General features: G+C 41.8%; 1 protein-coding gene across 1 annotated transcript; it reads left to right on the top strand.

Moving 5' to 3' along the window:
* Positions 1–6,678: 6,678 nt before the first annotated feature.
* LOC149208840 (uncharacterized) lies at positions 6,679–48,421 on the top strand. The gene is made up of 8 exons (XM_089398437.1): positions 6,679–6,814; positions 6,950–7,425; positions 7,824–7,950; positions 8,062–8,761; positions 16,145–16,215; positions 16,368–16,434; positions 16,515–16,557; positions 48,170–48,421. Exons 1-8 carry the CDS (start codon positions 6,679–6,681, stop codon positions 48,419–48,421), a joined length of 1,872 nt encoding a protein of 623 aa, XP_089254563.1.
* Positions 48,422–72,089: the final 23,668 nt, after the last annotated feature.

Raw genomic sequence — 72,089 nt, forward strand, 5'->3', positions numbered from 1 at the left:
TGTTGCTGCAACACCATTCCCTGTTGCTGCAACACCATCTCCCGTTGCTGCAACACCATTCTCTGTTGCTGCAACACCATTCCTATTGCTCCAGCACATTTCCCATTTTTACAAACGTCTCACATCATTCCCTGTTGCCACATCAGCAATTTTCCGTTGCTGCAACACCAATCCCAGTGCTACAACATCGCTTCCCGATCACGGAATATCTTTCCCAGCAAATTCCTTCATGTACAAAAACACCAGTCTTACCACTTCAGCCCCAAGGAACAAATTTTGATAAAATATACCACTTCTTGTGATGATTACAGCACCTTACTATCACTTCCTGTCATTATCATTACAAATCACCGGTATTCCCATGCTTGTAGATCCACGGTAATCATTATGATCCAGCACAAGACAAGACAAGACTTTTTGACACAACAATCAAAAAAGGTAAAATACGAAGGTACGCATGATTATGTATGGACATTAAATAATAGATAATGCGGAGAAGTTGATAGGACTATCAAATAATTGTACTTCCAATCATATCATTTACACGTAGGAGGGGGGGATTACCAAAGGAACTCTCATAATGACATACTACGCCAACTACCGCCACCCTTAACTGTCCCGGTAATATGTAAAAGCCACCCTATCACAGCATGTTACCATTTACGACGTCTTACTCTGAACTGAAATCGGAAGCTCGCTCTGAACTCTGAAATTTACTGAAACAACAGCTATGGGAGGAACCCTCATTACACATGAGCCTGGCACGACAGCAGTCCTTGAACTCTTTCCGGAGATTTATCAAATTTTCTTGCAAGCGGGATGGATAGAGTACTTCAGGAGACTTCCAGACTTTGACGAGCAGCAAGTCGTTGAATTCGCATGCAATTTAACAGAAGGATTCTCTGTCGTCCATGGAATTCAAGTTCCACTCACGGAGGAAATCATAGCCGAAGTTACCGGGCTACCAGCTAATGGCACACGGTGGTTCAGCAGAAAGCACCTGATTCTTAATGCGCAGCAGGATTTTCTCCGACCAGGCGAGCAGGTAGAGCCCAAAGGCAGAGGCGTAGCACTTCGGTCGTTACCTCAACTGTGGCCGAAAGTCGCTGAATTTGTCAAGCAATATCTGACGTGCGAAGGCCGCTACCAGGTAATTTACCAGCACGATTTCGTCCTGTTAAATCATTTGAGAAATGGTCAGTTAATAAACATGCCATATTATCTATTGGGTTGTCTCCAAAATATGTCACGTTATGTTGTGAAAGCGAAGCATCCACTTCTTTCCTTAAAACACCACCACTTAGCCCAATTGCTGATTAATAGAGCCCTCGCTCTAAATAACCCTCCACCCCCCATTAATCCCCATCAGGAGGCAGAAATTCGACAGCCAGAACATGAAATTCCTCATCAAGAAGAGGAAATTCTTCACCAAGCTGAGGACACACCTCAGCAAGATGAAGAACCTCCTCAGCAAACAGAGGACATGCCTGAACAAATCCCTCCAGAAAACCCTCAGCAAGCAGAGCACATTCCTGAACAACTCCAGCAAACACCCCCGCAAGTTGCTGAGAATGAACAAGCAGCAACCACGAGAACAACCCCATCTCCCAAAGGAACCAATCCTTCCATTCCCATACTTGGTATTTCTACTGATGACTCCGATGACAATATCCCTATTACCCTGCTTAAACGAAAAAGGCAGTAGGAAAAGAAAACCCCATCGAAAAGAAGGAGAACTAGGGTTTCAGCTAAGGCACCTGCTACTCCGGCTACTGTCCCCATCCTAAAGAAAGCTAGCCTAAAGAGAAAAACGCCTAAATTCCCTGCTTCTCTACCAAAGAGAAGAACTCGATCATCGGTAGTAGCTAAATCTCCTAATTCCCCCAGTTCACTGCCCATCACTATAAGGATTTGCACTCCCACCAGTACTCAAAACTCCTCTCCCTCACCCTCGGAAGCTGAGATGCAAAGTGTTCATAGCTTCGTGACATCATACTTTAAGGCAGCTGACACACAAGAACCAGCTGCCGACACCCAAGGTAATAGTGACCAAGTGGCTGCAACACAAGAAACAACCACTACCCCAGGTGACACACAAGAACCGCCTGTGGGGAATACTGATCAGAATGATGAAACACAACCTCTGCCTCCATTGGAATCTACTGCTCCGCAGGACCAGCCTACCATACCTGCCCTACAGGAAGAAATTGAATTCCTGAAATCTCAGATTCAGGACTATCAGGAGGAAATAATAAGGGTTAAGGAAGCATATCAGAATGAATTTAGCCTGCATGTTTTAGCACGAGTAGCGTCTGCAGCAGAGAAAAGTAAGGATAATGAATATGTGTGTACCAATTGTGGTGAAATATACACTCAGGCAGGATATAAGGTAGTGGCAGAACCAATGAAGGAAGCCTCCGATGTTGTAGATGAAACAAAAGAGCCTGCTGTTACACAGACGGAAATGCCACAATCCTCTGCTGAAATAAAAGAACCTGTTGTCACACAAGAACCAACAGGTACTCCAGAAGAAGTGCAGACAGAAGAACCTGTTGTCACACAAGAACCAACAGGCTCTCCAGAGAAGATGCAGGACCAAACTGAAGAACTTACTGACACACAAGAACCAGTAAGTTCCCCAGAAATTGCACAAGACCAAATTGAAGAACTTACTGACACACAAGAACCAGTAAGTTCTCCAGAAACTGCACAGGTCCGAACAAAAGAGCTTACTGACACACAAGAACCAGTAAGTTCTCCAGAGATTGCGCAATAACAAGCAGAAGGGCTTGCTGACGCACAAGAACCAGCAAGTTCCCCAGAAATTATGCAGGAAGAAACAAGGAATGAGAAAGAGGAGAATACAGATTCACCCCGGCCTACCCAAATTGCTATGGAAGAAGTAGTTACACAAGAATCAGGAAATGCAGAAGAAAACACAGACTCATCTCGGCCCACTCAAAGTGTCATGGAACGAGAAGAAGAAGAAGAAGAAAATCAGGAAAAAGGTATAGACTCACCCCGGCCTACCCAAACTGTTATGGAGGAAAAAGAAATAGTTTCAGGAGGAAATGAAGAAAAATTGGACTCACCCAGCTCTATCCAAATTGCCAAGGAAGCAGAAGATGAAGAAGAAAATCAGGAAAAAGGTATAGACTCACCCCGGCCTACCCAAACTGTTATGGAGGAAAAAGAAGTAGTTTCAGGAGGAAATGAAGAAAAACTGGACTCACCCAGCTCTATTCAAATTGCCAACAAAGCAGAAGAAGAAGAAGGAAATGAGGAAAAAGGCACAGACTCACCCCGGCCCACCCAAATCACCATGGAACAAAATGAATCAGAACAACAGGAAGAAGAGACACTAGCCAGAAATGAAGAAAAAGATGTTGGATCATCCCAGCCTACTCCTACAGAGCAGGTTATCCTTGTGGATGCCTTTACACAAACAGAGCTCCCCTCCGTTAGTGATGTATGCACAGAAACGGATAGTTTTCAAACATTAAAGGGACAGTGGTGGAGAGAATATGAGCAGTCACAAGGCAAGGCATTCCAACAACAAAAAGGGATCTGGTTTAGTCATGCATACAAGAACTGGGAAGCACTTGAGCAGTGCAGAGCCCAGTACAAGGAGATCAAGGAGCTAAAAGCCAGATTGACCCAGATGTTTGAGTTGTTCCAAAGACTACTTGCTACAAGGAAACCCTCTTTTAATTATGCAACATTTTTGAGGGAAAGACTCACATTTTTGCAGATAAAGGCTGTCAAAGAAGGTAGACCTCATCAGGTAGTTACATCAGAGTGTTTATGCAAACCTTTGCAGAGGCACCTAAAAATGATCAAAATTTGTTATGCGAGCTTTATCTCCATAATGAAGCCATGTCCGAAGAAAGAAATATGAATATGATACCTGTAGTTGGTGACATACAGCTGAGAGCCTTTATCTCCTTTTTAGCTAATCAACTTACATGGCAGAACGCCTTTGCTTCAGCTCAACATAATGAACAGAATTGTCTTCTGTGGATTAGAGCTGAACCGCAGAACGTAGCCACCTTTATTGCACAACACCTAAGAATGGTAAGTGATCCTGAAATGAAGGACCATGTTAAGCAACTGCAAGCAATGGTCGTGAAAGACTGCCAGCATTATGTAAAGACTAAGGCATCCTTGGCTGTCAAGGCAAACAAACTGTTTTGGGAGAACTGCCCCAAGGAGAGGGAGGAATATCACCCTTATAATCCACCTAATTTGCAGGTGGCACTCTCAAGGGTACCTCATTATGTTAATTGCATGCAGCACTGTGCTGAAAATTGGATGGGTTATAGATTTAGATTTCCACTTTTATGGCTATCTGGTGAATAATACAAAGGACAGTTTGGATTATCCAACAGGGAAGAAGCAGTAGCATGGAGGCAAATACAGACTGCCTGTGGATTCAGGAAGAAGTTTGATGCCACTTCCTATAACTATTGTCTCAGTAATCTACATTGTTCATCCGAGTACTCCGACTCAGACTCAGAGTAGGCATTGCATAGGGACATGCAATCTCTTCAGTTGGGGGGGATGTTAGGACTCAGAATTGACCTATTTTGACCTTATATTTTTGCCATAATATTATCCTTTTCAGTCATAAGTTGTAAGCTTTGATTACATAATGACTTAATCACCCCAAGGTACGAAGTAACTTTCCGCATATCTATATGTTTAATTGTTCATTGCATATTCGTGATTATCTTTATATTTATCTTTGAAAAGCTGACTAAGTTGCCAAGTAATTGTCTTAAGCCTGCAGGAATTATAATTTATAGTTGCTGTAACACCAGAAACAGCAACTACGCAGTTGCTGCAACACCAGAAACAGCAACTATGCAGTTGCTGCAACACCAGAAGCAGCAACTACGTAGTTGCTACAGTTAGCAACAACAACCATCTAAAGCAGGCTATTTTGCAACAGCTGGGAATAACAATCGGCAACTATCTGAAGAACGTTGAAGCGGCACGATCTGCAGCTATCTAAAGCGGGTAGAACACAGTTACCATTGCTTAAATCAGGAACAGCATGGGGAAACGGCAAAGGAATGCGAAGATCCCAAGAAGACGGTCGAAGACAATTACCAGTTGTGTAACAGCCAGAACCTAAGAAAGAATATGTTGTTATACTGTTGTAACAACGATCTGTAACTCTTATTTTTGATAGAATGGGTTAACTGAATGAACTGTAATAATCTATTGTAATAGATGTCTCCTCTATAAAGAGGAGACATCTACATTAGAAGGGGGGTTAATGTGTAATCTGTAAGGGAGATTTTGAAGGACATCAGCAAGACTGAACTTTATTGTATTTGAATCTTTTGGCAGATGAATAGAAGATTGTTCTGAGCACTTAATCTAGCCTTTGTGTTCTGGGGAATCTTGTGAGAGGGACTGGGCCCACCTTCCTCACAAGATTCACCCATTTACTTTTCTGTCAAAGTGTGTAAGCGTGTGATAGTTTCTTTCCGCTGGTACTCTGTTTGGATTCTGTAGCATTACCTCTGGTATTTCCGCTTTGCTAGTACTCTGTTTCATTCATTACTTGAAGTTGTGCAAGGATATTTCACCGGTGAATTAGAGTGCAGTGTGTGTTAGCAATCTGGTTACAGAGGCAGGTGCTGAACGTCCTCACCTGGAGGATAGGGTCCTGATCCTCTGCCAACAGAGCATCCATCATTTCGCTTTTCAGATTTGTAATCTTAATTAATTACTTTCATTTTATCAGTACAGTGATAACTTAGCGTAAGGATTACGTATACTACAGCTTTTTAATGATTTTAGGATTAAGTACATACAGTATGCGGTAGCCTTTGGAATAAAAAGACTTTCCCAGGTTGACAATTAATGTGGTACTTGATTGTTTAATCAATAAACAATTCAACTAGCCAACACTAGACATGGTGATAGAAGAATAATTGATGATGTATATTATGTACCTAGCTTGAAATGCAATTTGTTGAGCATTGGACAATTGATAAAGAAAAGGTATGAGCATTCTTCAATAATAATGTATGTACTATCATTGACATATATCCAAGTAAGCAATCGATAGCAAGAGTAGAAATGACAAAGAATTGTCTCCCTCCTTGAATGCTTACAAAACTAAGAATTTCGATGAACCATGTTTATGGAATTTAAGATATGGTCATTGGTATTTTGGTGGTCTAGATTTGTTACAGAAGAAACATATGGTGAAAGGGTTACCCAGTATTCAAAAACTGATGAGCTCGTGTGAAAGTCGTATACTTCCAAAACATCAGAGACAGAAATTTGTATCTGGAGTTTCATACAGGGTGAGAGCTCCATTGGAGATTGTTCACACAGATTTATGTGGACCAATGCAAACACCTTATTTGGCTGGTAATGTTTACTTTTTTTACTTTTATTGATGACTATAGTCGAAAAACATGGGTTTATCTTCTGAAACAGAAATATGAAGCATTTTCTATATTTAAAAGATTTAAAGCTATGGTTGAAAAGGAAAGTGGAAATCATATTAAAATTTTGAGATCAGATAGAGGTGGTGAATATATGCTAACAAATTTCATTGAGTTTTGTCAATCACATTGAATCAAGAGGAAGTTTACTGCACATTATACTCCACAACAAAATTGAATAACTAAAAGGAAGAATCGAACTATTATGAATATGGCTCGAATTATGTTGAAAGAAAATCATCTACCAAATGAATATTGGGGAGAAGCAGTAGCTTGTGTTGTTTATATTCTTAACAGAAGTCTGACTAAGAGCATGAAGGATCAAGTTCCTAAAGAAGCATGGAATGGTAAGAGTTGTCATATATCTCATTTAAGAATTTTTGGTTGCGTTGCTTATGCACATGTTCCTAAATAATTGAGAAAGAAGTTAGATGATATAAGTGAGAAATGTATATTTATTAGATATAGTGACAAATCTAAAGCATATAAACTTTATAATCCCATCACCAAGAAATATATTATCAGTAGAGATGTTGAGTTCAAGGAAGAAGAAGTTTGGGATGGAAGCATAGATAAATCTGTTGTAGAGACAATTGTATTATCTCATGGAGATGATAATGAAGATGAGAAAGAAACACAAGGTGGAAAACCAATTCCATATACACTTGCTGCAAGCACCTCAACAAGACAAGCACCAAGAGCCAATCCATTACAATTCAGAACACCAAGAAATCATGGACATGGCGAACCATTAGGTTATGGTGGACAACAAACAACAGGATCAGAGGTAAGTAATGATTCTAATCCTACAATAGCTACATTGAAGAATAGAATTAAAGGTCGGAAGACTAGAAGCTTAAAGGAATTGTATGAGCGTAATGATGAAATAGATCAAGTTTCAAATTTTACATTACTTGCATATGATCCAATAAATTTTGATGAAGCTGTGAAAGAAAAAGTTTGGATAAAAGCCATGGATGAAGAAATTGATTCTATAGAAAGAAATAATACTTGGGAACTTGTAAATTTTCCTGAAGGTAAAAATAATATAGGTGTTAAATGGATTTACAAAACTAAAGTGAATGTTGAAGGTGAAATTGAAAAGCATAAAGAAAGACTTGTAGCTCAGGGGTTCAGTCAACAACCTGGTATTGATTATAATGAAACTTTTGCACCTGTAGCTAGACTTGACACAGTAAGAATGGTATTAGCTATTGCTGCACAAAATAAATGGAAAATATATCAAATGGATGTTAAGTCTTCATTTTTAAATGGTTTTTTGGAAGAAGAGGTTTATGTGAAACAACCTCGTGGATATGAAATTGATGTCAATAAGATGAAGTTTACAAAATAAAGAAAGGATTATATGGATTGAAACAAGCACCTCAAGTATGGTATAATAGAATTGATGAATATCTGAATAACAATGGATTCATCAGGAGTCCAAGTGATCCAACTTTGTATACAAAAGTAAACGAGGATGGTAAAATTTTGATTGTGTGCCTGTATGTTGATGATTTGATTTTCACTAGAGATCTCTCAATAGATGATTTTAAGACAAGCATGAAAACATAATTTGATATGACTGATTTAGGCTTAATGAAATATTTTCTTGGTATTGAAGTAACTCAATCTGAATATGGTATTTCCATTTGTCAATCTAAGTATGCAAAGGATATATTGAAAATGTTCGGGATGGAAAACTGTAAGCCAGTTGTAACCCGAATTGCAATTGGTACAAAGCTTAGTAAGGATGCTCATGGTTCAGATATTGATCCAACCTTGTTTAAACAATTGGTTGGAAGTCTTATGTATTTGACTGCAACAAGGCCCGATATAATGTTTGGTGTAAGTTTAATTTCCAGATTCATGGAGTCTCCGAAGAGTACCCATTGGCTAGTTGGAAAAAGGATTTTAAGATATGTTGCTGGAACAAGAAATTATGGTATCATGTATGCATCTAATTTATATTTTAAACTAACTCGATATACAGATAATGATTTTGTAGGCAATATTGATGACAGGAAGAACACATCTTGGTATGTGTTCAGTTTTGGTTCAGGTGCAGTTTCATGGGCATCAGTGAAGCAATCCATTGTGACTCTATCATCAGCTGAAGTAGAGTATGTTGCAATGACAAAAACAACATGCCAAACTGTGTGGATGAGAAGAATTTTGAAAGAGTTATTACATGAACAGAAAGAACCAACTCAAATTTTCTGTGACAACAAATCTTCTATTGCATTATCAAGAAATCATGTTTTCCATAAGAAGAGTAAACATATTGATATGAGGTATCATTTCATTCGAGAATTAGTAAGCAATAATGAAATATGTATGGTGTTCTGCAGATTAGAAGACCAGTTTGCAGACATATTTACAAAACCCTTTGGAAAAGACTTGCTTTAAACCCACAAGGCAAACATAGGGGTGTGCATGATGTAACGTCATTTTGATGTAATAACAAAGTTTTGTTCTTTTTTGTGAAATAATTAAGGGGGAGAATGTAAGAACAACTAATTATTTCACGTTCTCTATCATCACCACTGCAATGACATTTCAAACTCCAAAGAATTGTCACCGACTAATCACACCGCCTCACCTCCTTAAATCTGAAAGGCCAACACCGATCGAATGCGAAGGGGTAGCACCGCCTAAATATATATTTGGTTAATTGATGTAACCAACTTAAAAACCTGCTATAAATAGAAGGATCACGGAGAGGTAGAAATCATCCACTCCCGGTTTTTTTATTGTTGTGTAATTAAGTATCTTTCGCTGTTATTCACTGTGTTTTTTCTCTGTATTTGTTTTTATCATAATTGTGTTGTGGATTTTAGGGACATTGTCATGGGACGCAGCAGAATAGTTTGTGACGTCAAGAAGATGGACACTTCTCATACAGAACGGGGGAGTGTCCTCCATGCACATGACTGTGACTTATTTTAATACCGTCGTCATGTTCGACAAGACCAACTTTGGTCCTTCGTTGTTGTTTATGGGCAATGGTTGATGCCGAGAAAATCCGCAAGATCAAGCTCTCGCTCACTACTCTTGGACACATTCCATCGAATACAACGAGCTCACCAACACGATCAAGACCCTCATGCTCTTCACTGATACTTGGTGTTCATCTGGTGCCTTCGTCGCCAATGGAACGCTCATTCAAACGGGTGGTTGGAGAGATGGGGGGAGGGTAATCTGCTACTTCATCCCTTGCTCGAATGACGCATGCGACTGGAATGAATTGAATTCTTCTAGTCTCGCTGACAACCGACAATACGCATCCAACCAGATCCTTCCTGACAACCGCATCATTGTCGTGTGGGGTACCAAAGGTTTCACCTACGAATTTGTTCTGAAAAGCCCAAGTGAGGGAACCTTCAACCTGTCTTTCCTGTCTCAGACATGAACCAGTGTGCAGTTCGAGGCCAATCTGTACCGATGCATTTGTGTAGGTCGTGTCACCCATCACCTGTGTTGTTCCTTCCACACTTCTTCTTGCTTTCGCCCAGTCCACCCATCCTATCGCCCAGCTTCATGTCACCCACCTGTCGTCAAGTCATGCAAGTCACATTTGGGAGCCAAGGCGCCCTGCTTCCATGTGGGCGCACCCAGGGCATGTGCCCTTGTTCCAAGGACACGACACCCTTGGCTCCACTTCACTTTTGTTTTGTTTGGTTATCCAAGTCATGTCACCCTGTTGTGCATGCCACCTGTCACGCCCCTACACCTGCGGTGATCTTCCAACCACTTGTAGCGAGGTGCGGCACCACCGAACGCCTTCTTTTTAACAATACTAACGTTTATGGGCTATTCCTATTCCAACATGAACATACTTAACTTGTGTTCTTATAACCGAATAAAGTATTATCCTTTATACTTTAACAAATAACATTCTCAATCATTAACCATATATCATAAACCGAGAACGTCAACAACAATTGAGTGCAAAGGGAGGGGCAACTCCCAGAAAGTCTGCCCAATCAATATATTATACCAACTTCTTCAAATTTACAATACAAGTGTGCTTGACAGACTTCAAGCAAACACTTAGAATAATTTTACAACATTTCCTGCACCTTTGCATAAGAAGGAGTGCTCACCCAAGCCACTCAACCTTCCTACCAAATCATGCAGAAAACCGCACACAAAATCCACCCAACCTACAACGCATAGGCCAACCTTTCACCATGACTACCTGCGCAAACCTTCAAGCCTAATGCACATGAGGTGTGCGCATTTACTTACTAAATCTGCGCACTTTCTTGTTCTTTATGCGAAGGTCTTGAGCGAAGATTCGTTGTCCCAAATGAACCGCAGTCCACCCTTCTTTATACGCATGGAGGCTGCTCGTCCAACCTTGGCCGACCTCCAAAATACTAACATGAACGCCCACCTTGTGCTCCTCCTCACCGTCGGCTTGCCCGATGTGTGGGCGCACTCATGGTCGGCTTCACGTCCAACTGCGCTGTTCGTTCATCGCATATATATGTGCGATCATTCCTCCATACCTGCACGTGCATGGATGGCTCACTTACACTTAGTTGTATGCTTGTGCACGTCGTTCGCCCATCGTTCATTGCGTGCCCGTCATTTACCTTACGCCCGCCTTGCGTCCGCCGACGACCTGCAACCGGAGGTCCTTACATTCTCCTCCACCTGAAATCGTTGTCGTCCTCGACAACATATCATCTCGGTAACTCTCCACCAAGATCATCATCATTCAGGATGTCGACCTTTCTACACAAGGAAAACATCCTTGCAACATATGTAGAGACTCTTTCTCCACTATGTCTCGGCCTAGTGACCACTGCCACCAAGCTCCCCATACCAAAGTATGTATCTCCATAATCCATGCTCAGGTCCATGGAAACTCCATCCATCTCATTTGCAACATGTCATGATGCTTGATGCCAAGCCATCCCTGCATCATCATCATCATTGTAACTTCATCACCTCAAAGTGCCTCTTATCGATCCTCTACATCAAGTCACTCTTCCAATCCATGCCCATACATGCACTTTGGAAGTATGCATCCCATACTGCATCAAAGTCACCTGACCTCAGCTTCTCAATGCATCAGATCTTCTAAGTCCACCGTACATGAAGTCCCTAAAAGTCACAACAATCTCATGTCATCATGAGCCATCTCCAACCAACACCTCAGCAAGCATACAATATGCCTCAGCTCCCCATGTAGTAGGAATGCTCCATAGCTGCTCACAACTCCATCCAAGTAATCAACTCTTGATGTGCCCCATTCAGGTCCATGAAGTCCTCTTCATCATCTGCAATGTGTCATCCTCAAGTCTTCACTCTTATCAACTCTTGATGTGCCCCATTCAGGTCCATGAAGCCTTCTTCATCATATGCAATGTTCCATCCTCAAGTCCCCATGTCACACTAGCAAGTCCTCCTGCATAACATTCCTGCCCTAGCACTCCTCTTTGGATGTCCCTTGACATCTCTACAAGTGCTTCCACACAATGTCCTTGCATAGGTCTGCCATGCTCCATGTCTTCAAGTCTCCAACCTGATGTCCATGACTAAGCTGCCCATGTAGTCCAACCAAGTAGACACATCACAACATCTGGCCATCCCATCCAAGTCTTCAACTTTCGGTTTAGTGAACTCGGTCACCCAACCATCTCATCATCATCATGTCATGAGTCCCTTCACCATAGCTCCTCCACCAAAGTGTCCACCAAGACTACCTCTTGGTCTCGGCCATGAGAAGTCCACCCAAAACATCACAAGTGTGTGCCCTCCAATCTGTCCATGAGTCATGCTGGGCACTTAGCCAATTCTTCATGTGGCTAAAGCATGACCCAATCCTCCACAATGATCATCATGTTCCTCCCTTGTCACGGGTCCTTGCACCTTTCATCATAAGGTCACAAGCAACCCCAACAAGCCCTGCAACAATCGACAATCCTTGCTTCTCCATACAAGGTTCCATCCTAGCCATCCATGGTGAGATCCTCCTTGGCATTGGCAAATTGTCTTTGCCCTTTCCTGCACACGGTCCATCTCCCAAATGCCCAAATGAAACACAAGTATCATCACTTACTTCATCATCATGAGGCTCCTCCATGTGAGTGACCTCATCCATACATGTTGACAAACTGCACGATCCTGGTTCAACTTGATCAACCTCAAGTTCATTCTCCATCATAGTCGTGTTTGCAACATCTTCATCACAAAAGGGGACAACAATAGCCTTGTTGCCCTTCAAGAATTCTTGTCCAAGTATCACATCGAAGTCATTCATCTCCATCACTATGAAGTTCAACTAACCCTTCCCTTCTTTCATCTGCACAGGTACATCGTGTACCAAACCTGCCACCTTAGCTCTAGAGTTCACTGCCTTGACCTCCAGCCCAGTCTCTTTTGCTAACCGTGTTGTCATAAAGTTATGTGTAGCACCTGTGTCTACCAAAGCTTGAATGGCCTTGCCATAAACCATCAAGTCTACGAAACCCTGATTGTTCTCCATAACCTTATCTGCACCTGCTTCACCTATCACCAGCTCCGACCGAGCTCTGATACCAACTGTCACGCCCCTACACCTGCGGTGATCTTACAACCGCTTGTAGCGAGGTGCGGCACCACCGAACGCCTTCTTTTTAACAATACTAACGTTTATGGGCTACGCCTACTCCAACATGAACATACTTAACTTGTGTTCTTATAACCGAATAAAGTATTATCCTTTATACTTTAACAAATAACATTCTCAATCATTAACCATATATCATAAACCAAGAACGTCAACAACAATCGAGTGCAAAGGGAGGGGCAACTCCCAGAAAGTCTGCCCAATCAATATATTATACCAACTTCTTCAAATTTACAATACAAGTGTGCTTGACAGACTTCAAGCCAACACTTAGAATAATTTTACAACATTTCCTGCACCTTTGCATAAGAAGGAGTGCTCACCCGAGCCACTCAACCTTCCTACCAAATCCTGCAGAAAACCGCACACAAAATCCACCCAACCTACAACACATAGGCCAACCTTTCACCAAGACTACCTGCGCAAACCTTCAAGCCTAATGCGCATGAGGTGTGCGCATTTACTTACTAAATCTGCGCACTTTCTTGTTCTTTATGCGAAGGTCTTGAGCGAAGATTCGTTGTCCCAAATGAACCGCAGTCCACCTTTCTTTATACGCATGGAGGCTGCTCGTCCAACCTTGGACGACCTCCAAAATACTAACATGAACGCCCACCTTGTGCTCCTCCTCACCGTCGGCTTGCCCGATGTGTGGGCGCACTCATGGTCGGCTTCACATCCAACTGCGATGTTCGGTCATCGCATATATATGTGCAATCATTCCTCCATACCTGCACGTGCATGGATGGCTCACTTACACTTAGTTGTATGCTTGTGCACGTCGTTCGCCCATCGGTCATTGCGCGCCTGTCATTTACCTTACGCCCGCCTTGCGTCCGCCGACGACCTGCAACCGGAGGTCCTTACACCACCTTTGCCATGGGCGCTCGGCCTCCGTGCCTTCGTGTGGACACATCTAAGGTGCACGCCTATGTGTTGTGCACACAAAACCCCCACAGTCACACTTCAAATTTTCTCCACTTCAAGTGGGCATCGACAGTCATGGGTGCCCCCTTGGCCTTGGTGTTAACTTTGGCCTTGACAACAATGAAGGCTATGAGGTATACGTAGAGTACGGTGGGATGGGGATGGCGGGTGAGCAACGTTCAAATTTGAAGTGTTGGTATAAATTTTATTTGCAAGGGCATATGTTGATATAACTCTTCAAAGATGAAAGATTATAAAAAAATTGTAGTTCTATTGAAGTTTATATTAAAGAGACCATAAAAAAGCCATAATAAAATTGTGTCCTTTTAAATTTTTAAATCTTAAAAATTTAATAGTTGGCCAATAAAAAGTGACATTTTTCCATTTATATGACACAATCCCTTCTGTTGTAGACACATAGTTTTCTCTTAAAGCCACAAATTTGTCATCCCACCCAATAATTCATGGAATAATAAATAAATAATATTTTATTCACATTATGCATTAGCAGCCAAAGAAGATGCACAAACTATGTTACTTGGAACAAGGAAATGACAACAATAAAACAACTCGAGATTTTCTAACACATGAAAAGAACCAAAACATTTGTCACACTAATATTTGCAGCCCAAGCTAAACCTAACAATGAAAAATTGAGGCACACAACATTTTTTTGATAAGAGGATAACAAAAAATATCTTCCAACTAAAGACTTTCATTATGAAGGAGTAGTGATGTGACTTCGAAAAAGGATTGAATCCACAAGGACTAATCAACTCACTATATTAAGCCAAAGTTCTTGCCTTGACACCTATGATATGATTGTATTTGAATGGACAAAAATAAGACAAATTTCTTACCTCAACACCTCCTATATGATTGTATCTGAATGGACTAAAACTAGACAAATGCTACTGGTGATGATACTGAAATTGGTACTGCTCCCACCTCCTATGCTACTAGGTTTCTATCTTGATCTCAATCAATAGATTTGAACACTGGATCAACTATCCCTACCTTTGATTTTGTTGTTGATTAAAAGCCAAGAACAATCTAGCATTAGACTGTGGAATATAACTTGCTCTCTAAAAATAGATGCAGTCTGTAGGGAAAGAACACTTGAGGACATTCACGAGGGGTGAGATGCAAGAGTGTTTGTGAAGTTTTTGAATGGGTCATTGGTTATTCAATTTGCTCCATCACCCTGTGTTGCGTTTAATAGCGCCAACTTGGTTGTCGAATCATTAAAGATCAAGTTCATAATTAAATTAATTGAGTGCATTTGTACATGGCATCGCCACTTTGTCTTCAACGAATTCCAAAAGTGAAGTGAATGGTGGATAAATTAATTCAGTTTCTTCTGAAAATTCAAAATAATGGAGGAAAATTTAGAACTTGTCATTCCTTTGAGGGAGTGAGTGTACAAAATAATGTTTTCAAAAGATTCATGATATGATTATTCACCCTTATGTTTACAATAGTTTCCTTTAAGATGTGCGTACCGTTATTTGGACAATAGTCTCCTTTAAGACGTACGTGAGAATCTAGACCAATCTATTTTTTTGTGATGGATGCAGAGCATATTATAAATTAATGTTGTCCTTTATGTAAATGAATGAAATAAGTTACTAGTATTGTCTTGTCATGACGCCTTAAATGAGATACGAAAGTAACCGACGAAGATTCTAAAAATATCTACTCTCATTATGCATGGTGGAAATCCCATGCTAACATAGAGGGAATTCAACATACATATATGCAAGCACCCAATTGGTATTTCTAATGTCTCAGCTCTGGTTCAAGTCGTTCATCAGTACACAACTGTTCTTTTATTGGTCCTGGTGACTAGCAAGGTATCATGTGAGAAGATTATGGTGGAAACCTAGCAGCCTTGATTTGGTTATTGGAATTTTAGTTATAGGGGAGGGCCGCCATTACTTGTGCGCCCTCCCAGCCATGTCGCCAAACGCCACGTGAACGCTTGTGAATGCGATACGACACCTGTCCACCATCGAGGTCCACGTGTTGGGCATCGTGTCATGTACTTAGAACTAGTTTCCGTGCCGTTTCCAGGTTTGTTTGGGGTCATTGCTGCGATGTTCCATTTTCCCTTTGTCTTTCTGCCCAGGACCGGTTGTTGGGCGAAGCCCTCCGCCGAAGATGGCGCGGGACGGCCCCAGAACCTGCGCGCTTCGTCAGGTATGCAGGTGCTGATGTTTATGTTTGTTCGAGGTTTAGGGTTTATGGTTGGAACATCGCTTCTGGCTTTTTTGTGGTTTTCCACCTGGATTTGTTGGTTGTTCTGGACCACCAGTTGTTTAGGGTTTCTTTGGTGGTGGTCTTATTCGCAGTTTTTGTTGTTTGGGGAGGAGCCGGTTACAGTTTTACCGAGTTCGAGGTCGAAGGTCTTTTTAAGAGGTAATTTCTTAATTTGTTGTTCTGTGCTGGTTTTTTTGGTTGTTTTCTATTGTTTAATGGCTTATTTCTTCTCGTTGCAGGTGTGGAGAAGGTCTGGCGAAGGTGTGGCGAGCTCGAGAGAAGGTCGGCAACCATCCATGGCCTCTAAAATCCTACCAGCAATTTCTCTGTGTTTTTCAACACAAACAACTCTATTTTGCTTTTTCGTAAACTTTCTATGGTAGGTTTTGAGGGTTTATGGTTACAGGGATGTCATCCCTTTTTTGTGGATATTTTGATGTTGTTTGTGGCTTTTCATGCTGGTATTTGTGAAATTTTCACTGTTATTGTGCTTATTCACTGTTGTCTGTGTACATAGCTCTAAAATTCCACTCCATGGTCAAGTATTTTTCACTTGGATTATGGAACTAGTCAAGTATTTTTCACTGAGTTGTTTTCACTGAGCCACACACACACAAGTATTTTTCACTAAGCTAGTTTCTTGGGCGGACAGCTTCGCCCAACGACCGGTCCCAAGTAGAAAGACAAAGGGAAAATGGAACATCGCAGCAATGACCCCAAACAAACCCTCGAAACCCTACGTCCAGAGTCTGTACCTCAACGATAACCTTTTTATAAGGGCAGTTCCTGAAGAATTGTTAAGTTATGGTATGTTCTATGCTTATAATAGTTTACTTCTTTTTCTTATTATATTCCACCGATTAGAAATCACATGTACATAAAGTAAAGTGCAGATAGAACATTAAACGATCGACAGCCAAGACAAGAGACACAAGATGTGGCGGCTAGCCAGGGACAAACCCCACAATGTGTGGGGAAACCCTTTGATCAAATCTTCTTTCATCTTCAATAATTCAGCAGAGAGAAATAGTACAATAAATCTGATTCATATCAGTAGTAGCAAACCCTAGATCAGCAGCATCAACATTAGCGGCTTCATTATCAAACTAGGGCAGACCATATCTCACAAATCGACCGTCGGATTGACTTCATTCCACCACCAAAAGTTTCAGCTTCCAGAGGAGGTTCAGATGAATCTACAGCGTAGTTCAGATGAGGAGATATTCTAGGCCACGCAGGTCAATCTTTACTTCTGCTGTTGCAGCTTCAGTTTCAGCAGTTTCCGGCTTCAAACTAGGGGAGTCGATATCTTGCAAACCGTTCATCGGATTGACTTCATTCCACCACCAAAAGTTGTGGCTTTTAGAGGAGGTTCAGATGAACCTACATCGCAGTTCCAAAGAGGAGATCTTCTAGGCCACGCAAGTCAATCTTTACTTCTGCAGTTGCAGCTTCAAATTCAGCAGCTTCCCGCTTCACATGTGTGAGAGAGAGACCCATTTCAGCGCAGTAGAGAAGAGACTCATTTCTGCACAGTAGAGAGAGAGAGATGTGTGATGAGATGAGTGAGTCCAAATGAGGAAAAGTCCTCTTATATTTATACACAACGTTGGTGGGTGAATAGATGCGACTGTTGGGCTTCTGAGCCTACATGAGTTGTAGGTCGGCTTGATAATAATTCCATAATCAAAATAAATTCATATCTCCATGAATAATTATCAGAATCGGATGATCTTTATATCAATCCTACACCTCTCAACGAGAGGAATCTAATAAAAATATTATCAGCCATGAATAAGATGACCCACATGAAGTTTTGCCTTGGTTTCCAATTTTAACGCTCCCTCTCAACCATGGAGAACTTCATCTGCAATCTGTCTATCGGTCATTACTATTCATCCATCAAATGCACTACCCTGTACAGCCTCACCCTTGCCCTGCTCTTCTCTATTCTGCATGTTCTGCTTTGTCTTGTTCTGCCCTGCACTGATCTATACTGTTTTGCTCTGATTTGCTCTGCTCTTGCATTGTTCCGTTCTGCTCTGCTTTTGTCCGAATTATGAAGAAGAAGAAATGATTGAGGATGTATCATACTGACTCAAAGTCAGTCTCAGAGTATGTACCACTAGTCCCAGACCAGTCTCAACCAACCCGTAATCAGCGTCATAGTGAGTACAACTCCACTGGTCCTAGACCAGTATCATTCTCCACTGACTCAAAGTCAGTCTCAGAGTGCATACCACTGGTCCCAGACCAGTCTCAGTTGACCCGAAGTTAGCTTCATAGTAAGTACCACTCCTACCACTGGTCCCAGACCAGTATCGCAGTCTCAGAGAGTGTACCACTGGTCCCAGACCAGTCTCAACCGACCTAAAGTCGGTGTCATAGTATGTACCACTCTCACTGGTCCCAGACCAATACTGCACTGACATGAAGTCAGTCTCGGAGTATGTACCACTGGTCCCAGACCAGTCTCAACTGACCCGAAGTCAGCGTCATAGTATGGTACAACTCCTACCACTGGTCCCAGACCAGTATCGCAGTCTCAGAGCGTGTACCACTGGTCCCAGACCAGTCTCAACCGACCCGAAGTCAGCGTCATAGTATGTACCACTCTCACTGGTCCCAGACCAGTACTGCACTAGCATGAAGTCAGTCTCGGAGTATGTACCACTGGTCCCAGACCAGTCTCAAACGACCCGAAGTTAGCGTCATAGTATGGTACAACTCCTACCACTGGTCCCAGACCAGTATCATTGATCCCAGATCAATGGAGGTCGTCCTAGCGTAGGTAGTACGGTAGATACAACAATGCGTCCATCGGTACTACTATGGTCCCTAACTTCATTTCCCTGCTCATTGATCAGATGAGAGGTACTTCCCATGAGTCCCAGACTGCATGGGTAGGATGCCTCGACAGGAGAACTAATCAATCCTATCCTCACAAGAGAAAGCATCAATCCTTCTATAATCGTCGTGGAGAACACATCAATCCAGGCTGCCATGGAGAACACATCAATCCAGGCCTCACAGGAGAACTAATCATCCTGCTACACAGGAGAGCGAATCATCCTGTTCCACAAGAGAGCGAATCATCTTGTCCCACAAGAGAGTGAATCATCTTGTTCTAGTGTGCACCACCAGGGGAGGGTGAGTCACCCTGTGGTCATATGTTGCTCCAGTAGGAACCGCAAGCCCTCAGAGCTCCCAAAGCTCAATGTATGCAACATGCAGGACCCTTGTACAAGGGTTTCTTGCCGACTCCAATTCGTTTGGAAAATCACAGATTAGATCTTTCCTCGGGGCTTTGATAAGGTGTATCAACCTGTACATCATCTTAATGCGATGGAGCATCCTTGCTCATCAAATTACCATATCCCAGATGATGTCTATCTGCTGGAGCAATCGACGAATATGGGATTCCTCAATAATCGAATCCCACCTCTAGTTGTTATAGAGAATCACAGTGGTATCCAATGTAAATCCAAACAGCTCACTGAAGAGCTTTCGCAACCAAACAGCCTCACACGAGGTCATGATAGCAACAATATATCCTGCTTTGGCGGTGCTCAAAGCCACCGACTTCTGCTTCCTACTCATTTAGGATATCGAAGCAGATCCCAAGGTGAAACAGCACCCGGAAGTGCTCTTACGGTCCACCACACTACCTACCCAATCAACATCAGTATATCCAAGGTAGTCTCACATCTCCGGTAGTGTATCTTAATCCATGAGAGATTGTGTCCTGAAGACATCTCAGAAGATTCTTGGCATCAATCCAGTGAGGCTCAACCAAATATGAGCTCACAATGCTAACTACAAAACATATGTTCGGACGGAGGTTCACCAAGAACATCAATGCAAATGAGTTTTTGAAACTCAGAGGCATTTCCCAAGTCTGGTCCGACATCACTACCATATAACTTCTAAAAGCTAAGATCCTCGAGGTAGTCACAGGCTTGCAGTCCATCATACCGAATCTTTCCAATATCTTTACCACATATTTTCCTTGAGATAGGAAAATCTCCCTTGGCTTTTGCCACACTTCATTTCAAATTCAGAAGCCATCTCCCTCTTACATTTGTGAATGAGAGGGTTTGCACCTATTAGAAAGAAGTCATCCACATACAACACCAGTATGAGAGGCTTGTCATCTTCAACCTTAAAGTAAAGGTTAGGATCAGCTTTACTCCTAGTGAATCCCAGCTTCATCAAGTAGCTATCGATCCTCTCATACCATGCTCGGGGTGCTTCCTTCAGCCCATAGAGAGCCTTCTTCAACCTACATACATGAGATTTTCAATCATAAATCTGAAATCCTTTGGGTTTGTCCACGTAGACCTCTTCTTTGATCAAACCGTGCAAGAACGCAGTCTTGACATCCATCTGATGTAGGTTCCATCCTTGTGAAGTGGCAAGGGCTATGATCGAGCGGATAGTCGTATATCTGGCAACAGGTGAAAATATCACATCATAGTCTATACCTTCCTTCTGGGAGAAACCATGAGCAACAAAACGGGCCTTATACTTTTCCATACTTCCATCTGTTGCATGCTACATCTTGTAAATCCATTTTGAAGTAACAATTGTCTTGTCCAGGGTCTGGGAACTACTTCCCAGACATCATTCTCCATAATAGACTCATATTCTATGGCCATAGCATCCTTCCATAGTTAATGCTTGATGACATCTGAGAATGATGAAGGTTCATTTTGTATGATCGTGCTCATGATGGTCAAGTATCCCTAATACCTTTTAAGTTTCTTACTTTGATGGAAGGTTCCTCAGGGTGCAGCATGTCCTTCAGCATCATCAAGTATCCCTAAGCCATGAAGGCCTCTTCCTAGAAGAGGAAGGCTCATGTGGATGAGGATCAATTGGATCCATGGGTTCTTCTACATCAGGCATTGATTCATCATCCTTTTCTTTCAGTTCCCTGGTGTTGACTTCTTGCTACTCAAAGTCAGCAGATTGTCCACCTTGCTGAGAGCCATATCTTTGTCAAAGGTGACATCAGGACTAATCACGACTTCCCTTTGACTGGTGGTGAAAATTTCTTCAGGAGTTTAGGAACCCAATGCTTGATAAGGGCATCGATTTTGTACATATACGGCGGTGATTGTAGTTTTAGCCCATAGAAACTTTGGAAGTCTTTGATCATGTAGCATGGGCCAGACAGCTTCCATCATCGTGTGGTTCTTCCTTCCCACCACACCATTCTGCTCAGGAGTATGTGGTGTAGTAGTCTCCCTCTTAATGCCAACCTCAGGTATGCCTGAGTAAACCAATTGTAATATATTACAGGTCTTGCTTTGGCTTGAGGGGAATGGTCCCCTTTTGAGCTTTCCTTTGGCACATCCCGGACATACACCTTCTTTCTCTACTTGGAATTCGGGAATCCCTGTTACCATCTGTCTTACATCGGGTAGAGCTTTGTAATGAAGGTGGGAAAACCTCCGATGCCAAAGTTCGGACTAAAGAGTTGTGTCACAAGACATGACACCTAGCAGACTTCCATCGACCTGATATAATGAATCAACACTAAACCCAAGAGTAAAGGCATCTTTAACATTATTTTTCCATATACATACCTTGCCATTGCTGAAGGTTACCTTGTAGCCTCTGTCTTCCATTGCCAAGATGGACACTAGGTTCCTTTTGAGGTCAGGTGCATTTAATACATCCTGGACTTTCTAGCCTTCTTGAATGGTTGTCCTCTTCCTTGATCTCCAGCTCTCCTCTTACCTTTGCTGTTGAATTTGTCATTCCTTTGATTGCCATCAGAGGGATTTTGAGTTGCACCACTGCATACTGTGCCATGCTTCTCTAATCATGATTATCATCATGCTGCCCATGTCCATGATTTCATCCATCATAATGCTGCTCAAACTAGTGTGCATCATCATCATGCTATCCTATATGTCCATGATCTCATGTTGCCCTTTATTTCCATGATCTCATTCATCATGATGCTCATGATCTCATACATAGTGACTTGCTTTATTGCAAATGTAACATCGTCATTTTCTTCTAGCCTTAGGTCCAGCCTTTCCTTTTGATTTAGTCCCAGAATTATTTCTTTTCTTTGCATGAGAAGAAAAGGCAGCAGGAGGACCTTTAGACATGGGCATTTCTTGCACTTCTTCCCTTGTTTCTTCTTGAATGCATCTAGCCATTAATTCCTCGAAACCAGGAATTACATTATAGTTCAAAAGAGTAGTCCTGAACACATACCATTCAAATGGCAATCCTCCAAGAGTTGTGAGTGCCATTTCTCTGTCAGTAATAGTTTCCCCAATAGATAGGAGATCGTTCTTGATCTCGGTGATTCTTAAGAAGTATGCTTGCATACTTTCATCCTTACCCTTCTTGATTTCCCTCAGCTTATTTCTAAGAAACAAAACTTGATTTGCATCATTAACTTTAAATAAACTCACTAGTCTATCGTAGATTTCCTTGGAGGTGTCCAGTTCAGAGATGTAGGCCACCAAGTGCTTGTAGATAGAGTCCCGGATGATCTTCTATTGTTTTGACTTCTCCATTTTTTCCTTTGTTCTAGGCAGCAGTGGATGCATTTGATGGAGGCTCAACAATATTGCCTCTCACATGATCCAACACTCCTTGATTCTCAAGGGTTAGATCGGTAGACATCTTCCATTCGTGATAGTCAGCTTTCTCACGGAGCTTGTCTTCGGCATGAAAGAGTGTTGAGGACCCCATAGTTCTTTTAGGATAGCCTTGCCAATCTTCTCTTCAATGATTTCTCTTGCTCTTGATCGGGCTTTCTCTTCACCTCAACTCTGATACCATGTTAAGTTATGGTATGTTCTATGCTTATAACAGTTTACTTCTTTTTCTTATTATATTCCACCAATTAGCAATCACATGTACATAAATTAAAGTGTAGATAAAACATTAAACAATCGACAGAAAACAAGCCAAGACAAGAGACACAAGATGTGGCAGCTAGCCAGGGACAAGCCCCACAATGTGTGGGGAAACCCTTTGATCAAATCTTCTTTTATCTTCAATAATTCAGCAGAGAGAAATAGTACAATAAATCTGATTCATATCAACAGTAGCAAACCCTAGATCAGCAGCATCGGCATTAGCGGCTTCATTATCAAACTAGGGCAGACCATATCTCACAAACCGACCGTCGGATTGACTTCATTCCACCACCAAAAGTTTTGGCTTCTAGAGGAGGTTCAGATGAACCTACAACACAGTTCAGATGAGGAGATATTCTAGGCCACGCAGGTCAATCTTTACTTCTTCTGTTGCAGCTTCAGTTTCAGCAGTTTCCGGCTTCAAACTAGGGCAGTCGATATCTTGCAAACCGTTCATCGGATTGACTTCATTCCACCACCAAAAGTTGCGGCTTTCAGAGGAGGTTCAGATGAACCTACAGCGTAGTTCCAAAGAGGAGATCTTCTAGGCCACGCAAGTCAATATTTACTTTTGCAATTGCAGCTTCAAATTCAACAACTTCCGGCTTCACATGTGTGAGAGAGAGACCCATTTCAGCGCAGTAGAGAAGAGACTCATTTCTGCGCAGTAGAGAGAGAGAAAGATGTGTGATGAGATGCGTGAGTCCAAATGAGGAAAAGTCCTCTTATATTTATACACAACATTGGTGGGTGAATAGATGCAACTGTTGGGCTTCTGAGCCTACATGAGTTGTAGGTCGGCTTGATAATAATTCCATAATCAAAATAAATTCATATCTCCATGAATACTTATCAGAATCGGATGATCTTTATATCAATCATACACCTCTCGACGAGAGGAATCTAATAAATATATTATCAGCCATGAATAAGATGACCCACATGAAGTTTTGCCCTGGTTGCCAATTTTAACAAGAATTCACCAATAGGCTTGTCTCGGTGGATATTCAAGTCCTGTACCTTCAACTAAACTATCTTACTAACATTACTCTCAAGCCCTCCACCATGCTGCCTATCAAAAGCTCTTTGTGCATTCATTACAACTGCATGCTGCTTCCCATTCAAACCCCCATGTCCATTCAAAACAGAAAAGCAGAAGAAGAGGCCTAAATACCAATGCAACTTGATGGGCTAACTAGCCTTGCATCCAAGGAAAAATCTGATTTCAATGACCTCAGCAGGCTCAAGGTTTTGCAGCGAAAGCCACAAACCCTTTCATAATAGCCTGTTATTCTTTGCAGGTGCTGAAATTAGTGTATATCCAATTTGTTTTCTTTTATCATATCTTCAAATCAAATTTGTCCTCTTTTATATCTCTTTACATCTGAAATCCTTAGAGTTATAGCAAGAACAAGTCTCTACAATGTGGGTTTTGTTGAATCTTTGCAGTGTAGAGTTGGAATTTATCCTTTTGGTGCAGAGAAGGGAAATAAAATGAGTTGTAACTTCTTGGGATTATGGGTGATTGTATTTCCTACAGCAATTTTGTAACAGTTTGGGATAATGGATGATTGTATTTCCTACAGCCTTAAAATCTTATAAGGATTGTATATAACTTTTCAAGGGATAATGAAAAACGACTGGTTTGTGGATAAATGCAGAGTTTTGGTTTCTTGCATGCCTCTAATTTATTATTTTTATGAAAATTCTTATTTCAGTTAATAATCTAAGGTTTTAGGCCAGTTTAAATAGGATCATGAAGAATGGTTGATTTATACATAAATGCCCAGCATTGGTGTCTTTCATGGTGATTTTTTTTAGGTTGTAGGTTAGTCTGAAGAAGATAATGGAGAATGGCTGATTTGTGAATAAATGTGCAGCAATTGTGTTTAATTTTTAGTCATTTGTGCTAATTGTTTTTAGGTTGTAGGTCAAGTTGAAGAAGTTCATGAAGAATGGTTGATTTATGGATAAATGTGCAGCAATTTTTTAGTGTCTTTCATGGCGACTGTTTTTAGGTTGTAGGGATCATGATGAATGGTCGATTTATGGATAAATGTGTAGCTATGGTGGTTCAATTTTTAGTGTCTTTCATGGTAATGTTTTTTAGGTTGTAGGTTACGTTGTAGAAGTTCATGAAGAATGGTTGATTTATGGATAAATGTGTAGGTAGGGTGTTCAATTTTTGGAGTCCTTCATGGTGATGGTTTTAGGTTGTACATCAGGTTGAAGGGGATCATGAAGAATGGTTGCTTTATGGATACATGTGTAGCAATGGTGTTCAGTTTTTAGTGATTACTATCTCTTATACTCCTTCAATGGCAACCTTTTCTAGATTTCCTTTTTGCATGTTACACGTTCTTGATGACCATCAACTTTATGGGAATTTCCAACCAAATTATTCTCTGAACAATGCCTCCCCTACTTCTCTGTTGAGGTCCTTAGGGTTAGATGAATGCCTCGATATGCAAGCTTGCTAGTCATAGGATTGGATGATTACTATGTATATTCTAGTTACAACCTTCCCTCACAATCCATTATGTAATCACTGATAAATGGTCCAGGTAATGGGGAGTTACTTTTAAGGGGAAAATCCCTTTTCACTGTCCCTTATTACTGTAATTTTTTAAAAGAACATTCCCAACATTCTGCATTGTATTCTTTGTAGCTAAAGTAGGTTCATTTGTTGATTCTGTTATAAGACCCACCCTTAAAATCCCTTTTCATTGTCCCTTATTACTGTAATTTTATAAAAGAACATTCCCAACATTCTGCATTGTATTCTTTGTAGCTAAAGTAGGTTCATTTGTTGATTCTGTTATAAGACCCATCAATGGGTCATTCGCATGGATCCATAATTACTTCTATGCTGCTATTATAAGTTTATTCTTGTAAAGAACTGTGTTTAGCTACTTTCTTTTATCGTATTCCTAGTGGAAAAGGTTTAGCATGAAACACTACAATTACAATATTCCTGGACTTATGGTTGGTCTAGTATTTGAGTACTGAAGTTTAAACATCTAGAGCTAAGGTCCAAGCATACATATTTCAGGGTTACTGGATATCTATTAATTTATGTGATGAGCCCCAATTTTTGGTACAATTTGGGCTCATTTGGCCTACTTGCTTTGCTCAAACCATTCATTTTTTATTGCTTATGCATTCATTTCTTGGTTTATTCGTGTTGTTAGTAGGAAGAAGGGTAGGCATTCTATCTATGTGACTAATACATGATGATTTCAGGTTTTTGGCATTAAAAGGGAGCAAAGACCACGAGAAAGGAGACAAGGAGACAATGAGGTGGCACTGCTGGTTTTTAGGAGAGGATGTCCACAGTCTTTGGGACCTTCCTCGTGATTCCCACCATAGCTCCGAGCTCCAACCAATCTCCCCACCGAGCTTAGAGGCAGCCAACTGTTCTACAGGAACAGCAGTTAACTGTTCTACAGGATCAGCAGTTTAACCTTCAGTTGGACAGCCGAGCTCCACAAATCAAGGAAACCTGTTGGATTATCATATTGCATAAATACTGAGGCCGTAGCCTTGGATAGAAGCTTTTTGAACTTTTGTATTGCTCTTGTAATTTGGAAGTACGAGCTACAGCTCTGTTTTTGTTCCTTTTGTAAGCCAGTTTTGGCATGACATCTGATTTTTGGTTATGAATAAAGGCAGCAGATTTTGATCTCATTCTAAGTTTCTAAGGGAGCTATAGCTCTCAGGTTAGGGCCCAACCTGAGAGCAATAGATCTCCTCGGTGTTGTAATGTTGTTTGCATTTCGTTCCAGCACTTTGAGTTTTTACTTTAACATGCAATTCAAATTTACAGTCTGTTAATTTAGTCTTTTTCATGAGATTGAATAGGATTAGTTTATGGTGAATTTGCTTCCAGTTGCTTAGGTTAGAAGAGGATCGTTATAATTTATTGGAGCTCTAGAAAAAGGTTGTTAAGGCTCACTGCCATCTCTCTTAGGGATTGGGGTGCAGTCCATAACCAACCACCAAAAAGAAACGCAGTTCTTCGCACTTCCATGCAAGCTGCAACATAGACATTTTCGTTGAAGATCCATCCATGCACTTTTGATATTGAACCATACTTCTACATTTCACTTTCATGCACAAGTTTCATTTCTTGGTTTTCCATTGCTGTTCATAGGTTTCATGGCACAGGTATCATAGGTTAAATGAATTCTCGTTGTTGATGCAAGACATAAGTCATTTGTTTCATTTACGCTGCTCCATATCATTCCACTTCCTTCTTCTTCTTCTTGATCTCTCCTCAAGCCCTACTCGGCCTCTGTCCAGCTCATTTACCCTCCAACTCATCCTTTGCCACGTAGCTTCATTTACTTAACCTTTCGTTGATCCCATCCTTCCAAGCCATCAAACCACTGCATGCACTCTTCCTCCATCTGACTTCTATGCTCCTGAGCCATCACCAGCTCCATCTCCATCTCACCTATCCTCCCACACCACTCCAACACTTCACCATCTCCCAAAACTTCCACGGCCAAACATCCTGTAGAATTGCACAGACTTCCTGTAGAATCCCTGAGTTTCCTGTAGGATCCCCTGCAGACTTCCTATAGAAGCCTGCAAACTCGGTTGTTGAGCATCCGAACGTGGTAGACTTCTGTGGACTGATGCTAGAGACCCTCAGGGACCTCCCTTAGCCATCCTGACCTTGCCCATGCTTTCCTTCCATTCAAATCGCTCCTGCACAACCAAACCCTAATCAAAAGCATCATCACAATAAATCCAACCACCTAATGAAAAAATACAAAAACATGTCTTTTCAAATGCAAGCAGCTTAGATGCATGTATTTCAGTTCACTGCAAGTAATGGCATCATTGGTAGAAGTTTCATTCACAGTTTTGCATTGTAAGGGCCTAGCTAGTCAAATTAGGGTTTACTAGGGTTTTCATGCTTTGTTGGCTTTCAGTTTCTTTCTGCAAATAGATTAGCCTCCTTTGAGTTAGCTTTCGTCCATCACTCATAAAGCTTCTTCTGTGAGCATATAGAAGTTGGCTTGAGCCCTAGCGGACTTGTGCTAGCTGACCAAGTGACAGCTGCAACAAGAGCTAGTAGTTGTGCATACAACACCGTCGCTTCCAAGTTTGTACGAACTACCGGGTTGATAAAATTAGAGATAGGAAGCTCCAGGAGTTGTAGCATTATTGCTACAATACTGGAGCCCACCATCTTTTTGGCGCCATTGCCGGGGAAGCGTCAGAGTATTAGTAATTGTTGCTTTTCTTCTACTTTCTTACTCTTGCCTTCTGCTAAGTAGTTTACTTCATTTCCATTCTGCAAAAGTAGCATAGACATTTCCTGCTTTCATAGATTAGCATTTCCTGCTTTCATAGATTAGCATTTCATGCTTTCATAGATTAGCATTTCCCGCTTTCATAGATTAACATTTCCTGCTTTCATAGATTAGCATTTCCTTTCTGCAAGCGTAGACTAGCATTTCCATTCTTGCAATTTCATTTGAGCAAAGTAGATTAATTCTTTCATGCTTTCAGTTTAATTCAGCATCTTTCATAGTTAGTTGTAGATCAATCTGTCTCAGTTTTGTAGGTACCAAAAGAAAAGAAAAGCAAAAGCAATCAAAAGAAAAAGAAAGTCTTTTCCATTTCATGCCTCGTAGGAACCGAGATAGATCAGGCAAATTCCTACCAAACACCCCCACCACATCACTGAGTCACCCTTCTCTCTTCTTTGGTGACAGTGACCCAGAAGAACCTATAGGTGAACATCCTGAGATATCCAAAGATCCTATAGTAGAAGAAGAGTTAGAGACCACTCCATCTGAAGCTATGGCTGACAATAGAAGAGAAGATGAGAGAATAGAAGGTGCCTTCCCCATCCGAGAGACCAATGGAGAGATGAAAATGAAGAACATTAGCCCCTCCGCCTTACCTCACTTCCATGGGCTGACTACTGAAGATCCGGATACCTTCCTATTTGAGTTTGTTGTCCTTTGTAGAACCTATGACTATACTGAAGATGAGCAAAAGCTGAAACTTTTCCCTTCCACTCTTAAGGATGCAGCACTACGCTGGTTCATGGGCTTACCTGGGAATAGTATCACCACTTGGGCTCAGATGCAGCAAGCTTTCAATACCAAGTACCGGGATTACTATAGGTCTAAGGAAACAAAGGGGGAAATCTTTCGGATGACCATGGGAAATGATGAGTCCTTAGAGGATTATGAGGAGAGGTTCCAACTAAGCTATAAGCGGGCCAGGTGCACACTTGACCCTGAATCCCTCAAGTTGGTCCTGCTCCGAGGAGTCCCTGAAGACCTCTTAGATACCCTTCACATGTTAGCTGGGGGGGACATTTACCAACTGCCTTATGAGGACATCAAGACTGTGTTTAGAAACCACTCCAGGGCAGCTCGGAAATGAGGTAGAGGAAACCACCTCTCAACTAATGTCCCTTTCTCCAAACATGAACTTGCAAATCAATTAGAAGATCTTAAGAGTGAGGTGAGACAGACCATTGCCATGCAACTTGACACATTTAGGATTCAGCAAAAGAAAGAAGAAGCTGAGAGAGCCTTGGCTGTCTTCTGCCCTAGGTGCACAAGGAGACACCCTAAGAACGAATGTCCATTGCATTCGGTTGAAGTGTGTTTCGTTTGTGAGGACGACCATCCCACAAACCAGTGCCCAACCTTACCTGGGTTTAAAGCCATGTACCAAGGGACAGAAGCTCCCACTGAACCTCTCTATTACCTCAACCAAAGGAGGCCACAAGGATCTAGACCTTATCAGCAGGGGATGCAAGGGGCATCTCAAGCTTATTACAACCCCAACCAATCGACTCCCATGCCTTCCTAGGGTCCCCCTGCTCATCCTTCATGGTCCATGCCTCCTCCATGGTCTTATCCACCTCAGTACCCCACTCAACCTACTTCTCATTCATATCCCTCACATGCCCAGCCACAGCCTCAATGGAATGCACCTCAGTCGGGGTGGAGGCCCCAATACAACACTCCTCTTGCCATCTTGCCTCCACCACCAGTTCAACCTCAGCCATTACCTCCTGCTCCTCCAAGGCAACCTGAAATGCCTGCTCAACCGAACCCGAACCCCAACAATAGACAGGCCCAGTAGGTATACACTGGGGAAACCTCATGCCCTACCTATGCTGTGGAGATCCAGGAGATCAATCTTCGATCTGGAAAGACTCTACCAGATCGCCAACCTCCTCCCCCAGAGGATGAGGAAGATAAACAGGAAAGTGAACCGAAGGTTATGCCACCCTTTCCTGAGAGACTAACAGCCACCACACAACCCAACCCAGAGGAGGATGAGCTTCTGGGTGAGCTCAAGCAGTTGTGTGTAAAAATACCACTTCTCCAAGCCATCAAGGATGTGCCAATATACAACAAACTGGTTAAGGAGAAGTGTTTCAAACACCCAGGCAGATGGAAGAAAGATGCTTCAACTATCAATGTCATAGGACAACTGTCTGACCTTATGTTAGAACAAGTCATCTGCCCAAAGTACCTAGATCCTGGAAGTCCTGTAGTAGATGTTCACATCAATGGCACCATTATACCTCACACCTTGATTGATCTGGGGGCTGCCATTAATGTGATGACCAGGGATACCATGCTTAAGCTTAATCTTCAGGGTTCCTTGAGGAAGACCTCGACAGTGCTGCAATTAGCAGATCGCTCCACCGTGACTCCCGAAGGGATTGTGGAGGATGTCTTGGTCTCTATTGACTCTTGGGAATACCCTGCAGACTTCCTGGTTCTGCAACCAAAGGCCAAGCTTACTGGATATCCTCTCATTTTGGGAAGGCCTTGGTTAGCTACTGCAGATGCTTACATAAGTTGTCGTGCAGGAAACATGACCATCAAAAATGGTCCCATGTCCAAGCAGTTAGTCCTATACCCTCCTGCCCAACCCTCCTTAGAGCATGACTTACCACTCTGGTTGGAAGAAGGAGAGGAAGACGAGGTGTACTCAGCACCTCTGTGCACCTTAGATACCACTAGAAGAGACCCCCCAACCGAGGATGACTTGATCGAGACCTTGATCCAGAATCCACCTTCCAGTGCACTACCCTTAGAGAAATTGGTGGAGGATGCCCAAGCTAGCACCTTAGTGGATCTTTGTACAACCAACCCTGTTACTCCTAGAGTCAAGAATGTGGAGTTCGGCCCTGAGAAAACATTAAAGATCAGCTCCTCCCTATCTCCTTCCCAGGAAAAGGAGCTGTGTAGTCTGTTGGCCAACCACCTAGATGCTTTTGCTTGGAGCTATAAGGAAATGAAAGGAGTCCATCCTTCGGTCTGTACCCATCATATATACATCAAAGAGGATTGTAAATCGGTTAGGCAACCTCAGAGGAGAATGAATCCAGCCCTTAAGGACATTGTCAAGGAAGAATTGCAAAAACTGTTGGATGCCAGGTTCATCTACCCCATTTCAGATAGTGAATGGGTGTCCCCTCTAGTGTTGGTTCCCAAGAAAAATGGGAAATGGAGAATCTGTGTGGACTACTGAGAACTGAACAAAGCTACCAAGAAGGACCATTTCCCTCTACCTTTCATAGATCAAGTGTTGGATGGACTGGCAGGAAAGAAGTTCTTCTCTTTCCTGGATGGGTTTAGCGGGTACAACCAAATCCAAATCAGCCCGGAGGACCAAGATAAGACCACCTTCACTTGTCCTTGGGGTACCTTTGCCTATCGAGTCCTTCCCTTTGGGCTATGCAATGCTCCTACTACCTTCCAGAGAGCTGTCTTGAGCATCTTCTCGGAGCTGGTCCATGATGCAGTAGAAATCTATATGGATGACTTTACCCCTTATGGGGCCAACTTCCAGGAAGCATTGTCCAACCTGGGAAAAGTCCTAACCAAATGCACCGAGATGAACTTGTCCCTTAGTCCTGAAAAATGTGAATTCCTAATGACTGAAGGGACCGTGCTAGGCCATACCATTTCTTGACAAGGGTTGCAGGTGGATCCTAACAAAATTGCTCTCATCAAGAGGGTTCCACCTCCTCAAAGGGTAAGGGATGTCCGGAGTTTCTTGGGATTAGCAGGATACTACCGGAGATTCATTAAAGATTTCAGCAAGCTAGCCTCGCCATTGTTTGGCCTGTTGGCAAAAGATGTGGAGTTTAATTGGATTGACGATTGTCAGAGGGCTTTAAATGAATTGAAGGACAAGTTGGTGTCATCCCCAATCCTGAGAGGTCCAAACTGGGCCCTACCTTTCCACATCCACACTGATGCCTCGAACAAAGCCATAGGTGTAGCTTTAGGACAAGTTGAGCAAAAACTTCCATATGCCATTTACTTTGTTAGCAAAAACTTGTCCAAAGCTGAGCTAAATTACACTGTAACCGAGAAAGAATTCTTGGCTGTGGTCCATGCACTGAACAAGTTCCGACATTATATTACTGGTTACCAGACCTTTGTACATACTGACCATGCTGCAATCAGATATTTAATGAATAAACCAGATGTGAATGCTCGTATTATTAGATGGTTACTTTTATTGCAGCAGTTTGATTTGACCATTGTTGACAAACCAGGTAGGGAAAATGTTGTTGCTGACTTTTTATCTAGATTGGATTTGTCTGCAGATGAGGATGGAACAATGGATGACCAGATGCCCGATGAACATCTGTTTGCTATTTCAGTACTCTCTCCATGGTTTGCTGATATAGCAAACTATCTTGTTTCAGCACAGTTCCCTCCACACCTATCTTCCAGAGAGAAGAGCAGAATCATCAGAAAAAGTGCCTCATTTACTTGGATCGGGGGAAATCTGTTCAAGCTTGGCCCCGATCAGATCTTAAGGCGTTGTGTAAGGGAGGAGGAAGTCTTTGATATCCTCCTCACTTGTCATGATGGGCCTTGTGGAGGACATTTTGCAACAAAGAGAACTGCCTTCAAAATCCTGCAGGCAGGCTACTATTGGCCCACACTTCATCAAGATGTCAGAAGATATGTCAGTCAATGCGACCAATGCCAAAGAATGGGGAAACCGACCCAAAGGGATGAGATGCCTCTCCAACCTCAAGTGACTCTTGAGCCATTTGAGAAGTGGGGCATGGAATTTGTGGGCCCAATCAACCCCTCTTCGAGGCAAAGGACTTACATCATTGTGTGTACTGACTATTTGACAAAGTGGGCAGAGACCAAAGCAATCAAAGCAGAAACATAAGAAAAGGTGGCCGAGTTCCTAAGAGAAAACATCTTCTATAAGTTTGGCTATCTAAGAGAGCTGGTCACCGATCAAGGGAGCCAGTTCACCTCCAACCTGGTTGAAGATCTACTAGCTCATCACAAGATCAAGCATAGGACTTCCACCCCTTATCACCCTCAAGCAAATGGGCAGGTGGAAGTCACCAATAGAGCCTTAGAAGGGATCTTGACTAAGGTGGTGAGCAGCAGCAGAAAGGACTGGGCAGATCGCCTAGTTGAAGCCACATGGGCTTACAACACCACTTGGAAGACCACCACCGGCTTCACACCATATGAGCTGGTCTATGGGAAGAAAGCTTTGCTGTCCATTGAGTTTGAATACAACACTTTGAGGATGGCAGCTCAGCTGGACCTAGATCTCAGCCATGCACAACAAGAAAGGCTACTGCAGCTGAATGGCCTGGATGAGCACCGAATGCAGGCCCTCCTTCACTGAGAAGTGGTTCAACTTTAGAGAAAGGTATGGCATGACCAACATCTCCATGACAAGCAATTTCAGCCGGGAGATTGGGCTTTGTTGTATGACTCCAGATACAAAGATTTCAAGGGGAAGCTGAGAACCAGATGGCTAGGACCATATGCAGTGGAGAAATGACATGACAATGGATCTGTCCTCATTCGAACCATTGATGAGGAAGCCATTCCCATGCTTGTCAATGGGCATCGATTGAAGATCTACAGGAGACCTCTCTCAAGACAAAAGTTCATCAAAACTATGGAGAAATCTGTGTTGGTCATAGAGAAGGGTTCTGCCTCTGCTTTTGGCATACCCTGAAGGATATAAAAAAAAAAAAAGAGAAACAAAAAAGAAAAAAATAATAAGGATCCTTGGGTGAAAACCTCTCTGAGGCGCCCAAGGCAGGTGGTAGGGGTGAAAACCTCATTGAGGCGCCCCTATTGTCTTTCAAAAAAAAAAAAAAAAAGGTTTGAAAAAGATCCTTGAGTGAAAACCTCTCTGAGGCGCTCAGGGCAGATGGCACGGGTGAAAACCTCTTTGAGGCGCCCCTGTTATCTTTCAAAAAAAAAAAAAGAGAAAAAAGAAAAAAGAAAAAAACAATAAGCAAAATATGGTAAAATTGCATGCAGGGTGTAGATGTTCCATGGAGGAGAGGAAGCCCTTCAACTCAAAGCCAAGGGTCCTTATCATGCTGTCAAGAGACCTCACCAGCACCTCCTCCAAGGGTACCCATGTTTTTTTCAAGGTATGTACAATTTTATCATGGTTTGAGTCCTCTACAGGAAGATGCAGTCTTTCTACAGGAAGGTGCAGTCTTTCTACAGGAAGGCGCAGATTTTCTACAGGAAAGTACAGACTTTCTACAGGAAGGCCGAACTTTCTACAGGAAGCTCTGTGTTCTACAGGAAACTTCCTGTAGAAGTTTGGGACGGCCCAGAATTCATCTTAAAAGGAGATTTAGCGACTACGGATTGGTTTGGATGCATGCAAGCCTCTGTTGGTACCCTTGCACATTGCTGTTACCTTGCTCCACCATCTTTGTCGGCATGCAACCAAGTTCCCTGCACCAACAAAGCAGATCGATGAGTTCTCGTGGGAAAAGCCATTTTCGAAGATAAAAAAATGCTGAGATCTCATACCACAGGCATCAGAAGCCCGGGAACGTGATTGAAAGGCCAGATCCTCCGTCGTGCAGCATGCACCCAAGGAGGAAGAACTGTTACGAGACACCTCGCGGGAATCCTGTAACAGTTCAACCTGCTCAAGTGGATACCATTCACAACACTGCCATCTGCAACGAAACGCGGGCGCATGCAACCAAAGCATCCACTCCATCGTCGGCAGCCTGTAACCACGAGCCTCCGGGTCTGTGTAAGTCGTATGCAGTAGGTAGATCCACTCACCATCGTCCAAGAACTGGAAAAATCGTGTGCAGCCACGCAGGTAAGTGTCTCAACCCTTCCTTCCATCAAATCGCATGAATTTTACTTTGAATTGTTTGCATGGCGTAAAAGTGAATGGTTGAGCGGCTGTATGGCCAGTCGACTGGCCACGTCGGCTAGTTAAAGTGTAATTGGATGTTTGGGTGGCAGCCACGACAAAGAGAATGTGCGGCACGCACGTGAGAACACTCCCGTCGGAAGCAAGAGTTTAACAGGAAAAGGCGGCGGCAAATCTGTGGGAATGGATGCAGCAGCAAGTGAATACACAAGCGAATGATGGATGACGTCGCCCAACGGTCCGGCGGGGACAGCTCACCCCCCGCGCCACGGATTGCGCCGATTCAAAATCTAATCGGCTAGATCATGCGCATGCATTTATCAACCACCACTTCAAACTCGGGTGGCTATTCTGATCTCCTCTGCACTTTGATACGCCGAGCTGTTGGCTACCAGAACGCCGGTGAATCACACCTCGAGCGCGGGCCAACTACAGTCCTCCCCGAGAATTGCGCACTGCTCCTACAGGAACACAGTTTCTGCAGGAACGCAGTTCTACAGGAACGCAGTCTCTACAGGAACGCAGTCTTCTACAGGGAAGCGGGTGCCTCACGGAAAAAAGGTGGCCAATTAAAGAGGTAACCCTGAACTCTTCATGCAACTGGTTAGTAAAAGTGGCAAGACCATCGTCCACAGTCTGGTCATAAAGATATTGGTGAAATTGTTGTTTGCTGTGCCTATGCTGTCATTCTACAGGATGTCAGTATAAGTAGACTGTGTTGAATTTTGTGGATTATGTGCATGCTCTGTCTTAATAGACCAAATCTCTTTCGCATTTGCCACCTTTAATTAAAACAACCGTGCTCATCATGCCGGGTGGGTTTATAAGACGGGAACCCACTGATTCAACCAAATTAAGGGAAAACCCGGCAGTGGTAGAGCTCTTCACCAGAGCACAATGGATGCCTTTTTGTGATAAGCTGCAGGGTTACGATGATGAAGTGGCCGAAGAATTCTTGCAGGCTCTGAAGCCTAAATCCCAGACACTGGCCACAATGAACTTCAGAGGTCTGAGCCTCAAGCTCACCCCGCAACATATCAGCCGGATCACAGAACTTCCTATGGGTTTGCCGTAGGATAAGGAAGAAAGAAAGCTGAGTCAGCAGGCAAAGAAAGAATTCTTTCCACCTGAGGAAGAATTCTCAGAGGACAAAAATGGGGTGCGAAGAACGAGCCTGTTGCCACCTTGGAATGAAGTCAGTTTGCAAATCATGAAATATATCACTTGTGAAGGCCGTTTTAGCATTGTATATGCATATCACTTTCGGCTGCTCACTGAATTGAGGCATCGAATTGATCTTCCTGTAGAACAAAAACTGATCATCCCTCATTACCTACTGCAGTCTCTAATGGAGTGTGCCACAAAGTTGAAAGAGGGCCTACCAGATCAGATAGACCACCATGGGTTGATCAAGCTTCTTGTGGAGGATGCGCTGCATTCGTATAAGGTCCCCCTCTCATGGGAATCCTTCCGGAATTTAACAAAGGATGGAGACATTAAAATGTTGATCGAAGAAACGGGTTCCTCCAGCAGTGAGGAACAAGAAGCAGTGGCTGAGGAACAGAGAGAAGAAGGCCAGAAGACCCCGACCACAGTACAGAAGAAATAACAAAGGAAGAAGCATGAGGAAAAGGAGGACAAAGAAAAAGGTGGCACACCTACCTTGTCAGCAAGAGAAAAGAGGATGAAGAGCAGAATGGACAAAGCTGAGGTGGTCCACGTCAGACCAAGTACCTCAACAGCACCTGCAACCAAAGCAAAAAGCAAAACTCAGGCAGGCAAGCAAGCAGAGGTGGAGACACCTGTGTCTACAGGAAAGTAGAAACAGGCTTCTACAGGAAGCCCGAAAACAAAGACAAAGGCTTCTACAGGAAGCCCAAAAATCATTGAGAAAAAGGCTTCTACAGGAAGCCCAAAAACAGAGACAAAGGCTTCTACAAGAAGCCCAAAAACAGAGACAAAGGCTTCCACAGGAAGCCCGAAATTAGAAAAAGGGGCTCCTACAGGAAGCCTGAAAGTCATCGAGAAACAGGCTCCTACAGGAAGCCTGAAGACAGAGAAAGGACCTTCTACAGGAAGCCCGGGAGTGGCTAAAGCCGGGTCTTCTACAGGAAGCCCAAAATCGGGAAAGAAAGAATCTTCTACAGGAGGCCCGGAAGTGGGCAAAGCAGGGTCTTCTACAGGAAGCCCGAAATCTGAAAAGGAGGGGCCCTCTACAAGGAGCTCTGAGAGAGAAAAACGCAAGAAAGAGAAGGCTGGTATTCTCGAAAAGGAGGCAGCAGTGGCGCTGGCCGCCCTCAGTACACCTCCAAAGCCGAAGGAGAAGAGAGAGAGGGAGACCCCTCTACCATCTGAAGCCAGGAGAAGCAAGAGGATAACCACGGGCAAGCCACAGCCTCCACCCAGCAGCCAAACCATTTCAGGGGATGTCCCTACTTCACCCAGTGCAAGAACCCCCTCTAAAACATCAGCCACCCCCGAGAAGGGAAGCCCAAAAATAACTTCCTGGACACGAAAAATAGGCCAATCGCCTTCCGAAGCCTGGCTCAAGGAAATGGGAAAGGGGGAAGAAGCACCACCTTCGTCACCACCAGGGGCAGAAAAGGCAGGGCCGCCAAAAACAGGAAAGGAAAAGCATGCTCCGGGCTCTAGTTCTCAGCCAAAGACGAGGAGCCAGGGCAAAGTTGCTCAAGGATGAGAAAATAGTTTAGCTGGGGGGTGATGATGAGCCCTAATTTTTGGTACAATTTGGGCTCATTTGGCCTACTTGCTTTGCTCAAACCATTCATTTTTTATTGCTTATGCATTCATTTCTTGGTTTATTCGTGTTGTTTGTAGGAAGAAGGGTAGGCATTCTATCTACGTGACTAATACATGATGATTTCAGGTTTTTGGCATTAAAAGGGAGCAAAGACCACGAGAAAGGAGACAAGGAGACAATGAGGTGGCACTGCTGGTTTTTAGGAGAGGATGTCCACAGTCTTGGGGACCTTCCTCATGATTCCCACCATAGCTCCGAGCTCCAACCAATCTCCCCACCGAGCTTAGAGGCAGCCAACTGTTCTACAGGAATAGCAGTTAACTGTTCTACAGGATCAGCAGTTTAACCTTCAGTTGGACAGCCGAGCTCCACAAATCAAGGAAACCTGTTGGATTATCATATTGCATAAATACTGAGGCCGTAGCCTTGGATAGAAGCTTTTTGAAATTTTGTATTGCTCTTGTAATTTGGAAGTACGAGCTACAGCTCTATTTTTGTTCCTTTTGTAAGCCAGTTTTGGCATGACATCTGATTTTTGGTTATGAATAAAGGCAGCAGATTTTGATCTCATTCTGAGTTTCTAAGGGAGCTATAGCTCTCAGGTTAGGGCCCAACCTGAGAGCAATAGATCTCCTCGGTGTTGTAATGTTGTTTGCATTTCGTTCCAGCACTTTGAGTTTTTACTTTAACATGCAATTCGAATTTACAGTCTGTTAATTTAGTCTTTTTCATGAGATTGAATAGGATTAGTTTATGGTGAATTTGCTTCCAGTTGCTTAGGTTAGAAGAGGATCGTTATAATTTATTGGAGCTCCAGAAAAAGGTTGTTAAGGCTCACTTCCATCTCTCTTAGGGATTGGGGTGCAGTCCATAACCAACCACCAAAAAGAAACGCAGTTCTTCGCACTTCCATGCAAGCTGCAACATAGACATTTTCGTTGAAGATCCATCCATGAACTTTTGATATTGAACCATACTTCTACATTTCACTTCCATGCACAAGTTTCATTTCTTGGTTTTCCATTGCTGTTCATAGGTTTCATGGCACAGGTATCATAGGTTAAATGAATTCTCGTTGTTGATGCAAGACATAAGTCATTTGTTTCATTTACGCTGCTCCATATCATTCCACTTCCTTCTTCTTCTTCTTGATCTCTCCTCAAGCCCTACTCGGCCTCTGTCCAACTCATTTACCCTCCAACTCATCCTTTGCCACGTAGCTTCATTTACTTAACCTTTCGTTGATCCCATCCTTCCAAGCCATCAAACCACTGCATGCACTCTCCTCCATCTGACTTCTCTGCTCCTGAGCCATCACCAACTCCATCTCCATCTCACCTATCCTCCCACACCACTCCAACACTTCACCATCTCCCAAAACTTCCACGACCAAACATCCTGTAGAATTGCACAGACTTCCTGTAGAATCCCTGAGTTTCCTGTAGGATCCCCTGCAGACTTCCTATAGAAGCCTGCAAACTCGGTTGCTGAGCATCTGAACGTGGTAGACTTCTGTGGACTGATGCTAGAGACCCTTAGGGACCTCCCTTAGCCATCCTGACCTTGCCCATGCTTTCCTTCCATTCAAATTGCTCCTGCACAACCAAACCCTAATCAAAAGCATCATCACAATAAATCCAACCACCTAATGAAAAAATACAAAAACATGTCTTTTCAGATGCAAGCAGCTTAGATGCGTGTATTTCAGTTCACTGCAAGTAATGGCATCATTGGTAGAAGTTTCATTCACAGTTTTGCATTGTAAGGGCCTAGCTAGTCAAATTAGGGTTTACTAGGGTTTTCATGCTTTGTTGGCTTTCAGTCTCTTTCTGCAAATAGATTAGCCTCCTTTGAGTTAGCTTTCATCCATCACTCATAAAGCTTCTTCTGTGAGCATATAGAAGTTGGCTTGAGCCATAGCGGACTTGTGCCAGCTAACCAAGTGACAGCTGCGACAAGAGCTAGTACTTGTGCATACAGCACTGTCGCTTCCAAGTTTGTACGAACTACCGGGTTGATAAAATTAGAGATAGGAAGCTCCAGGAGTTGTAGCATTATTGCCACAATACTGGAGCCCACCATTATGCAAGGAGTGTTGCGCCATGTCAAACGCGACCCAAATTTTTAAATGTTAGCATTCATTTAATTCTTAAATTGTACTAGTTATTCATGTTATACATGCCTTTTTCCCAAGTCACTAAGGTTCTTCAATGATTACTTCTTTATCTAACTATAAATATAATTTTGATTTGTAGTTAGAAAAGCCTTTGGCCATTATCTCTTGTCCAGAGTTGGAATGGAATGTTATTATTGAATTCCTTACGATATCAATAGACCAATGATTATTTTGTTATGAATCTTGGTTACTGCGACTGATGGGATTTTACCAAGGTCTATTTCAGTGCAACATGGTCTATCAGTTATCAATAATCTTGAAGTGCTTGACTGAGATTTACCCGGACAATAGTTATCCTCTTGAAGGCTCTATCCTCTTGAATGAGCCTTCAAGGAGACGGGGATTGGTTCTAACCTATTGACCCTATCGACTTGGCCCAGAAACTAACCCCAGTTATCTCACAAAGTTACTCATGGATTCCTCTTTCATTAATTTCCTTTTCTCTTTTAGCTACAACCACTGAAATAATAGTTTTCAGTTCGAGTTTAATAGAAGCCATAAATAGTTTTGCTAATCTGCAACAACTTAATTTAGTTCTAGAAACTTTATTTCAACACAACCATGGTTACACAGTTTAACCCAGCCGCTTCGAGTATAACTAATTAACCAGCAATGAAGGAAACTATTTTTCAATACTTATCTGTTTCCTTCCTTTATTCCTCTAAGCTAGCCACACAAAGTTCACAGAATAACTTATAGAAATAGTTTTATCATAATTAATATTTTACAGAAAGACATACTCCATTGAAAATTTCTTTTCAACATACATAGTTAGGTTACCACAAGAAATCACTACTAGGTTGTAAGCCAAAATGTTTCTATGACAAGAAAAAGATACAATCTAGTGTTGTAAGCCAAAATGTTTCTGTGACAAGAAAAGGATACAATCCATCCAAAATCCACATCATAATGTGGTTAGAACCAAAAAAATATGACACCCCTGTTCTTTATGGCCCTGAGAATCTTGAGTGCCAAAACTCCCCGAGTTACCTTCTTGAGCCAGATAGGTTGGCCTACCAGTCAAGGGTGGATTAGGAAATGGTTGATTGCTGCCATATGATTGATTCCAATTTGCAGCTTCCAACCATGGAGGTACTGAGTACCCATACCTCACATTTGCACTACTGACCCCTGCATTAAGTGGAGGTGTGTAATGAGCATACAGAGAATTCACACCAACTCTGGTAGGAACAAGGCAAGTGGGTAAACCCTTAGTTTGATAGTGAGGCACTTGAATGTTTATGAGATCTTGGAATAATGGTGTATTATCGGCAATGGAGTCCAATGAGTTTGAAATAATCATGGTTTCATCAGCGATTCTTGTATTGTTGATCATCCCTTGTTCCTTTTCAAGAATTTGTTGTGCCTTTCGTTTTTCCTTTTCCTGTCTTGCCATTTGCTTTTGTTGGTCCTTAACTTGCCTTGCTTTATCTCTTCCAATCCTTTCATCTGCTTGGCATTGTGCTGCAACAATCCTTGCTGCCTTCTTCTCCTTGACTAGATCCTTCTTTTTCTATTTTAATTCTTGCATTTCAAATTTCTTTTTTTTCGGACTCAACTAACAAGTTTATATAGTCCTCTGAGGTGAGTAATTGTGAGCTTTGGCCCAGACGAAGACTACTCGGTGCACCTTGCGTTTTTCATTGATACTCTCTATTGGTAGCTTTAGGAACCGTCCAAGTGTCTTCTCCACCCCTCCCACCTGCATGTCATTGCTTGGTACTTCCCTTTCAGAATCTGTTGGAACTTATTGAACTATATCATTATCTTCATTTGATGCCTCATTATGTCCTTCATCTTCTTCCATTGATCTATTGTCCACAAAAAAATGAATAATTTCATTGTTCAATTATACTGGTTGTGAGGGCATGTTCATGCTTTCTTCATTGGTTGTTAAGACACTATGTGCATTCATATTGGTCATTGCTTCTGCTAGCCATGAAGGTGGGGTTACTTGGCTTGGAAATGTCAATTGGTCATTGTCAACTGCATGTTCAACAATGTCAGTAACAATATCAGCAACAGGAATTTCATGTTCTTGAGTTGGTGGAACGATCTCCATGTTACTACGAATTTGTTCATGGTTATATTGTGTTTCACATATAGTTTCATCATCTTCAGCACATAAGTGTCCTTGAGATAGGGAAATCATATTACCAGCTGCAACAACATCATCTTGGTCATCTGCTTCTTGCACTTCAACGCCTGTTTGGGTGTTCCCTTCTTCCTGACCATCCACATGAAACGCTTGGCTACAACAAGTATCATGCATAAGAGCATCATAGTTCAGTGGCCAGATTCCTGTCCTCCTAAATCCAGCCTTGCTATTTGATGGTGTCAAAGCCCTTTTAAAATCTTTACTTGCAAGCTCTACTAGCTCGAACCTTTTCACCTCAACCCCTGGATTCTTTGCCATCCACGCAGCGCGCTCCGACCTGAAATAGTTCTTGAAAGGGCCAAACACACTAACATCAAGGGGTTGTAGTCTATGAGTGGTATGAGCAGGCAATGTCAATAGGTCGATGCCTAAACTGTTTGCTTCCTCAATTGTTTGTACAACCATGTGGCTCCCATGGCCATCTAATATCAATAGGTGTCTGTTATTAGGCGAGATGGCACCTGGTACCCATGCAGCAAAGTGAAAAAACCAACTTAGAAACAGTTCTTTAGTCATCCATGCATGGGGATGTGCATTCATGCATGCACCTGGTTCACAGTTCTGTATATAGTTTTTCAGTTGATTTTTACCTTTGAATAGATAAAATCCTGGGATTGAAGTACCAATTGCATTGAAACAATATAATATAGTTATCCACTCCCTGCTCTTAGGCAAAATCTTTGGCACATTTCGGCTCCCTCTCTTGGCAATTACTCGCATGCCACAATTCCTCCCTGCCTGTAAACCTGTTTCATCACAGTTCCATATATGGTCTGCTCCATAAGAATGTTTATCGTAAGCACTAGAAAGTGTGTCATAGAACTTTTACACAACTACAAGGCGCAAATTTAATGCTTTGTCTCTGTCAAGGCCCTCATCAGTACACAATACAAGTTCTGGATGCCTTTTTTTAAACCCAAACCACCATGATCTACCAAGATACCCATATTTGAATGGGTTTGGCCTCCCTTGACAGATTTGAGCAACTGTTGATTTGAGTTGTATCAACTCTAGCCCATGTCCCAATTGGGCCATCTCTTTACACCACTCAACCACCTCGGCCTCCTCCTCCTCAGTCATAACTATAAGAGGTCCTCTACGTTTTGTATGAGTCAGTCCATTTATCCAATAATGTATTAATGAGGGAGGAATACCATGTTTTTTTGCAGATGCCTGAACTAAGTATCCATTAAACTCTATGTCGTCAATTGCAACTAACATTTGTTCTTTTGTCCATCCTCTTATAGCACTAATATTTTAGTTGAGCTTGCTTCTTAGACTATTGTTGATGGTGGTTCTGTGGCTAATGGTGTGTTAACATCAGCTGCTGTCACATGGTCATCCTCAACAATGTTCCCTGGTGCATTGTTGGCATTGACATTAGTTGTCCTGTCCTCATCAGACGATGTGCATCGCAGCTGCGCACCCCTTGTCACTCTCCTGCCACTTCTTGTACGAGCAGTATAACTTCCTTTTGCCATAGATGCAACAACCTGTAAAATTATTGCATGCATTTAGAAATTAGAATATTTGTAAATTATGCTTTCATACAAGGCAAAAATACTTTTGCTTTATTACAGGAAATTATCAACATTTATGTTACAGGAAATCGAATTGCATTACTTCGTAGTCTCTCATTGCAAATTACTTCGTAGTCTCTCAATTGCCTGCCTGTTCATCAGTTTAGCAACTTTTATATGGATATCTGCTAATGGGCTTCAAGTAGGATTCTATGATAGAAGTTGTAGTGCAGTTGAAGGCATTATTCAGCAATTAGTTTCTAAGGCTTTTGCTCAGAATTCCCTTATAGCAAGCTGGGCTTATAAGGATGCATTTCCATGACTGCTTCGTTAATGTAAGAATAGGAACTAGCTAAGGCATAAGCAAGTGAAATGTGCACATATATTTTGTTTCAAATATCATTTTCCATTTTTTTTGCTGTTTGGCATTGCCAAAAATGTCTTAGTACTACAACTTCTCCATTGCAGTCCATGGCCACCATTGCAGGCATAGTAATTAGTTTGGAAACTCGAACAAAATATGGTCATATGCTCTAGAAGAGTGCTATGCCTGTCATAATCACAGTAAGGTTGGGCATAAATTCTATGTTGGGAACAACTTGCAGCTATGATCAGCCTTGGAATGGACTTATCAGTCATAAAATGCTTTAGAAAATTGAACTAAAAAATTTAAGTATGTTGAAGGCACTCTTTTTTATTTTATTTTAAGGAATGGTTTTAACTTTTCTAAATCATTGTATTTAGAACCTACTTTTTATTCAATTGTTGTTTGTGAAACCATCCAGCTATCCTTTTAGCAGTTATGGCCAAACAGATCATATAAGAACTCTGATAAATGAAAACAATGAAAACAGAACTGTAAGAAGAATAAGTTTCAATTATTGTTTGTGAAACCATCCAGCTATCCTTTTAGCAGTTATGGCTAGACAAATCATGTAAGAAATTTGATAAATGAAAGCAATGAATACAGAACTGTAAGAAGAAAATTGAACTGAAAAAATTAAGTATGTTGAAGGCATTCATTTTTTTTATTTAAGGAATGGTTTTAACTTTTCTAAATAGCTGTATTTAGAACCTACTTTTTATTCAATTGCTGTTTGTGAAACCATCTAGCTATCCTTTTAGCAGTTATGGCCAGATAGATCATGTAAGAACTCTGATAAATGAAAACAACAAGAACAGAACTGTAAGAAGAATGAGTTTCAATGGCTGTTTGTGAAACCATCCAGCTATCCTTCTAACAGTTATGGCTAGACAGATCATGTAAGAAATCTGATAAATGAAAACAATGAAAACAGAACTGTAAGAAGAATGAGTTGTAATTGATATAAATAACCTGGATATATTGGCAACTGTTTTGCGATGTTGTCTTCAAGTTTGCTGAATAGTTTGAAAGCATAAGATGCAACTTCAACAGTGGGTGGACTTCTTTTATAGTTTTTGGCACTTGAATTTAATTGGTGGACATGGATGCACATGGATTGCAATGACTTCATTTTGAATGTGTGGTTTGGATTTAACTTGATGTGATCTAATGGTTGGGAATTGGTTATTTGTTGATCCATGTGCTTTGATCTGTTTTAATGAAAAATAGAGTGAGTTGGGTGTCATTTATTACAGTTATTGGGTCTGGGTGTTATTTGTTGAACAAAGTGGGTTTAAATGTTATTGGGTTGGGTGCCATTTATTGAACATAGGGTGTTTAGTTGTTGAACAACACAACAATTATGGCTGACATACATTCCATTTTATTCTGTGCAGGTAGGGATATTTATTTGGCATACAAAGCTTCAGTTCTGATGAGTGGGAGTGAAGTGACTGCTCCTTTGTACTTCTGGAATAGACCATTTTGGAAGCCTTTATGGTTTTAGTTGTTTTCTAGTTGGGTCAATATGGTTTGCAGTTTTAAGTAGTAAGATACTATTTATGGACAGTTGTGGGCTCAGTCAATGTATGGGGAAATTTTGGACATAAATTAATACTTATTTATACTTAATGTTATTTATTTTTGTTTAAATATTGGTTTCAAATGTCTCAATTTATGGTGGTTTGGTGGGACCAGTACTATATCAATTACTTGTCCCTGCACAACATTAGGAATCTCTCCCCTAGATGAGATCATATGACTCCTCACTAGTAACCATTCATTCATGTCTTTTCAGTCTAATCATTAGTGCATAAGGAACTTGAAAGTTCGTACTCCATATGGATATATTTGTGTTGATGGGGCATTGGGTAAATTGAATTGCATTAAAAATGAATGTGTGAAATCAACAAGAAAAATGTTATTATTTATGGTTCAGTACAGAAATAAGAATAAATTTTAAAAACTTGAAAAAATTATTTACTAGTTATTAAAAAAAAAAATTGAAATTTAAAAATTTAATCAACCCTTCACAATTAAGGAGTAATTCTGGTATTGTAAATTCTTTTGGGAAATTATTTTTAGAACGTTGTAAATTCTTTTGGGAAATTATTTTTAGCCCTTCTAAGACGGGCCAAAAGCCCAAGGAAAGGAAAAGACAAGTTCGATTTTGAACGCTAAAGACAAGTATTTAGTGTTGCATGGAAGATTAAACTTGGACTCCACGGACCTCTAACTTGTCGTAAAGTAACAGTTGCCTAGTAGAAAGAATATATCGGAAACGCACACACATCAGGCTACCGTTATCATTCTATTTTAATGGGATATTTGGCATGTATGTTTAAATATGTATTTTTTAAATATTTAATTAAAAATGGATTTGAGTGGGATTTAGTTTTCAATGAAAGAAATGGAGAATAAATTGGAAAAATGACCTAACCTAAGAACATTCAAATTTGACAAAACTTCCGTCAATATACGGAATCCAACCTAAACTCGGCTTAGTTAAAAAATAATGTAAACTGAACCTCTTGAATTCTGAGTTTTTCAGAATTAAAACAATGGGAATAATTGACATTAAAATAAGGATTTTAATTCGATTCAGAGATTTTATATTGCCCAACAATTCAACGAGTGGACGGAACCTGAACCTTCTTTGTCCGAACCTGTGGTTCACCGCAATGATAAGACCACGTGATGAAATACAAATAGTTGTGAGTGAAATGAATGATGCCATTATTGTCGTATCGTTATGGTATAATTTGAGAGATTTATAATTAGTTTTCAGAGCGCAGCCATAATTTTCAACGAATTATTCTTTTGCCTCCTGCTTGCACATATAAAAGTACGCCATTTTGATGGCAGAAAATCCGTCTTCGACGGAACAGCATAATAATAATACATCGCCACCTGGTGTGGAGATTGACCGTCAGATGAAGTCATCAGCATCTCTGTGATAATGTTTTCACGGAAAAACATGGTTCTTAATATAAACTATCATAATTATATAAAATAGTTGTTTATATTGCAATTATATGAATTGAATACTTGATAAATTTACATATTTTTATTTTTATTTATAAAGTATAAACCAAAAGTTGAAAAACCAAACCACAATTTATGATTTCATTAATTAAATTTTATAATTCATCATTCGAGTTATGTATACAACCATGAATATTTATATGATTCATATTATTAAATTTCAACCATTATTCATATTATTAAATTTAAATCATTGATAATTTTTTATTTGATAAAAAAAAAAATCTAAATTATTTTCAATATAGGACGCTTCAGACCGCGCTTCTCAAGATAATTACAATAATTACACATTAAAAACCTAAAACCACATCATAAAGGAGAGTAGTAACAACCAGGAAAAAGTAAAACTACATCGTAAGTTCAGTATGAACAACAAGAAAAAATGTAATTGCAATCCAAGTCCTGGAATTATAATTTCAGGTGAGGAAACAAATTACAATAACACAAATTAAAAAACTAAGACTACATCGTAAGGACAGTATGAACAACCAGAAAAAATGTAATTGCTAATGGGAAATTAATTATTTTCATTTCCGAACCGAGGGAAGTAATTTACAATGAGAAAGCAACTCAATGCTATACTTATTCAATTTTTTGTTCTTGTGGCCAAGCTAACTCGAGGAGAAACATCTAGTCCTGAAACGCATAAGTGTAATACGCATCATCTAGTGTAATGGATACGCGATAAGCCAATGAAAAGATTCATTCCAATCTTATTGATATGTGCAGACCTACCATTTAGAGTTTCTCACTCTATAAATGTTATTTAATCTGGGATCCTGCAGTATCCACTCCTGTTAATTGATTGTATCGTTAGTCTTTCACGATCTGAGATTAGCGGGCAAAAAAATCCAAAACATAATGGAATTATGCCAGAATATCCAGTACTGTTTGTGGAACGTCATGGTAATTATGCTATGGATTTTACGGACACTGTCATGGGACGCAGCAGCACGGCCGGTGACGCCCGGAAGTTGGACACTTCTCATAGAGAACGGGTCAGTGTTCGCCATGCACATGACTTCGACTTATCTTAATACCGTCGTCATGTTCGACAGGACCAACTTTGGTACTTCGCTCCTATTTCTGGAAAATGGGTGATGCCGCGACAATCCGCATGATAAGTCTCTCGCTCACCACTGCTGGTGTCATGCCCCTACACATGGGGTAGTCTTTCAACCACTTATACCGAGGTGCGGCACTATCAATCATTTTCTTTTCACCAATACTTACGATTGTAGACTATGTCTAACATTCTATACTTAGTCTTATTTTTGTTACCAAGTATTATTAGTGTGTTCCTTTATACAAGTGAAAGCCCATAACATTCACATAAACAGCATTATACAAGAGAAATGCACAATAGTATAAAGGAAGGCCAACTCCCTGCAATATGAGTCTACCCGAATCACTATATTATACAATCTTTAATGTTACAAAGCTTTACAAGTTAAATGTTGGGAAACTCCAAATTTACACTTAGCCAATTTTCACAACTTCGGCAAACTCGGTTGCCCATCTCATCGACACCTCCGCATGGTCGCTGCACGACTCTCCAACCCTTCGTTCACCTTGTCACACGATCATGTTGTTTGCCCAACTTGGGCGCGCCTCCAAGTCGCCACACACGGGCGCCTCTGCCCGATACACACCTCTGTTCACAATCTCAACACTTCACCAAGTCACACCGTGCACACTTGCACGACAGGTGGGCGCTCACCCGAGTCACGCAAGAACCCATGCCAAGTCGTCGCACAAACCGGGCGCCCACCAATGTTTCACCGTTGGGTGCTCTACACATCACCCTGGGCGCCACACACACTGTGCACGCCCTCACCCAACCGTCGGGCACTCCTGCCCGCGCCTTCACCCACAACCGAGTCAAGCGAGTCTCCTCCATGTGGCCTTGCCCAAGAATGGGCGCATTACTCCATCTGCGCCTTTCTCCTTAGCCTTGCGCACTAAGACCTGCGCCTTACTCCCTTGAGTGAAGATGTTGAGTGAATGTGTGATCGATCTCCAAATGAGAGCCAACGCTCTTCCATATATACACACGACAGGGCGAGTTGGCTCACCCGGCCAACTCGTCCTCCATGCTCCACATGCCATCACAAATGCCACCAAATGTCATGTCGGCCCCTCATCCAATGTTGGTCGGCCTCCATATGTGTTAACACATGCTCCACGCATATATACATGCTGGCCTCCCCTTCCTTATGCGCATTATCTCTATCGCATAACCAAGGAGCTCACACTTCGTTCAACTGTAGCTCATTCAAGCCTCAACCGTCGCTCATTCAAGCCTCATCCATGGTCGCACTTCATCTGGTGGGCGAGTCAAGGACCGCAGGTCCTTACATCCTCCTCCACCTGAAGTCGTTGTCCTCCTCGACAACATACCATCCTATTAGCCATCCACCAAGATCATCAACACTATCTCATCCATGATGTCAACTCCTCCACATACTGCAAACACCCCTGCAACATATGTAGAACCATCGTCTCCATCATGCCTTGTCCTAGTAACCATTTGTCACCAAGATCACCATACCAAGGTATACATCCCATCGGTATGCCATATATCGGAAATCATCTCAATCCATGACCACCGACCACCTTGTCACAATCTCCACATGCTGCTCTTCATCGTGAAAGGTTGATCCCTCCATCTCAAGCTACATGCTCACTGCAACATCTCGGGTCGACCTCATCATGTGTCATCCTCATGTGAACTATTGCCATGATACTCCAGCAAATGCTAACACATCTTTGCACACTACGCGTCCCCATGTTTGAACTAGTTGGGTAGCTAATCCAACTATCACGCTCAAACCATGAGAGTGAACATCCTCATGCCACCATCAGATGTTTCTCAAAACATCCCGTCACATCCTCAACTCGATCAAGAATCCATCTCCATACAAGTGTAAGCCATGCTCAGGTCCATGAAGTAGTCCTCATCTCATCTGCAACATGTTGTCCATGATGTCTGGTACTAATGTGCTGCATGAAATCAACCACATCTACCCCCAACATCATCATCCATCTGCAAAATATCCATCTCCTCAAAGTGAAGAGATCATCTCATCAAACTCCGACTGTCGATGTGCCACATCTAGGTCCGTGAAGCAACCTCCATCTCATCTGTAATGTGCCATCCCTCAAGTCTGCCATAGAAGCAAGTATACACTTGTCTCATCTCCCATGTGCTGCCCATGATCATAGATCAATCAGCCCCCATGTGTCAAAAGTGGTTGAGTGTCGGCTCAGCCCATGCCTAAGTGTTGCCACCAAGGCATCATCAATGTTGTAACTCCATCACTCCAAAGTGTCCCATATCGATCCTCCACATCAAGTCACTCTTTCAAGCCATTCCCATACATGTACTTGAAAGTATGCACCCCATCCTGCATCAAAGTCTCTGACCTCAACTCCTCAATGCATCAGATCCTCCAAGTCCACTATATGAAGTCCCTAAAAGTCACAACCTCATGTCATCATAAGCTCCATGAGTCATCTCTAACCAACACTCTAGCAAGCATACAAGTCTTAGCCCAAAGGTCTCTGCAAGATGCCTCAGCTCTCCATGTAGTAGGAATGCTCCATAGCCTGCTCACAACTCCATCCAAGTCCATGGCCTTGTTGCACAAGAGTGTACAACCTCTCCACTGACTCATACATAATAAGTCTCCATGTCATATCAACAAATCCACTTGCACAACATCCCTGCCTTGGCACTCCTCATTGGATGTCCATAAGTGACACCTCTACAAGTGCTCCTCCATAATGTCCCTCCATAACACTTCCATGCTCCATGTCTCCAACCTGATGTCCATGACTAAGTTGCCCATGTAGTCCAACCAAGTAGACCCATCACAACAATCGGTCATCCTCATCCAAGTCTGCAATCTTCGGTCTAGTGAACTCGGTCACCCAACCATATCATCATCATATGCGTTTCTCTATCATAGCTCCCCCACTAAAGGTTCCACCAAGAATATCTCTTGGTCTCGGCCATGAGAAGTCCACCCAAGCATTATCATACCTAAGTGTGTGCCCTTCTCTAAGCTGTCCATGAGTCATGCCGGGCACTTAGCCAATTCTCCATGTGGCTAAAGCATGACCCAATCCTCCGCAACGATCATCATGTTCCTCCCTTGTCATGGGCCTTTGTACCTTCTAACATAAGGTCACAAACAACTCCAACAAGTCCTACAACAGTCAACAATCCTTGATTCTCCGTACAAGGTCTCATCATAGTCATCCATGGTAAGATCCTCCCTAGCATTAGCAAATTGATTTTGCCCTTCCCTGCATACGGTCCATCCACCAAATGCTCAGATGAAACACAAGTATCAATACTTACTTCATCATCGTCATGAGGCTCCTTCATAGGAGTATCCTCATTCATCCATGTATGAAAACTGAACGATCCTGGTCCAACTTGATCAATCTCAAGTTCATCCTCCATTGTTGTCACATCTGCAACATCTTCAAACATCACGGCTTCCTCTCCCTTGTTAGCACAATCTACAACTTCATCTTGCTCCATTGTCCAACCAAGTTGAAGAAGTTCGTCTTCAACATTCTTTTCCAAGACTCAAGCTTCTCTCAAATCCGGGGATTCTCTTCTTTCATTCGCTTGAACCTGTATAAGGTAAGCAAAAGCTTCCCTTCGCATTCTTCAAAACCTACCATGCCTTGTCATTCAGCTTGGTCCAAGCACTAAGCTTCACCTCTGGTAAACCTGTTTTCACCATTCACCAGGTTCTCCCTGCAAGACTGAGCCAGCTCTTGACTCCACCTGTTACTTGCAAAACTTGAACTCCCTTTCAAGTCTTCGGCATTTTTAGAATTAGTTTTCTTCGTCTCCACTCCACCTGAATCAACTCTGATACCAACTGTCACGCCCCTACACCTGTGGTAGTCTTTCAACCGCTTATAGCGAGGTGCAGCACTACCAATCGTTTTCTTTTCACCAATACTTACGACTGTAGACTACACCTAACATTCCATAACTTAGTCTTATTTTTGTTACCAAGTATTATTAGTGTGTTCCTTTATACAAGCGAAAGCCCATAACATTCACATAAACAACATTATACAAGAGAAATGCACAACAGTATAAAGGGAGGGGCAACTCCCTGCAATATGAGTCTGCCCAAATCACTGTATTATACAATCTTTAATGTTACAAAGCTTTACAAGTTAAATCTTGGAAAACCCCAAATTTACACTCAGCCAATTTTCACAACTTCGGCAAACTCGGTTGCCCGGCTCGTCGGCACCTCCGCACAGTCGCTGCACGACTCTCCAACCCTTCGTTCACCTTGTCGCATGATCGTGTTGTTTGCCCAACTTGGGCGTGCCTCCAAGTCGCCACACACGGGCGCCTCTGCTCGAGACACACCTCCGTTCACAATCTCAACACTTCACTAAGTCACACCGTGCACACTTGCACGACGGGCGGGTGCTCACCCGAGTCACCCAAGAACCCGTACCAAGTCGTCGCACAAACCGGGCGCCCACCAACATTTCATCGTTGGGCGCTCTACACATCACCCCGGGCGCCACACACACTGTGCATACCCTCACCCAACCACCGAACGCTCCTGCCCACGTCTTCACCCACAACCGAGTCAAGCGAGTCTCCTCCGTTTGGCCTTGCACAAGAATGGGCGCATCACTCCATCTGTGCCTTCTCCTTCGCCTTGCGCACTAAGACCTGCGCCTTACTCCCTTGAGCGAAGATGTTGAGCGAATGTGTGATCGATCTCCAAATGAGAGCCAATGCTCTTCCATATATACACACGGCAGGGCGAGTTTGCTCACCCAGCCGACTCGTCCTCCATGCTCCACACGCCATCGCAAATGCCACCAAATGTCATGTCGGCCCCTCATCCAATGTTGGTCGGCCTCCATATTTGTTAACACATGTTCCACGCATATATACATGCTCGCCTCCCCTTATGCGCATTATCTCCATCGCATAACCAAGGAGCTCACACTTCGTTCAACCGCAGCTCGTTCAAGCCTCAACCGTCGCTCGTTCAAGCCTCATCCGTGGTCGCACTTCATCCGGTGGGCGAGTCAAGGACCGCAGGTCCTTACAGCTGGGCTCATTCCATCGAATACAATGTGCTCATCAACATGATCAGGCCCCTCATGCTCTTCACTGATACTTGGTGTTCATTTGGTGCCTTCGCCCCCAGCAGGACGCTCGTTCAGACGGGTGGTCGGAGAGATGGGGAGGGTAACTTGCTACTTCGTCCCCTACTCGAATGGGGCTTGCGACTGGAATGAATCGTAGTCTTCTAGTCTCAACAAACGATACGCATCCAACCCGCATCATCGTCGTGCGGGGTACCAGCCATTTCACCTACGAATTCGTTCCAAAAAGCCCTGGTGAGGGAACCTTAAGCCTGCTTTTCCTATCTTAGACACGAACCAGTGCACAGGTGGAGAACAATCTGTACCGATGCGTTTGTGTAGGTCGTGACACCCCTCACCTTTGTTGCTCCTTTCACACTCGTGGTCGCTTTCGACCAGTTCGCCCAGCTCCGTGTCGCACATTTGGGTTCTAGAGCACCCTAACTCCGTGCCGGCGCACCTAGGGCACGCGCCCTCATTCGAAGCACACGATGCCCTCAGGTCCACTTCACCTTTGTTTTGTTTGGTTCACCAACTGATGTCCCCCATCGTGTCACCCTGTTGTGCACGCCATCTTTCCTGTGATGCCCACGAGTTGCGGTTTGTTTGGCGGTGGGCGCGTGACGGGCAGAGCACGCGACGAGTTGGACCAACCGACTAGTTGGGTGCATTTGGAGTGGTGCTATGAATGAGAGGAAACACGTAAATCAACTAAGTGTTATGATGTACGATGACGGTGAGTTTATATGGTGGGGCGGTCCCGGGTGTGAGCGCCTTCACTATGGCCAACCTGGCTTAGCCATGGGCGAAGCCCCGACCTTGGGCAGCCATTGCATAAGTACACGAGGGGGAGTTGGAGAAGATCATCCAACGAAGTCATGGAGTTTTAAGCGTCCTAGGAGCAGGAAGCGCGAGTTAGAGATTAGGAATCTGAAACATAGGGCGAGCTGCAGGGGGCATCGCAAGCCAAAGCACTTAGCTGCAGAACCAGGTCAGCTGAACAAGGGCGTGTGAGGGCATCGGTGGGCGAGTTGAACAAACTCATGGGAGGGCGTGCAAGGATGTCGGCAGGTGAGCTGAATGAACTCGTGCGAGGGCTTTGGTGGGTGAGCTGAACGAACTCGTGCGAGAGCGTCAGCGGGCGAACTAAACGACGTCGTGCGAGGATGTGCGAGGGCGTCAGCGCGCAGATTGAATGAGTTCTCGAGTCATTTGGTGGGAAAGCTGAACAAAGGCGTGTGAGGGCATCGGTTGGCAGACCAAACGTGATATCCTGCGAAGGCGTGCGAGGGCGTCGACGGGCAGGTTGAACAAGATCTCGGGGAAGTCATTCAGACGGTCGGTTGAATGAAAGTGCATTCGGGCGGGCGGTCGAACGATGGTGCGTTCGGGCAAGTGGTTGTGTTATCACTCAGGTTGTCCCTTGGCTCCTTAAGGGATACGGCCGAGGTAACCACAAATCAATCTTTGGGCTGCAGGTCCTAGCCTACCTGCAATCAGAGAGGGCTCTCTCTTTAAAATTTCGCTTTGTTTTGGGTTGATTTTAGGCTAGTTATGGTGTACATGGGTTTTGTTTTGATTTTGGTGGGAAGGATGATGTTTTCAAGCAGAGTTGGGATGCATAGAGTGAGAAGTTCAAACCATTGGGCATGGAGTCATGGATTAGGGCTTGCTGTTGTGTTTTCTTGGTCACAAGAGGAATACAGAGCAAGATAGCTACACATAGAACAATATCAAGCTGGAATAAAGATGGAATGAAGGTCAGAGATGAAAGGAAACTAATAATCTTTCATTAGCTAACAGAGAGGGAAGGTGAATGAAAATTTTTCTAGGAGCAGTCAAGAATTCCTAAATAACAGTCATATGTGAAAAAAACAGGGTAAACATGATCATTTAAGTATGCATATTCATAACCATTTCTGAAGAAAACATATAGAAATAACAAGAACTGAGCGTAGAGCGCAGTCAAGCAAAGCCTAAGCTATTCTTCTTTCTTGCTATTTAGATGGTAACACAATGGTGGCGTAAACATATATAAACTGTAAACAGAGGTAAGAAAACACTTATTGAGCCATGTAGTAGCACAGGAATTCCATAGTCACTCTTTGGCCATTAAATAACACAACAGACAGTTCTTCATCCAAAGCATTCCAGCAGTCTTTGATTATAGAGCTCTCAAAGTATACATCGCAAGTCTGGAATGAGGATTATCAACCAACCCCCCCACATATGCTCTGTGGGGAAGTATACATACAAAAAATGAGTTACAAATATCTAGTTGATGAGTTAATAACTCATAACTTTTTTACCAACTCTTGAGGAATAGTAGATGAAAGAGAAAATGATGCAGTAGATATTTAGGGTAATAGCTATCCGTTCTGTCAGAGAATTTAGACTTTTGGGATCAACTGAGTCGGCTGAGGCTGTGCTTTTAATTTGCGTTTTTTGGGCCTGCTGCCCTGGTGCTTCGCTGAGTCACTGCTTTGTTATCCTGCTCTCGGTATGCATATTTGGCCTTTTTATAAAATTGTCGTAGTCATATTTTGACTCCCTCTGCTTGCTGTCTTTTCTTTAGTTCTCTGTTTCCAGTGTTTCCTCTTGCAAATTTTTGGGTTTTGCAGGTAGCCGAGCAAATAGGAAGCTCCCCTTTTTGAGTAATTTTTCTTAGCGATGCGCGATTAGCGCTAAGCACTAATCGAAAACTGCCTATGTTTCTTGTTTCAGGCATTCTTTGATGCAATTCTCGCCCTTTGCGCTTTTTCTGTGATGACGTCATCGGCGGGTCACGGGTACGGTAGGGTGACATGGCAGTGACAGATGACATGGTAGTATGGCAGGGTGACGTGGCAGAGGACAAAAGGCGGTGGGGATGCCCGGGGATGAGGTTGCAATGACACGGGGCGACAATGGGTTGACGCAAAAGTGACGTAAGAGGCGACATGGCACTGACGTCGGGGGCGGAGAGACAGAAGGCGGTTTGTGGTTTTATCGGACCACCTTCTGTAAGGGGGCGATATTTGTCAGATGGGTTCGGATACAATCGCGTTGAGACACGTGTCTTTTATACGACGGAGAAACCACTAGGCTATCGGAGGCTAACTGTCGAACGTCGGGGCGGCTCCGAAATCAGTGAGGGTCGTCGAATAGGGAGGGCCTGATCCGACGGTGGACGGAACTGTGAGCTGGTGGGTTGTTAACATACGGAACCCGCCCGAATATTCGAATATTTATACAATGTTGTGAGGGTTTAGACTTTGGGTAATATGGGTTTTATGGGTTTGTATGAGGGCGCTGGTGGTTATTAATTTAATCAAATGCTAAATCAATCCCAGGTTTGAACGCGGAAAGGCTAATGCCAAGCCCCAAATGAACTTAGCATTTCCCCAAACTTATGTTATAGGGCTATAGTGCCAGGGGATGGGAATATGTATTATGTTTGGAATTTTATATAGTTTTTTGTATAATAGGGGATAAGGAAATGATCTAGGAAGCTAGTTAATAGAGTTAGGAGTTAATATGAATTTTGATCAAAAAAGCGCTAAGGATGGAAATCTTTAGGCTTTAAAGGGGGAAATAGGACTTTGTAGAAGAAATATAAGCATCCTTAAGCAAAGTAGACCTTTACTTAGGCAATATTTATGGAATATGATGAATTTTTAAAGATATTAAGCAGATCTTAACATCTTTTAGGGGAAGTTAGTGAATGATTTGGAGGAAAGGAAGAAGGGGAAGTTAGACATGCTTCACTTGAGCTACTCCAAGGGAAAATTGCTTCATACTTGTGATCTGAATGGATATAACACTTGAAAACATAAAATGGATCACAATTCCTCATTCTGCCACCACAAAACTACCTACCTAGCCTACTTACCTAACGTTTTCACTTCTTTTTGTTTGGGTGCACTTGAACTAGCAAACCCATCTTTTCTTCTTTTATTTTAACTATTTTCCTATCTAAATCTAGCCTTATATTTTCCAGGCGCCCAGATTAAGTAGTTGGGCTCCTTCATTTCTCTACCTAGCTACTCATCTGCCAAGCTTAAGCTGTTTGGACAGATATTCATTCTCTATCTTCTAAAACAAGCAATTTAAACATAGGGAAGCGAAGATTAAGCTGTTCGGCTTTCCCATAACTGTAAAACTCTTCAAAAATGGTATGATTCTTCAAATGGAACTTCTTGGAAATATGGAACCTTGCAGCATGAAAAGATGACATATTTGGCATGTAAAACAGTCAATCATGAAATATGAAACCTATTGCAATAGGAGGCTAACAGTGGCTCCACTTGGGGATGGTTTTTCAAGATGAAAAGCCAAGAACAGCAGGTCAGAAAGCCTTGATCTTCAATTATTGCTGTAAACTGAAATTCTCCTTCTTCTCAATGCCTTTGAATGAATTCTTATAAGCTGATATGCAGTATCCTTTTGAGCTGAATTGCAGAAAAATTACAGCTCTGCTTCTTGCCTTTTGGGTGCTTGTAAACATATTGAAATCTGCTTGAGCACTTCTTTGGAATTATTTCAAAAACAGAGATCTGAAATAGAGATTTCTTTGATCTTTCCTTCAAAATTTGCTGCGTTGTTCCCTCTTATTTGCCTGCTATAAGAAAAAGTGTTGAAAATACAAATATTAATGTATAGATAGTATACAGAGCTGTGTTGTGTTCAACAAAAGGGATCATGATAGTGCTTTAGCATTCGGCCATTGACAGGGCCTTCTTCAGCTGTGCTGCCATCCAAACTCTTCAGAAAATATGTGTTGTTGCCTTGAACAGCAGAAATAATAAAGGGGCCTTTCCACAGGAAATCAAACTTGCCATGCTTTCCTTTGTCCTCTCTTCTTGAATCCCATCTTAAGACATTGTTTCCTATGTAGAAATCTTCAGCCTTGGTTCTTTTGTCAAACATTTTCTTGAGCTTCTCTTGTAAAATCTGAGCTCTGTCGTACACTTGCTCTCTTGTTTTCTGCAAATGGATGGTTTGGTTTATTCTTCTTTGGATATCATTTGGCTCTCCCTGAATCTCTTGCAGCAATTTGATAACAGGGATTCCCAAAGAAGAGGGGAACTTGGCCTCCATGCCATAAACTAACTCATATGGGCTCATCCCAATGGATCTCTTGGTTGACAATCTGTCTGCCCATAGGCATTTACAAGCTTTTTGTGCCAGTTCTTCTTGTTCTCCTCCAAGACTTTCTTAATGATGTTAATCAAACTCTTGTTGGATGATTCGGCCAAGCCATTACCTTGAGGGTAATAGGTTGTGGAATGACCTAAGGTAATGTGGAATTTGTGGCAAAAACTGATCATTTTCTTGGATTTGAAGGCAACAACGTTATCTGTAATGATCTTCTTAGGACAGCCAAATCTGGACAAACTGTTGGTTTCAAGGAATTAGATGATGGTGAAGTCATTGGCTTGCCTACATGGGATGGCTTCAATCCACTTGATAAAGTAATCTGTGGCTGTTAGAATCCACTTATGCTGGCCAGAAGAGGATGGATGGATTTCTCCAATGAAGTCAAGACCCCATTGTTGAAAAGGCTTCTCGGTTGAAATGGGCTTAAGGGGCAAGGGCAGAAGCTTTCTTTTGCCTTCAAAGATTTGGCATTTGTGGCATGAAACAACAAACTTTCTCACATCAGCAAACAAAGAGGGCCAATAGAAACCATCCCTTAGTATCTTATCAGTAGTGGACTTCCAATATAAGTGCCCTCCACAGTCCCCTGCATGAAATTCTTTCATGACACTGTCAGTTTCATTCATAGTTAGACAATTCAGCAATATTCCTTCATGATTTTTCCAAAACAGGGCACTATCTAAGACACAAAACTTTGATGCTTTCATCTTTAAAAATCTCTTTTTGGTTCTGGACAACCCTGGAGGAGCACACAGGTTTAACAATATAAAAAATATATCAACATACCATTCGGATTGCAAAAAAGCTTCACTGATCTGTGGAGTCGCCAGCTCCTGTTCATTGTCCAGTTGATTAATGTCTAAGGCTTGAAAATTGGTTTCGGACATCAATTTGGCGAAACCTTGTCCCTTTATCAGCTTAGTGGTTTTATCTCAATGTCATACTCAAGGATATTGGCAATCCATTTGCCTCTTTTTCCCTCTATGCCCTCTTGAGTTAATATGTCTTTTACAACAGCATTTGGCACATTAGCAATCACATGTGAATATAAAATGTAAATTCTGAAATCTTTGATTGCTTTAACAAGGGCATATGCTTGCTTCTCCATGATTTGGTACTTCAAGAGTGCATCTCTAAGGGCTCGGCTGAAAAATGCAATTGGCTTTTCATTTCCCTGATCATATTTCTGCAAAAGAACAACAGCAATGGTGTGTTCAGATGCAAATGAAAAAATGATGAAATCCTTATCAAATTGAGGACTTGTGAGGACTGGGGCTTGGGTTAAGGCAGATTTTATGCCCTCAAAGGCTTTCTTGGCCTCTAAAGTCCATTTTACCTTGGAATCCTTCTTTAACATGTTATTTAGCATTCTTATCAGCTCGGCCAAGTTTGGGATAAATCTTCTTAGCAAATTGATCTTTCCTAGGAATGCTTGCAATTCTTTGATGTTTCTCGGATAAGGGATTTGCAAAATGGCTTGGATTATTTCCGGATCTATTCTAATTCCATCTTTTGAAATGATATGGCCTAGCAATTTTCCTTCTTCTAGGTTGAAAAGAGATTTCTTAGGATTTAAGGAAATGCCATATTTCCTACAGGTTAGGAACACCTGCCTTAGGTGTTTAAGGTGCTCTTGATCAGATTTTGAGAAAGGAGTAAGGTCATCAAGTAAAACCACTAGGAAATCATGGATTTCCTTGGCAAATGCAATTTACATGGCCCTTTGAAAGGTAGCACCTGGATTCTTTAGTCCAAAAGTCATTTTCACATATTTAAAGGTTCCCCACGGTGTTGTAAAGGTTGTCTTGTCTTGGTCATCTAGGTGAACAAGTATTTGATTAAAACCTGAAAATCCATCTAGCAAAGAAATTCTTGAAGACCCCACTACTCTTTGTAGAATGTGGTCCATTTTTGGCAGTGGGTAGTGATCTTTAAGGGAGACTTGGTTCAGATTTCTTAAGTCCACACATAGTCTAATCTCCCCTGTTTTCTTCCTTGTGGGAACAAGATTGGATACCCATTCTGAAAATCTAATGGGTGCTATGATACCAGCCTCAAACATTCTTTTCACTTCTTTCTCAATCAAAGGGAGAAGCACAGGATTGATTCTCCTTAGTTTCTGTTTGAAGGGCTTTTGATTTGGCTTTAAGGGAATGGTATGTTGAATAACAGAGGTGTCATAGGACTTAAGGTCCTCATAACTCCATGCAAATACATCTTGAAAATCTTTAAATAAATCAACATATTTTGGTTTTTGATCGGGAGGCAAAGACTTGGACAGTTTAATCATTTTGGGCTTCTCTGTTGTCCCAATATTACAGTCTTCCACAGCAGCGTTTAAGGGCTACATCTTTGGCTTTTTGGGGACATCATTTGAATCAAATATGTCTTCTAATGGAGTGAGGCCAGCAGGTAGAAAATTGTCTTTTAAATCAATCACTTCGGCCTCTGCTTCAGCTATTTCATCTAAATGCATTTGCTTCAGCTCTTGCATGTTTTTCTCATAAAAAATGGTTGGGTGCAGCATTTGATTTGCTGCTTCAGCTGTTATAGTTTGCTCATTTTGGCTCATTTGTTGTTGTGGGTCATCCATGGCATCTTCATCAATGGTTAAGCTTGAGAATTCTTGTTGTAAGGTAAGAAATTTTCTGATTTGAGCATCATCCTCAAACACTTGCCAATCTTTGATATTGTTAGGGACAGCAGGCCTGTGCTTTATCTCAACAGTAAAGTGGTGATTGGGCTCAAAGGGCAGCTTGCAAGTGCTAGCAAAAGTAGCTAGACTATGAGCATGCATGTTATGGCTTCTAGAAATCTTAGCAAGCTTGGATTCAGTGAAGGAATTGAGTATTTTGTTGGAAATAATACTGAGAGGGGGGGGGGTGAATCAGTATTATCACATCAATAAAACTTTTTCATTTCCATATTCAGATTCATATATGCTACTTCCACAACTTCTTATGATTCAGTTAGTTGATCCTTAATGAGTGCATTAGAACATTATCAACCATATTAACAGTAAACAGGTGCAGTAAAATAGAACAGATCATCACACATAAGCCACAGACATGAACACCATGATATAAGGTGGAAACCCAATGTGGGAGAAAACCACCTGCTGCAAGTCATCTCAATCTTCTTCTTAATAAGAAAATCCTTTTACAATATTTATGTACTGGTGCAGTCTTCTACCAGTACGCAGGCTTCTACCTGCAGAGAGATACAACCCTCTCTCGTTCTCCATTCTCTCCTGGAAGGGAGCTACAACCCCCATAGTTCTTGTACTAGCCGATCCATTTACTAGTACGCAGGCTGCTACCTGCTACAATGCTCCAAAGTTTTCAACTGCTACTGGAAGGGAGCTACCACCCCCTTAGCTCTTGTACTAGCTAAGATACTAGTACGTAGGCGCCGGCCTACAATCTTCTCTCCTCCAGGTACCACGTTTCATACATTTTCAGACTGGATACTCCTGAAGCACAACACATAATCTGAAAGGCCACGTTTCATCCAATTTTCATACTGGACCCATTAATATCATTGAAGCACATAATCAATCAATCTTCTGAATCACCCAAACACCAGATCAATACATATACAAGGATAATATATGTGTTAGCACCTAGATCTAGTCCATCAGATCACATAAATATGAGTCATTATGATCCTGATCCAATATTAGTTCTCATCCATCAATACTGAAGCTAAACACAATCAACCAAACAGGATATGCAGAATACTGACACCTTTAAACTGTCATCAGAACCCATCAACAACCAGAACCACCTGTGACTTCAAATATCATAGCTCAAATTGTATACGCTACTACAATGAACCAAACCTGCATATATACGCGCTTACACCAAAGCCAACCCACGTACAAATCTATAAATATTCAAACATGACTTGCAGCGATTTCAAACTTACGTTATACCCAGTTCAGATCATTTTTCAATATACAGATCTAGAATAAGCATAATCAAATATATAGAGATAGTTCATTTCAAACCATTTGATCCCAATCTATCCCTAGATCTTGTTCTCCATCAACCGGTGAGATCCCTCTTTAGCTCAGATCCAGATCTGCACCATAACCCAATCACAGTATTCCAGATCTAGCACTTTATCAGATATTCAATAATTCAGATGATGCTTTGCCAAATGATCTCCTTCCTCTTTTATAGCCTTAGTCCTTTCTCAATACCACGGTCCAAAACCATAGGATCAAAAAACTGTTGGACTAATACCATGAACCAACCATGAAAGTGCGTGAGATCAACACTTTTGGATGCAATACCACGGACCAAAACCATAGGATCAAAAACCATCGGACTAATACCATGAACCAACCATGAAAGTGTGTGAACTTTTCTCTTGCATGAAGGGAACTTTTCTCTGCATGAAAGTGCGTAAACTTTTCTCTACATGAAATAAACTTTTCTCTACATAAAAGTGCGTGAACATTTCTCTACATGAAATAAACTCTTCTCTGCATAAAAGTGCGTGAACTTTTCTCTACATGAAATAAACTTTTCTCTGCATAAAAGTGCGTGAACTTTTCTCTACATGAAATAAACTTTTCTCTACATAAAAGTGCGTGAACTTTTCTCTACATGGAATAAACTTTTCTCTACATAAAAGTGCGTGAACTTTTCTCTACATGGAATAAACTTTTCTCTGCATAAAAGTGCATGAACTTTTCTCTACATGGAATAAAATTTTCTCTGCATAAAAGTGCGTGAACTTTTCTCTACATGAAGGAAACTTTGTTGCACTATAATTTATCAAATAAATTTGTTGCACTATAATTTATCATTTGTGGAATTTGCCATCAAGGACAACACTTGTCTCATAATGCCAACAATCTCCCCCTTTGGACTTGTCATACTGAGAATTGTCATCTGATATCTCTTCCGTAGATTCATCTAGATATATATAAGTGAGTTGATCTTCTATGAGTTGTTTGCCATCAAGTACAACACATGCATCATAATGCCAACATATTTCTGTGGCAGTAGACCTATAAGCTCTTAGCCTATTGTTATTAGTAACAAAGTTACCTTTCATCTGTTGAATGATCAAATCAGAGTCACCTAGAATGGACACTTTTGCAACTCCTAGAGCTTTGAGCAGTTTAAGGCCTAAGAGGAGAGCCTCATACTCTACCATGTTGTAGGTGCATTTGAAGTTTAGTTTGTAAGCATGACCCTCTGCATGGCTGTTATGTGTATTGTGAATCCATATTCCTGCCCCTGCTCCTAGCTTATTAACAGAACCATCAAACTCTAAATACCATGTGATTTCTCGCTTGTGATTAGTATTAAGAGTTTCAGTCATTTTAGGATTGGGTGGACCTAGGTTTTGTGCTTCATGTGGTTCTTCTTGTATGCTGGTTGCACTAATTGTTTTAATAATTTCACGGGTATAGGCAACTGACTCTTGATTGATGCATGTTTCTTGTTCTAAAGGCAAATGCTTCTCATCAGTGGGAGGGCAGCTATCATCATTGAACAATATAAAGGAATCCATATCAGAATGGATTGAGTAAATGGGAAAGTTTTGGGGTTTTTCCTCACTACTTACCACATACTTCATCAGTGTTTCTCTATACAGTCTCTTTGGTTGCCCAAAGACTGAAATAGTGGCATAGTAGAGGTCTAGTTGGAGAGATCCTTGGAGTTTTGCTCCCCAAGATCTTGATAAGAGCATGCCATACTATGGTGGAATGTCAGCAACCACCACGTCCTTTAGGATAGTTTTGTTGGGAAATTGGACTAAAGACATGCAAAGGTCTTTGATTAAGCCTAAACACTTGACCTGACTTGAATCAAATGAGAATAAGTCTTTGTAGGGTCTAGTGACATCAAGGTTTAGCTTCTCCATTACAGCTTTGGGCATTAGATTGTGTGAAGCACCTGAATCAAACATAGCATTGTGCAACACTTTATCATGAATGTGCAAACTGACATAAAATGGTAGAACAGCTCCATGTCCTGATTTACCATTGACTTCAGGACCAAAAAGTAATTTAGGTTGATCATCTAAGTCATTAACATCATCCCTGTTCTCTGGCATTTGCAGTGATCTTTTGATTTGCTGTCTGTACACATCATGTTTGGCAAGCTCAGAGAGAGGAATAGATATATTTACTTTACCAATTTCTGCTTCTAAATCAAAAGGTTTTATGACTGTGTCTTAGTATTGTGACTGGCAGATTTTCCCTTTTCAATTGTATCTTCAGTGATCTTCTCTTGGTTATCAGTGATTTCTTGAGATTGTTCTGCTTTGGGAAGGCTTTGAGGAGTTCTATTTACATTGTCTTTTGAGGGAAAGGATACAAAAGGCTGGTTATTATAGGGCTGCATGTCAGATACATCCTCTATGGTCACTTCTTTTAATTTTGGGTCTGTTTTATCAGCAGGTTCTGTGATAGTTGCCTTGTCTTTTACTTTCTTAGGCTGCTTGGCATCCTTTGGCTTGATGGGATCAAACACATCAATGGTTCCTATTCTCAATTTGTATTGTTTATGGACTTCGTAGACAACTGAATCATAGCCTTGTTTGAAGTCAAATGACTCTCCAGACTTGGTCTGAAATTTTATATCATGGTCATCTTAGTCTTCTTGGGTTAGAAATACTTGTTGTTCACTCTTCAAACCCATCAAGTTTATGTGAGTGTCCTCTATCTGTTCACTAGATGTGGATGCTTCAGCATAGTTTTCATGAAAAAGAGGTCTTATATCATGGTCAGGACTTGCCATTCCAACGTTTGGGTTCTGAGTTTTTCTAAAGTTTGCATTTCTGATAGGATTGTTTTGCTGTCCTTCCCATGAGGCTTTTCTTTCAATAGTTCCCATTCTATTTCAAAGCTGTCCATACCTTTGATGATTGTGTCCAATTTTTGCTCAAAGGCTGAAGGTTCATCTTTAAAAGTGGTTCTTCTCTCAGCTCTTGCTCTATTTCGCTTGGCAATCAGATTTTCCTCCACACTAACAGCAACATTCTGCATGTCTGCTAAGGTTTGAGGGGCTCTTTCCCTTAACTGATAAGCCATGTCTGAATCAAATCCATCAGGAAATTTTTATAAAGCAAGATCAGGTGGAGGTCTAAGGTTTTGTGGAATAGCGTTGTAAACACTGTTAAACCTGGCACAATAGTCTAAGACAGCTTCTTGAGGGCCTCTTTTGATAGTGTCATACTCGGATAATATGTGCAGAGGGTCCTTCTTCTTCTCCCATCTCTTAAGCAATGTTTGGTAAAGGGCCTCTGGGTCAGCTATGGAATTTGCAGGAAGAGCTCTGAACCAAGGCCTTACATCTCCTGTTAAACTTTGGACAAAAATCTTCATTCTTACACTATCATCATCTATCTCATAACTCTCAAAATAGTCCTGCATTTTCTTGGTATGTTGCAGGGATGTGCCAGAACCAGTACCATCAAAATATGTGATTTTGGTTTGATAATCCTGAGGCATAGCCCCTGGATTTGCAGGTAACTGTAAAGGTGCATATCTGTTAGCCATATTTACAGGGATAAGTGGAACGACCGGAATAGCTGGGACAGCTATAATAATAGTGGTGGTAGTTGTAGTATGCGCAGTGAATGGAGGTGTGGAAAAGGTGCTTGGAGAGGTGGATGACGAACAAGGGGAAGAGGGGTTGAACGAAACAAAACTTTAACAGGGGTTGGAAAACAGCTTGGCTGAACTGTTTCAGGGCTTGAATCAGCAAAATCCTCTTGTTTCCTAAGGAATTTTTGGATTAAGTTGGGATTCTCAAAAAACAGATGGAGGATCTAGGTCAGTATTTGACATGGTATAACAAGTTTTCTTCTTTGGAGCCAGCTTCCAAATTTGTTTTTGTAATTTTTCTAAGAAATTTTTGGAATTTAGAAAGGAAGTAATCAAATTTTGGAACAACTATCTGTAGATTAAAACTAGCATGAAGATTGACTGAAGCAACTTTTATTTACTCCTGTAGATGCAAAGCAAGAACAGTTTCAAAGGCTTCCTAGCTGACATTCAGGCTTCATATGTAGCTTTAAGGAACAGACAGCAATTGCAAAAATTCATTCATCTCCCCAGCGGAGTCGCCAATGATGTTACCACTCAAGTTGTCCCTTGGCTCCTTAAGGGATACAACGGAGGTAACCACAAACCAATCTTTGGGCTATAGGTCCCAGCCTACCTGCAGTCAGAGAGGGCTCTCTCTTTAAAATTTAGCTTTGTTTTGGGTTGATTTTAGGCTAGTTATGGTGTACATGGGTTTTGTTTTGATTTTGGTGGGAAGGATGATGTTTTCAAGCAGAGTTGGGATGCATAGAGTGAGAAGTTCAAACCATTGGGCATGGAGTCATGGATTAGGGCTTGCTGTTGCGTTTTCTTGGTCACAAGAGGAATACAGAGCAGGATCGATAAACATAGAACAATATCAAGCTGGAATAAAGATGGAATGAAGGTCAGAGATGAAAGGCAACTAAGAATATTTCATTAGCTAACAGAGAGGGAAGGTGAATGAAAGTTTGTCTAGGAGCAGACAAGAATTCCTAAATAATAGTCATATGTGAAAGAAACAGGGTAAACATGATCATTTAAGTATGCATATTCATAACCATTTCTAAAGAAAACATATAGAAATAACAAGAACTGAGCATAGAGTGCAGTCAAGCAAAGCCTAAGCTATTCTTCTTTCTTGCTATTTAGATGGTAACACAATGGTGGCGTAAACATATATAAACTGTAAACAGAGGTAAGAAAACACTTATTGAGCCGTGTAGTAACACATGAATTCCATAGTCACTCTTTCACCATTAAATAACACAACAGACAGTTCTTTATCCAAAGCATTCCAACAGTCTTTGATTATAGAGCTCTCAAAGTATACAACGCAAGTCTAGAATGAGGATTATCAACCAACCCCCCCACATATGCTCTATGGGGAAATATATATACAAAAAATGAGTTACAAAATATCTAGTTGATGAGTTAATAACTCATAACTTTTTTACCAACTCTTGAGGAATAGTAGATGAAAGAGAAAATGATGCAGTAGATATTTAGGGTAATAGCTATCCATTCTGTCAGAGAATTTAGACTTTTTGGATCAACTAAGTCGGTTGAGGCTTTGCTTTTAATTTGCATTTTTTGGGCCTGCTGCCCTGGTGCTTCGCTGAGTCATTGCTTTGTTATCCTGCTCTCGGTATGCATACTTGGCCTTTTTATAAAATTGTCGTAGTCATATCATGACTCCCTCTGCCTGCTGTCTTTTCTTTAGTTCTATGTTTCCAGCGTTGCCTCTTGCAAATTGTTGGGTTTTGCAGGTAGCTGAGCAAATAGGAAGCTCCCCTTTTTGAGTAATTTTTCTTAGCGATGCACGATTAGCGTTAAGCGCTAATCGCGCATCGAAAACTGCCTCTGTTTCTTGTTTCAGGCATTCTTTGATGCAACTCTCGCCCTTTGCGGTTTTTTTGTGATGACGTCAGCATGACGTCATTGGCGGGTCACGGGTACGGTAGGGTGACGTGGCCGTGACGTCAGCGGAGGACAGGTGGCGGAGGACATGGCAGTACGGCAATGTGACATGGTAGAGGACAGAAGACGGTGGGGATGCCCGAGGATGAGGTGGCAATGACACGGGGCGACAATGGGTCGACAAAAAAGTGACGTAAGAGGCGACGTGGTGCTGACGTCGGGGGCGGAGAGACAGAAAGCGGTTTGTGGTTTTATCAGACCGCCTTCTGTACGGGGGCGGTATTTGTGAGAGGGGCTCCGATACAATCGCGTGGAGACACGCATCTTTTGTATGGCGAAGAAACCGCTAGGCTATCGGAGGCTAACTGTCAGACGTCGGGGCGGCTCCGAAATCGGTGAGGGCCATCGGATGGGGAGGGCCCGATCCGACGGTGGACGGAACTGCGAGCTGGTGGGCTGTTAACATACAGAACCCGCCTGAATATTCAAATATTTATACAATGCTGCGAGGGTTTAGACTTTGGGTAATATGGGTTTTATGGGTTTGTATGAGGGCGCCGGTGGTTATTAATTTAACGAAATGCTAAATCAATCCCAGGTTTGAACGCGAAAAGGCTAATGCCAAGCCCCAAATGAACTTAGCATTCCCCCAAACTTATGTTATAGGGCTATAGTGCCAGGGGATGGGAATATGTATTATTTTTGGAATTTTATATAGTTTTTTGTAAAATAGGGGATAAGGAAATGATCTAGGGAGCTAGATAATAGAGTTAGGAGTTAATATGAATTTTGATCAAAAAAGCGCTAAGGATGGAAATCTTTAGGCTTTAATGGGGGAAATAGGACTTGTAGAAGAAATATAAGCATCCTTAAGCAAAGTAGACCTTTACTTAGGCAATATTTATGGAATATGATGAATTTTAAAGATATTAAGTAGATATTAACATCTTTTAGGGGAAGTTAGTGAATGATTTGGAGGAAAGGAAGAAGGGGAAGTTAGACATGCCTCGCTTGAGCTGCTCCAAGGGAAAATTGCCTCATACTTGTGATCTGAATGGATATAACACTTGAAAACATAAAATGGATCACAATTCTTCATTCTGCCACCACAAAACTACCTACCGAGCCTACTTACCTAACATTTTCACTTCTTTTTGTTTGGGTGCACTTGAACTAGCAAACCCAGCTTTTCTTCTTTTCTTTTAACTATTTTCCTATCTAAATCTAGCCTTATATCTTCCAGGGGCCCAGATTAAGCAGTTGGGCTCCTTCATTTCTCTACCTAGCTACTCATCTGCCAAGCTTAAGCTGTTTGGACAGATATTCATTCTCTATCTTCTAAAACAAGCAATTTAAACCTAGGGAAGCCAAGATTAAGCTATTCAGATTTCCCTTAACTGTAAAACTCTTCAAAAATGGTATGATTCTTCAAAATGGAACTTCTTGGAAATATGGAACCTTGCAGCATGAAAAGATGACATATTTGGCATGTAAAGCAATCAATCATGAAATATGAAACCTATTGCAATAGGAGGCTGACAATGGCTCCACTTGGGGATGGTTTTTCAAGATGAAAAGCCAAGAACAACAGATCAGAAAGCCTTGATCTTCAATTGTTGCTGTAAATTGAAATTCTCCTTCTTCTCAATGCCTTTGACTGAATTCTTATAAGCTGATATGCAGTATCCTTTTGAGCTGAATTGCAGAAAAATTACAGCTTTGCTTCTTGCCTTTTGGGTGCTTGTAAACATATTGAAATCTGCTTGAGCACTTCTTTGGAATTATTTCAAAAACAGAGATCTGAAACAGAGCTTTCTTTGATCTTTCCTTCAAAATTTGCTACGTTGTTCCCTCTTATTGGCCTGCTATAAGAAAAAAGTGCTGAAATACAAATATTAATGTACAAATAGTATACAGAGCTGTGTTGCGTTCAACAAAAGGGATCATGATAGTGCTTTAGCATTCGGCCATTGACAGGGCCTTCTTCAGCTGTGCTGCCATCCAAACTCTTCAGAAAATATGTGTTGTTGCCTTGAACAACAGAAATAATAAAGGGGACTTTCCACAGGAAATCAAACTTGCCATGCTTTCCTTTGTCCTCTCTTCTTGAATCCCATCTTAAGACTTTGTTGCCTATGTAGAAATCTTCAGCCTTGGTTCTTTTGTCAAACATTTTCTTGAGCTTCTCTTGTAAAATCTAAGCTATGTCGTACACTTTCTCTCTTGTTTGCTACAAATGGATGGTTTGGTTTATTCTTCTTTGGATATCATTTGGCTCTCCCTGAATCTCTTGCAGCAATTTAATGACAGGGATTCCCAAAGAAAAGGGGAACTTGGCCTCCATGCCATAGACTAACTCATATGGGCTCATTCCAATGGATCTCTTGGTTGACAATCTGTCTGCCCATAGGGCATTTACAAGATTTTTGTGCCATTTCTTCTTGTTCTCCTCCAAGACTTTCTTAATGATGTTAATCAGACTCTTGTTGGATGATTCGGCCAAGCCATTACCTTGAGGGTAATAGGTTGTGGAGTGACCTAAGGTAATGTGGATTTTGTGGCAAAAACTGATCATTTTCTTGGATTTGAAGGCAACAACGTTATCTGTAATGATCTTCTCAGGACAGCCAAATCTGGACAAAATGTTGGTTTCAAGGAATTGGATGATGGTGGAGTCATTGGCTTGCCTACATGGGATGGCTTCAATCCACTTTGTAAAGTAATCTGTGGCTGTTAGAATCCACTTATGTTGGCTAGAAGAGGATGGATGGATTTCTCCAATGAAGTCAAGACCCCATTGTTGAAAAGGCTCCTCGGTTGAAATGGGCTTAAGGGGCAAGGGCAGAAGCTTTCTTTTGCCTTCAAAGATTTGGAATTTGTGGCATGAAACAACAAACTTTCTCACATCAGCAAACAAAGAGGGCCAATAGAAACCAACCCTTAGTATCTTATCAGTGGTGGACTTCCAATATAAGTGCCCTCCACAGTCCCCTGCATGAAATTATTTCATGACACTGTCAGTTTCCTTCATAGTTAGACAATTCAACAATATTCCTTCATGATTTTTCCAAAACACGGCACTATCTAAGACACAAAACTTTGATGCTTTCATCTTTAAAAATATCTTTTTGGTTCTGGACAACCCTGGAGGAGCACACAGGTTTAACAATATAAAACATATATCAGCATACCATGGGGATTGCAAAAAAGCTTCACTGATCTGTGGAGTTGTGAGCTCTTGGTCACTGTCCAGTTGATTAATGTCTAAGGCTTGAAAATTGGTTTCGGACATCAGTTTGGCTAAACCTTGTCCCTTTATCAGCTTAGTGGGTTTTATCTCAATGTCATACTCAAGGATATTGGCAATCCATTTGCCTATTTTTCCTTCTATTTCCTCTTGAGTTAATATGTCTTTTACAACATCATTTGGCACATTAGCAATCACATGTGAATATAAAATGTAAATTCTGAAATCTTTGATTGCTTTAACAAGGGCATATGCTTGCTTCTCCATGATTTGGTACTTCAAGGGTGCATCTCTAAGGGCTCGGCTGAAAAATGCAATTGGCTTTTCATTTCCCTGATCATCTTTCTGCAAAAGGACAACAGCAATGGTGTGTTCAGATGCAAATGAAAAAATAATGAAATCCTTATCAAATTGAGGACTTGTGAGGACTGGGGCTTGGGTTAAGGCAGATTTTATGCCCTCAAAGGCTTGCTTGACCTCTAAAGTCCATTTTACCTTGGAAACCTTCTTTAGCATGTTATTTATCATTCTTATCAGCTCAGCCAATTTTGGGATAAATCTCCTTAGGAAATTGATCTTTCCTAGGAATGCTTGCAATTCTTTGATGTTTCTCGGATAAGGGATTTGCAAAATGGCTTGGATTCTTTCCGGATCTATTCTAATTCCATCTTTTGAAATGATATGGCCTAGCAATTTGCCT

This window comes from Pinus tabuliformis, chromosome 1_2, assembly GCF_031772625.1.
Source record: "Pinus tabuliformis cultivar Carrire ecotype Pingquan chromosome 1_2, CPIR1, whole genome shotgun sequence".
NCBI lineage: Eukaryota > Viridiplantae > Streptophyta > Pinopsida > Pinales > Pinaceae > Pinus > Pinus tabuliformis.

Excerpts from the sequence above, each read along its gene's own strand:
- LOC149208840 (XM_089398437.1), top strand. The coding sequence starts at position 6,679 with ATGGCTCGAATTATGTTGAAAGAAAATCATCTACCAAATGAATATTGG. Across the intron at positions 7,426-7,823 it reads ATGAAGCTGTGAAAGAAAAA|AAAGGATTATATGGATTGAA; the intron begins GTTTGGATAAAA and ends TACAAAATAAAG. Across the intron at positions 16,558-48,169 it reads TGTGGCGAGCTCGAGAGAAG|TATCCACTCCTGTTAATTGA; the intron begins GTCGGCAACCAT and ends GGGATCCTGCAG.